The sequence below is a fragment of the Neomonachus schauinslandi genome, chromosome 4 (genome assembly GCF_002201575.2).
Source record: "Neomonachus schauinslandi chromosome 4, ASM220157v2, whole genome shotgun sequence".
Classification (NCBI taxonomy): Eukaryota; Metazoa; Chordata; class Mammalia; order Carnivora; family Phocidae; genus Neomonachus; species Neomonachus schauinslandi.
Genome location: NC_058406.1, coordinates 30,720,530 through 30,781,477, shown reverse-complemented (window position 1 = coordinate 30,781,477; position 60,948 = coordinate 30,720,530). Strand labels below are relative to the sequence as shown.

Here is a 60,948-nt window from a genome sequence, read left to right as displayed (position 1 = left end):
GCTCTGGTTTTGTCACCAACGTTCTATGTGACCCTGGGTGTGTCTCTTTCCCATCCCGGGCCTTAAGGTCCCACTCTGCGAGATGAAAGACTCAGGCTGGAATAGGGATGGCAAATCTATTTTTAATTATGAGCCAGTTCTCACCAATTGGTTGAGAGGGATTCGGAGGTTAAATCTGGCCTTGATGGGAAAGAAATGGATTAGTGATGTCTGTTGTGGGTGAACCTACCATCACCCTGTGACAGATTCCTTGCTCTCTCCTGTTGAAAGGGTGGGTAGCTGGGTTTATCTTGGGCTTTCTGACCGCCTCATTGACGCTCAAAAAAAGGCTCATGATCTGGTTAGACACATCGTCAAAGGGACCAAGGGGCCTGGGTAGCCTGGCAGAGCCCTGAGACCCCTGTTGCCAGGATTCAAGAGATGGTTTGGAGAGCCCTTAGTGTACTAAGACTCCAGGGTGGAGGTCAAATATCCATGGCTGGAAAGAAAACACTAGCCTCCTTCCTTGAGGAGCTTGGAAGGTCTCTGCTGGCATGGAGCTTTGGCAGGAGTGGGGACAGTAGTCCTTGTCCCTGAACGGGAAATCCGAGCCATAGTAGGAGATGCTGCTGTAGTAGTAGTAGATGGGAGTCGGCTGAGAGAACTCCAGAGTGAGGTCCCTGTGACCTGGCGAGGGAGGGTTCCCTTCCTTGGGGAGCCGCGAACTGGGCTGGGGAAGGAACAGGCATGCTCAGAGGCAGGGAATTGTTGGAGTGACTTTTGTGGGGAGGATGTAGTTCATTTAGCAGTCTTTCAGAACGACCAGTATGGGGGGTGCTACGTTCTGTGCCTTGCTGGCCCCTCACCACCCTGCCCCCATCTCTGCTTGCTGCCCCTTTCCCTGTGGTGTCACTGTGAGGAGGCTCTCCTTCTGTCTCTTTGTCTCACTCCTCTCGAGCTAGACCAGCTGTCAGAGAAGCCCCTGGAGCCCCAGCTCTGAGCCTGCCAATGCAGTATGTGTTCACAGGCTCTACTCTCTAGTTAAAAGGGCTTCTAGAGATCACCTAATCCAACTGCTTCATTTTACACACAGATGAGGAAATCAAGGCCCAGAGAAAGTGACACAGGAGTCTGTATAACGTTCTAATCCCACTTCCTGATTCTTACTCCTCCCAGGCCACCCAACCCAGGGGTCAGGCCCTAAGACCTTGGGTCCCCTGCTTCAGGTTTGGCTCCTCCTGGCCCCTGGAGGGTGGCCTGTCTGGTGGGGCTCTCTGAAGCATTCATCAGCTCTCCAGGTCCCCTGGGTGATCCCTGGGTGGTTAAAGATGAGAAAGTAGCTCCAGATGAGTCCTGGATGTCAAACCATCTGCTTGTCAGTGTCATTCATTATTCATGAGGAAACATGAGCCCCTGGGTTGGCGGGGTCAGGAATTTTGTCCCATACCTTCCTCCCTTCTCAGGCCCTGGGAGTGGCACTCTTGAACTTCCTGTAGGCTGTGCCGGGGAGGCACTTGCTTCTCCAGCTGTGGTCTGAGTGGGGTTTCTCCTGCCCCTCACATGCTCATGCCAGCTGTGATAACCTGGGCCAGAGAGATTTTTTTTTTTTTTTTGCAGAGTTTTCAAAGAGCCAGAGACCCAGGGCAAAGGCTGAAGGGGAGGGATGGGCCCACACCTTTGGGTGAGCTCTGGGTTGAAGGAGCAGGAGCTGCTGAGCATGTGTGCATCTTTTTTTTTTTTTTAAGATTTTATTTATTTATTTTGAGAGAGAGCATGAGTGGGGGGAGGGGCAGAGGCAGAGGAAGAGAGAGAATCTGCCATGGAGCCCAAGGACAGGGGGCTCGATCCCACAACCCTGAGATCATGACCTAAGGCAAAACCCGGAATAGGACACTTAACCGACTGAGCCACCTAGGAGCCCCTATGTCTGCATCTTTGTGGGAAAAGGAGAGCTGGGTTCAAGTCCAGGTGTTGCCATTTCTTAGCTGAGTAGGATGGGCAAGGCCTTGACTTTTCGGAGACTCAAGTTTCTCATCTGTGACATGGAGATTACCACACACCTAACAGGAATACTTTAACGAGTAAATTAGGCTTATACTGTAAGCCCTCTCCCACCATCCACCAAAAGACCATGCAGATACCTCAAAAAACACACAAACTGGCTCTAGATTTGGAAACTAAAGAGAAGAGATCATCAGAGGCCCACGTCCAGGGGACTTTCCGTTAGCTGCAAGGTTAGTGGGGGATGGATGGAGAAATAGAATCTGGGACTCTGCACATATCACGGGGTGAGCAAAAACAGCCCAGACAACCACAAAGGAGGGGGAACACAGCTTTGACTCATCCCACCGTCAGCCCCAATTTGCCTGGTTGGCAGGAGCTGCACTGATCAGGAGGCCAAGCGGCTACCATTCACAGCTATCTGGGGACTGAATCCTTTAGAGTGGCCCCTTCCTTCTCCCTCATTCTCCTCCACCCACACACACACTTCAACTCTGTCCTTTTGAAGTCAGATACCCTCTGGGTGACAGGCCTGAGGGCAGAGGGTCAAGCAGAGTGACCTGAGCCCTGGGATGAGGAGCTGCCCTGGCAAGAGCTCTGTAGCTGGGGACAGAGCTGGGAAGGGTTATAGGCAGAGCCTGCCAGAGTGCCACTTTTCCTATACTCTGAGCGGAGGACACCCACTGCTGTATGGGACTTTGGGCCAAGTTGTAGAGGCCGGCAGCTGGCGATCCCGCCTCTGTGCAAAACCGAGCCATAGACGCATGCTGCCCTGCTCCCTTGCTCCCCCAAAGTGGGTCCCAATGCCCTCTTTCTTCCCTCGTGCTCATCAGATTTAATATTTAATTATATAATCAGTGACTTACTGTCTGTCTCTCCTCCTGGACTGGAGGCTCTGGGAGGGCAGGACCACGTTGGCCTGGCTCACTGCCATATCCTTGGCACTCAGCCTAGGTCTTGGAATTTTAGGGGCTTAAATATTCGTTGAATGCAGCTTTGGAAGGAATTTGGCAATATCTTTCAAGAATCAAAGAAATGTTTGTGTCCTCGGTATCAGGTGGGATGCTTTGGGATGTAACGGAGAACACTGATTCCAACTGGTGTAAGCACATTCTCTGCATAACTGGTTAGGCCAGAAAAAGGCAGGCTCCAGGGTGGCCTGAGGTCCTTCCCATTGCTCTGCGGCACTCAGCGACACTGGCTTCCTCCTAGGACTGGGCCCACCCTAGGGGGAAGGGTCTTGAGGGAAGAAGTGGGGGAGGGAGACTTCACCTCTCCGAAAAGCATGGAATCCAAATCTTCCCCTTAAGTCACATGGGGCCAACTAATCATAGGCCTGCCCTCGGACCAGTACTAGTTACCGAGGTAAGTGCCACTCATTGATTGGCTTGAGCTAATCTGGATCTACCTCCGAAATGGGATGGGTGGTACCTGACAAAACCAGCACTCTGCCAGGAAGCAGGGAGAGTGGACGTTGGGGAGGCTCCCAGCAGTCTCCACACCCAGCCCAGGCACTCTGTTTCTGGGAATCAATCCTAAGGAAAGAAGCAGATCAAAGCAGTGTAGAAACATGTTTATTGCAGTGTTGTTTAAAAGGCAGGAGAGAGGGGAAGAAGTCGGACCTGATCTAAGAGGTCACTGCATTGAAATAGTTAAGTCCATTATGCTACCACCATACAACGGAATATTATGGTGGTATTAAAACATGTATACCGTATATTAAAACATGCTAATGACATTGGGAAATGCTTGCGATCTGATGTTAAATGAAAAACACCAGGGTGTAAAATTGTATTTGCAGTATGAGTTCAATTATTTTTAAAAATGCATAGATAGGAAAGACCCTGGGAGGGAAACGGGTTAAAACACCTCCAGAGGCTGCCGCTCTGTGGGATGCTTCAGGGTGACTCATGCCTGCTCCTTTATACTTCTCTGTGCTGTCCCCTTTAGCAGGAGGTCCCCTTCCGTCGTCCCCGGAGGCTGGGGCCACTTTTGCTCTCCTTGTTCTTATTATTGGCTGTGAAAGTAATCACACCTACTGAATATTTACTCCATGCCTGACACTGTTCTAGGCGCCTTCTCATGCTCTAATTTAATCCTTACAACAATCCTGTGAGGTAAGTGCTTTTATTTCTCATTTTGCTGAGGTGTTCACTGAAACCCCAAGGTGCTTGGTCACAAGATCACACAGCCAGTGTGTAGAGGCCTTTGGAATTCGAGAGTGGGCCAAATGACTCCACAGCCTCTGCCTTGACTGCCAAACCAGGTCACTTGCTAGGACAGCCATATGCTCATAAGAGTGGTACCATTTATTGAGCCAGACGCTGGGTACACTCTTTACCTTTATTTATTCATTTAATCCTCACAGCCTCAGAGAGGCCAGGTGACTGACCCAAGGTCACACAGCTAGGAAGCAATGGGCTGCAGTAGAGTGGCTCCAGGGCCTGATGTGGGACCCAATTGTCTCCTGCTCTCCCCCACAGGGTTGCCTGAGGCCTTGCCGCCCCTCGGACCATGTTTAACGGAGAGCCGGGTCCGGCCTCGGCCGCGGCCTCCAGGAATGTGGTTCGGAGCTCCAGCATCAGTGGTGAAATCTGCGGCCCCCAGCAGGCTGGGGGTGGGACCGGGACCACCACGGCCAAGAAGCGGCGCAGCAGCCTTGGGGCCAAGATGGTGGCCATTGTGGGCCTGACCCAGTGGAGCAAGAGCACGCTGCAGCTGCCCCCGTCTGGTGAGAGGGCATAGGACTCGGAGGGCCTGGGTTGGGGCACCTTGTCATGACAGGGCACCCAGGGAAGGTTGTCACGCCCACAGATACTTCTAGAGCACGTACCGTATACCACGTGCTGTTCTGGGTCCGGTCCATGTCCTGACTCATGGAATCCCCGCAAACTCCATGAGGCAGATACAAAAGCACAGAGAACGGGGAGTAAGATGCCCCAAACTACATAGCTAGTGGGCTGGTGGAGCCTGAATTCAAACCCCAGCAGCCGGGCTTCTGGGTTCATGCTCCTAAACTTTAACTCTGCTGCCTCCATGCACAGACATACACATTCATCATCGATGCTTTATGAACCAGCCGTCGTATTCCTGGCACTGTGACAAGTGACACAACTTCACAGACACACTTCCACAGGATTCAGGCTTACCTGTGTTCTCTGAGTTTCCCAAGTGCAAACAGCCACCCAAATGTAGTTACAGTTATGCATATACATTCCAAGTCACAAGAGAGACACACACACCTTGCGTAGTCACATAAACAGTGTGCCCCGTTGCTCAGCTGGGCCACCCCTACTGCCAGGAAAGCATAGTACAGCCATTCACACTGTTCGTGGTCGTGCAAATCACATAAACACAGCCCTCTGCGTACTGATGCACAGACCCAGATGACAGAAGCGTAGTTACACACACGCACACACAATGGCGCATGGTCACAGAAGCATGCTGCACTCCCATATGCCCATACCTCGTGAATCCAGATTCACACACACCTTAACAGCTACATCTGGAAAAGTGTATTTTCTCAGACACCTAGTTTTGGAATGCCAGTTATGCTCAGACTGGTGGGTGACCCACTTTGTCACACACAGTCACACTGGACCCCACATCACAAAAGAGCCAGCCCCCCCCCCCCCGCCAAGACCTCCTCACTTTGTGGCATCAGCCAGACACCAGCTGGTTTTGTTTTAAAATCTCTTCCTGCTTATTTTGTTCAGAGTAACAACTTCCCCAGGAAACCTTCAAATAGGGCAGCTGGATGGGGGTGGTGAGGGGGTGGGGGCACCAGAGGATCCAGAGAGAATGCTCATCAAGACTCCCAGTTGGGGCTGAGGGTGGGAGACTTTTCCAGGCCTTAAAATAGATTTTTACAAAGCCCTTCACAGGAGCACGTGGGATGGTCTTTTCCAGCAATCAAGCTTCGATGTGGTTTCTGGCTCAGGGAAATGCTGGATGGGGAGGGGGCTGGAGGTTTTCTGTGCCCCGGGATGGGCATGGCCTCTGTAAGTGTGCAATTTAGGCCTGGTACTAGGGAGTCAGGGAGATATGGATCCAGGAGGTGGGCTGGTACAGGATCAAGGGGTGAGATTAAGTTTAGGAGATTAAGATTAGGTTGAGGAGGTATTGGACCCCAGGAGTGTGGCTTCAAGAGTCCAAACCCTGCTAATCTCCAGCTGAATCTACCTGGTTCAGCTTCAGACCCAAAGGCTTCTTCATGCCCAAGCGATTTGGACAGACAGTCTTCCAAGGCCCAGGCTGGGACCTGAGTCACTGGGAGACATTCTGGTGGTCGGCCTGGGGTTGTCCACCTACCCAGACTCCACAGCCAGCAGGCAGGGCTTGGAGTAGACACCAAGAAGACCTGAAGCCTCAAGGGGAGATGAATGACGATAGGGCTTCAGGATCATTTGTCTCCATAGTATGCAAGGGTACAACTGAAGGCCTGGGCCTGAGCCAGGTGAACGGCCCAGATGCCCTTTTAACTGAAAGTCTCTGTGGATCACCTAATCTCTGAATGTGAGAGCAGGGAGGGCCCCTTGGGATCATCTAGTCTGATATACTCATTTTATTGATGCGGCATCTGAGCCTGAGAGAAGGCACTTTCCTGGAGAACAACTTCAGGTTGGCCTTCCGAGCCACACCCTGTCATTTGCTAGTTGGGTGACTCAGGCAAGTTATTTCACTTCTCTGAGTCTGCTTCCTTGATTGTGGAATAAGGACAGTGATACTTGCCTTGCAGAGTTGTCCAGGGAACTCCATGAGATAGGATATGCAAAGGCACCCAGCCTCGTGCCTGGCACATAGTAGATACTTAGTAAATTGTCAGTGTTATTATTGGCCATGGTCACACAGTAGGACCAAATAAGAAGTGAGTTCTCTAGCCCCCACAGCTCTGCCCCCTTGCTTATAGCATACACCTCTCCCCAGCCTTGAGGTTGCCAGTGTCCTAGCTTGGAGCCCCATCCTGGGTGGGAGAGTCTGGCCCCAGAGGGATGTATGGGCTGACTCACCATGGGCACTGGCCCAGGAAACTCTGTTCTGGGAAAAGATCCTAGCAGGGTGTTCCTGCTGTCCCCAAATGGGATGGTTCAGTTCCCTGCTAGAATCCCTGCAGGGCTGGGCTGTGTGAAGTTGGGACCCAATCTTCTGAGCTCTAGGTCTGCCCCTGTAGGGGCTTCCTTCCTCAGGGTCTGTCCATACAATGTATTAGCTCCAGCCCCACCCATCTCTTTGTTTCAAAGCCTCTGTCCTAGTTCAGGCCCCGTGATATCTAGCCTGGACTATTGCCCCAGCCTCCTCTCTAGTTCCCCTGCCTCATGCCTGCCCCTTCCAGTTTATTCCTCACATTTAACTCAAGTGGCCTTCCAGAAACTCACCCTGAAACTTTAGAATTTAGTTCTAGCTCTTTAACTCCCCATGGGACCTTGGGAGAGTCATATTCTCACTGGGTCTCAATTTCTTCTTCTGTAAAATGGAGCTATAAAGACGGTCTTAGTCTCCCAGCTTCCTTCTAGATCTAACATTCTCTAAGTTGTAGGAGCAATGATGAGGGTAGGGGCAGAGCTTTAGGGTCCCAGGACATAGGTAGGTTCTGGCCTGGCCTTAGGCTGGGCCATTCTAGCCTCTGCCCAAATGAAGCTCCTCATTTCAGTACCAGGGACAGCAGCCCTTCCCACCTGGGCTCTGGGCTCTGGGCTCTGGGAAGAGGGTTCAGGACCATTCCAGGAGATGCCATGGGCAGTGCTGCTAAAGGGCTCTGCCTCTCCCTTGTATGTGGTGGGACAGATGAGATGGTTCCTGGAGTCTTTCAGTCTCCAGGCACCACAGAATTATTGCAAGCAACTTGGCCCAGTTCTTTAGAGAGAGAGAGAGAGTCTACATAAAGTTACTCCCAGATCGACAGAGTTCAGACTGGACAAGACCTCTGAAGCTGCAAGAACTTTCTCCCCACCCAGAAGATATGGAACTTAATCTCTGCTGAATCACTTCTCAAACCAATGTGGACATGATGGAGAGGAGTGAAAAGTAGGCTGTCAGTAGATCAGGAGAGTGTGGGCCTGGGGTCTGACCCCAGCCCTGTGAGCATGTGAACCTCAGGCTCGCCATCTGTGAAATGGCAGTGGGGGGCTAGCGAGGTGTCTCTAATACTTCAGGATTCTGTGACACCCCTACCCAGGGGCTCACAGTGCATTGGGTAGGTCAAAAAAGGTAAATTTTCTCCCAAGTGGGTCTAGAAGAGGAGAGTTAGGGCCATGGGGTGGTGAGGCTCTGGCTTCAGCTCAGGGTGTGTGTTGTCGGGGGAGGGGAGATATGGGGGAGGGTAAAGTGCAGCTCCCACAGACCCATCTGTCTCCTAACTGGGTTAGAGGGGATGTGGCAGTTAGGAGTCAGGGATAAGGTGAGCACCCTACACCCACCATCATTGCCCAGTCCTCTGTGTGGTGGGTCACACACTGTTTGTGATCGAGTGGAGGGGTTCAATCAGGTGTTATGGTGTGACGGTCACATGTATGTGGCAGAGTGTGTTGTGTGTATGTGTGACTAAGACCTAGTAGGACTGTTAGTGACTGTGTGCCCATTATATGAACATACATGACCTGGTGTGGGAGATCGCTGTACTCATATATGTGATTGTTAGCACTCATTGTATCTACTTATGCTTGTGTGAAAGAAATACGTATCAGCTAAAGTGACTCTGTGTGTGTTTGAGAGAGAGACACAGAGAGAGACAGACTGATAGACATATCGGTGGTCTCACTGACTTGTGGATAGTAGCTATTCCAATATCCCAGAAGCTGCGCTGGCTTCAGAGAAGACATTCCTCCTCACCACCAGCCCATCCCCACTCCCAGTCCCCCCATCCCATCCATTGGTGGGGCCGGCCCTCTCAGCCTTCCCTCCCGCTGGGGGGACTTCCTGAAATGTAAGTAGGATGAAGCAGGGAGACTGAAGCCCCCCTTTTCTTAGGCTGGCATTTTGAACAATGCCTCCCCAATGCACCATTGGGGTGTGGCCCAGAGAGGGGGTTGCCAGCATAACCGGCTCCCCCCTCCCCACTGCTTTTGGAGGCTGTGCTGCCAGCCCCCCTCCCAGCCTCCTCAGCCCTGGTGGCAATTCCACTCTTAATTTGCCCAGGCCTCTAACCAGTGGCTCCTTTGGCACAGTCCTTATGTGATGCCACCTTCCCTTCCTATCAAGCTCTTCAGGCAGTGAAGCTTCAGCAGGGGCAGGCCTACAAACCTTCAATTCAACCCGTCTTCTGCTCCGCCCCCCCCCAGGAGGAGAGGGTGTCTAGGGGGACCTCACTGCAATGCTGAGGAGGTTGCCATGGAAACCCAGGCAGGATGGTGTGCTGCTAGGAGAGGCAAAGTGCCCCATGTTCCCTGCAAGGCTCAAGAGGGGGGCTGGGGTGAGGGTAGAGGGCCCTCCAAACAAGAGGTACAGAGACACGGAGTGAGCTCTCACCATGTGGTTTCTGGGGTTCTTCTGCAGACCTCTCAAAGCCAAGGTCTGTTCAGGTCAACCTAGTGGTCTCTCTCAGTCTTGCTTCCCTAATGGCCTCTGCACCCCTCCACACACATCCCCCTCCACATTCAGACCCACCTTGAGAATGCAGGTTAGTTTGAGAGTGGCCAAGCTTCCCATGGGGGTTTTATTGGGCCTATGAAGGTATCACAGAGGTGGAGTGTGAGGTCCGGGTGTGATAGGGTTCATGAGGGTACCTGGAAGAGGGAAAGCAAATCTGGGAATGCCAGAGAAAGCAACCTTTCCAGAAGAGAAAGGAACACTTTCTCCATTTGGGGCAAAGGCTGGAATTGAGTTGGGAAGGTGGCCATCAGGGAGCATGGCAGGGATGAGGGTGAACGCTGCAGGGCTGGGCTGCACCTGGTGACTTCCCACCCCACAGCCCCACCATCCTGACGCTGCCTCCAGCCATCTTCCTAGTCTTCGTCCCTGTCACTGTGCAAACCAGCTCAGCAGCGCCCCTGCCTCCAGTCAGAGCCCTGCCCGTCCTGCCCCATCCCAAGAGGTGACCTTGGCAGCACTCCCACAGAAGCCTCATCACTAATCTGACCTTGTTCCCTTTCTTTGTTTTCGGGGGTCCCAGAAGGGGCCACCAAGAAGCTGCGCAGCAACATCCGGCGGAGCACAGAGACGGGCATCGCGGTGGAGATGCGGAGTCGGGTCACACGCCAGGGCAGCCGGGAGTCCACAGATGGGAGCACCAACAGCAACAGCTCCGAGGGCACGTGCGTGCAGCCTATGTCCACTCTGGTCCCCACCTTCCCGCATGGTCCTCTAGTCCCAGAGTCAGGGGGCAGGGTGGGGAAATCTTTCTGGCTGGGTTTCGGGTCCAGATGTCTGGGTTCCTCTGCGTCCCTGCCTTCCGTGGACATCCGCTGCCTGCGCCCCAGTCTTCCTCTTGCTCTGGGCTGCTGTTTCCCATCCAAACCCCCCAGCGGCCCCAGGGGCAGTGCATCCCATCTGTATGTTTCATGCCTCCCAGCCCCCAGCACCTACACACTGCCCTCAGACGAGAGGGCTCCGGAGGAAAATGTGGACCCAGAATCCTTTTCGATCTGAAACCATTGTTATGGCTCAGATGAATGGAGTTCTCACAAGTGGTCTTGCATGGAGCTGAGAGAAGGAGGTTGGACTGGATTGGTGTTTTTCAAACTGTGGTTGGTGACTCAGGCAGGAAGTAAAATCAGTTTAGTGGGTCAAAACCAGCATTAGGGAAAGAAATAGAAATTTCAAACATATCCTGTGGTGTGAGGATGAATTACCTTGTGAACTTTTGTTTTGGTTTTTTAATATATGGATGCACAGAGGTCTATGATGTTAAATGTATTTTTTCCATTGCATGGGAGTTGCAGTCAAAAATTCAAAAGTCACTGGGTTAGATATTCCCTTGGTCCCTCCCAAATCTATGAAGCTGGCTATACGACTAAGATTTTCTGGTTCGGCTTCATCAAGGCCCATTGATAGCAGGGTCCTGTGGCTCTATTATTTAGGATTCTATGATCTTGTGTCTCATTACTGTGCCCACTTCCATGAACGCAAATGGCCAGGGGCATTTACTGCATATGCAGGGGTCACTAGGCACTTACTCTGGGATCTACCAGCCACCATCAGACCAAAAACTGTGTCTCATTTAACACTGAGGGATGTCGGCACTACCATGATCTCCATGTTCCATGTGGAGAGACTGAGGCATGGGAGGAGAGTGAGGTACCCACCCAAGGTCACAGCTGTTCAGTGGTGGTGGAGTCAGGGTTTGAATTAAGGCCATTTGACTCTATAACCTTTGTTCACAACCTCTACACTCTCTAGACCAAGCTCCTAAAATTCTGTGACCTTGAGAATCCGTGACCTTACTTAACCTTCTCAGGTTTTCTTCAGAGTGCGGGCTGGGGTTATTGCTGACAGCCAGTAAGAGTGGGTGGGCCTCGAAGCCCCTTCCCTCAGAGTGGAGGCCAGCCTTGTTGGGGAAATTCAGGCCCTCTTTGACAAGTGTAGGCAACCCGTCTTTCTCCTTGCCTGTCGCTGGCCAAGGGGGACTCAAGGCCCAACTTTCCAAGGGGGGAGTCGTTCTGGGACAGTCTGATCTCTCAGCCAGATACCTGGGCTATTCTAGGAGGTCTTAGAACTTTGGTCCATTGTAGCCCCCCTGAGCAGAGCCGGGTCCGCCCTCCCCCATTGGTCCTTTCTCTGCTGGCCACCCTCAGAACATGTAGCCTTGAGCGCCTAAGGGGGGGGCACTGCCCTCGATGTTCACAGCAACATCATAACTACCATTTTATTGTGTCCTGCTTGTCTGGAACCTTTCACGCACCAGCTGCCCCAATTGCCACCATAACCCTGCAAGGTGGGCATCGCATCACTGTTTTACAGTCAAGGCAAGTCTTACCTCTCGAAGCCTCTGTTTTCTCATCTGTAAGACAAGCGTAGCTCCCGCTGCACAGAATAGCAGGAATGAACTCGATGCTTGGGGAGCGTTTGGTGCGCTGCTGGCGCCCGCCCAGCTCTCGATCACTATCAGTGTTGCTCGCTACTGTTTCCAGACCCCACAACCAGGGATCACCCACCATCGCTCGCCTTTTATCTCAACCCTGCAGTTGTGTTATTTTGGTCTCGGTTGCTGTTTTGGACACCACCTCACGTTATCAACTTGGATTCCAAACATATGGTCAACTAAACCTCAGTTCTTAGAACTTGCTCCAGGCATCGAAATTTCTGGCCTATGTTTCTGGTTCTTGGCACTCATATCCCCAGGGGAGGACATAGGTGTCCCGCAAGCCCTGCCTTTTAAGGGTCACCTTAGAAAATCCTGGTGCTTGAGGATTAGATAACATTATTATGTTTACTATTTCTCAAGGGACACCAGAGTATTTTTATTTAACGTGCAGAGATGAAGAGTTCTGTTTGTCCCCAGCTAAAGCAGGGCACTCATGCTATGGAGAGGGGAAACTGAGGCACAGAGGGGCATGGCCCAGTGTCCGCGGGGCGGAGCCACTGCATCTCACCATCCAGGCCACCTCATGTGCCCCTCTGCGTCTTCCTCCAGGTTCATTTTCCCCACCACTCGGCTTGGGGCTGAAAGCCAGTTCAGTGATTTCCTGGATGGGCTGGGGCCAGCCCAGATTGTGGGGCGACAGACATTGGCGACGCCACCGATGGGTGAGTCTCCCTGAGGGCTGAGCGAGTGGGGGGATGGCAGCCATGCCACAGAAGGGGTGAGCTCCGTGGGGGCCCCGTGTGACACAGGGCTAGCCGCAGAGAGGAGCCCTCACTCTGGCTTTTGCGCCAGCCAGAAGGAGTTGGCTGGGCCCTCTGAGGTCCCTCCCTCTTCAGAGAGGACAGGGGTTCCAGCTTTGCTCTTTGGGCTACCCCGCAGCAGCTTTACAGCATGGGCCGCCCTCACCACATGCCCACCCACTCTCCCACCACCAGCTGCACCCCTGGCAGTGCCGAGTGCCTGCTCGGTGTAAGACGGTGAACCAGAGGGGGCGCCTGGGTGGCTCAGTTGGTTGAGCGACTGCTTTCGGCTCAGGTCATGATCCTGGAGTCCCTGGATCGAGTCCCGCGTCGGGCTCCCTGCTCGGCGGGGAGCCTGCTTCTGCCTCTGACCCTCCCCCCTCTCATGTGCTCTCTCTCTCTCATTCTGTCTCAAATAAATAAATAAAATCTTAAAAAAAAAGACGGTGAACCAGAGACGTCGCAGCTTTGATGCTCAGCAAGTCTGTGCTATCCCTGGTGCTCTGTGTGACCTTGGGCATGTCACTCCCCTTCTTTGAGCCTCTGTTTCCTCATCTCTAAAATGGGAATAAGAATCCCTGCCTTAGTTCCGCAATCTAACAACAATTCATCGAGTTCCTATCCGATGCTTTGAATGAAGTGTTTCATTTACTCCTGAGGAACTGTGTCTTATTGGACTTGTTACTTCTACCTGCCTGGCACCTAAAAGCCTTTTAAATAATTTTCTCATCCCCCTTCCCTGCAGCTGGGACCTACTTCCCGGGTCTCTACTCGGTCCTCTTAGTTGCACTTCTGGCTCCCTCCCCCCTCCCTCCCTCTCTCCCTCTGTCTTAGATACTGGTTGTGTTGGCTCTGGGGGCTCCTCCCAGGAACTTGCTTCCCCAGAGATGCCCCTTGCCTCTCCCCCTTCCCCAACAGCCCGACCTGAGCAGTCTGCCCCCAGGCATCTGGACTCAGTCCTCATTGGAACAGTGTTCAACCTGCGACCTCACAGCACATGAGGAAGCGGGGCTCAGACATGCTCTGCTGCGAGCCCTGCACGGGAGCTGGCTTTCAGTCCCAGGCCAGTGCTCTTCCCACTGCACTGCTTCGGTTTTCTCAGACATGCTTCCACAGGAGCCTTTGCCCACGGGACCCTCGGAGGGTGAGCATCAGCTCTCCTCTGGCCCTGGGGTAGGATTTGCCTAATTCTCAGCCCTTGCTCACAGGCTCTTAAGGGCCTGGGGAGTCTGCTTTTCCCAGCCCTAGGCCCAGCCAGGGACTGGGAGGCAGTGAGAGGAGCCAACCACCTCCACAAGGCTTTTGTGCCTTCCCAGCCTAGAACACTTGTGTGTGGTGCCTCCTGGTGTCTAGAAGTGGGAAGGGCAGGCTTGCCTTTGCTTATCGCCTTAGGGATGTTAGAGTAAGACCTCCCCTCTTCCGTCCCCATGGGGAGGTCAGAAATAGCTAGAGGGAGGGTGATGACTTCCAGGATGTTTCCTGAAAGTAATAAATCCCCATCTTCCCAAGTATGCAAATACAAACAATTACATGATAGCTCGGAGTATCTAAAATGGGTGGCTGAACCCAAAGTCTGGCCAATTTTAATTTCTCTGCAACAGGCTTATGATTCTGCATTCCTTTGAAGGTTGTTCCAAGTGACTAATGCATAATTTCAAATTCCGCTAACCGATGTTGAACAAAGCTAAGAGTTCTAGAAATAACTGACATGACTTCATACAGAACTTGCCTCGGCGAGGTAATTGTTTGTGGGAGCGCAGTGAGGAGTTCTCAGTTCTCTGCTCCCGGGAGAACTGGCCTTCCCTGCATCGTTTGGCCGGGGTGCAAACAGGCCCTAATTCCCAGGCAATGCCTCCTGTCCTGCGCAGGCTCCTATCTCGGCATCTTTTCTTTTCTTTTCTTTTTTTTTTTTTAAAGATTTTATTTATTCATTTGAGAGAGAGCATGAGAGGGGGGAGGGTCAGAGAGAGAGGCAGACTCCCTGCTGAGCAGGGAGCCCGATGTGGGACTCGATCCCGGGACTCCAGGATCATGACCTGAGCCGAAGGCAGTCGCCCAACCAACTGAGCCACCCAGGCGCCCCTCGGCATCTTTTCAAAAGGAAAGTCTGTAAATATTTGGGGAGTGGCCGAGGGCTGCTATTCTGCTCAGTAAGACAGGAGCCCCCCAGTTCACTGGGACTTACTGGGAGTTGGGCAGCCATTCGTTGCTACCCAAGCATGCCCCTTGAGGGTCATGCCCCCGCCCTTGCCCCAGGGGACCTATCAAAGTATTTCTCACCTCCTTTCAAGTGGCCCCTCGAGAGCCGTTCTGGCACAAGCAGTCTGCTGCATGTTTTGCCTGTTCCAGCACTGTAGCGCCCTCTGCAGACTGTACTCTGCACAGCAGCTGGCCAGCCCGCCCGGCTCTGCCTCTGCCTGGAGGGTCCCTTTTCTTCCTTGCAGGGGACGTGCACATTGCCATCATGGACCGCAGTGGCCAGCTAGAGGTGGAAGTGATTGAGGCTCGGGGCCTGACCCCCAAACCAGGCTCCAAATCCCTCCCAGGTGAGGCCGAGCAGCGGGAAGAGGGGTTTTGGATACGGGGTCCTGCCAGGCAGGGGTGCGCAACTGAGCTCCGGGTCTAGCGTGTCCTCAGCTGCCCGTTGGCCTAGATCAGTGTTCTCGACCCCGGAGTCATGGCTGGCCCGGAAGGCCCGTGGACAGGGTTGAGGGGAGGGGAGATGGACGAGTCAGTGTTTGAGCCCATCTTTTCTACTGCTGTCCACTGGTCAGCTCATCCCACTCACCTTGCTCACCTCCAGGAGCAGCAGGACGTTAGGGGATCAGTCTGTCCTGGACCCCTCCCCAGCATGCTTTCTCCCATCCCTTAGCCACCTATATCAAGGTTTACCTGCTTGAGAACGGGGCCTGCTTGGCCAAAAAGAAGACAAAGGTGGCCAAGAAGACCTGTGACCCCCTGTACCAGCAGGCTCTGCTCTTCGATGAGGGGCCCCAGGGCAAGGTGCTGCAGGTGAGTGCTACGGGGCCCCTGGGGCAGGACGACTCCCCAAAACTGCAAGTTGTAGTTTAAAATCTCTTTCATGTATGATGCGTCCTGTGCCAGGCACTGTACCAGGTGCATTAACGCGCATGACCCGTTTGTTTTCACAGCCCAGTGAGGGGGTTTTGCCCCTGGTTGATTTGTAAGGAAACCAGAGTTCAGGGGGATAAGTCCACTGCCCACCCCCCACCCCAGGTTGCTCAGCTTATAGGTAGAAGCAGCATTTGACCACCGCCTTCTCTTTCCGCCTGGTGCTAATGCTTATTGTGCATCAGCTCCGTGCCAGGCTCTGGGCGAAGGGCTTTCCAATCCTGACCTCCTTTCAGCCTCCAGATGATGCTGTGAAGTAGGTATGATTCTCCCCATCTTGCAGTCTCAAAAAGGTGAAGTGACTCACTTGAGGTTTCAGCTAGCGACTTGCAGAGCCCAGGTGGCCCAGGCCAAGGTGACGCCACCCCAACTCCGAGAGAGTGCGGCACCCTTCAGGACAGTCCCGGGAGGGAGGGATCATCACACCCATTCACAGATGAAGCACCTGAGGTGCTTAGCAAGAGGCTAAGTGGGGGCTGGTCTCTGGGTTCAGTCCTGGGTTCAAGTTCCAGCACCATCATGGTCTGTGGGTGGCATATTGTGAAGTGTAAATGAGAGATGCACATGGAGGGCCTCACTGAGTGCCTGGCCCGTAGACAGCTGCTCTCAGAGTATTAGTGGTGGTTGTGGCTGGGGGCCTTGCCTGAGGCCACATGGGTGGCAGAGGAGAGGCCTGAGCCAGGGGCTGTCTGGGCTGTGTAACTACTCATCTAGGGCTGTTCCTCCGGGCTGAGGTGGTTGCGTAGCAAGTGCCCTTGGGGTTGCAAATGGCCAGGACTGCAGAACCCTGGGGTTCTGTGGGGGTAGGGAGGATCCTGGGTGTCTGTTTTCATGTATATATATATTGGGATTCCATTTTGAGAAAAAGATCCACCGATAAAAATACAAGTTTGAAAATCACTGAGCTAATCTCTTCCCCTCTTCCAGTTTTCTGGGTGGGAACACTGAGGTCCAGTGAGGGCCAGGGGTCTCCCCAAGCTCCGCCGTTCTCCAGCAGCAGACTAGAAGCTGTGCCTCAGGTCCCAGACTCTTTCCGTCTGCTTCTTACTGGGGAAGGCTGCCATCTGGGATGCTGGGAGGCTCTGGAAGTCAGACCCAGGTTCTGATCCCAGCTCTGCCACCAATTACTGTGTATCTTTGGGCTCATTAACCTCTCTGAGCTGTCGTTGCCTCTTTGTCGAGACGATGGTACGTAGCACCTTTACCTAGACGGCTGTAACGGCTGAGATAATGGAGAGGAGTCGGTTCGATGGAGGCTGGCACGTCTTCAGTGCTCAGTAAGCTGTTGCCCCCAAATCAGTCTCGGTTCCGGCTCTCTGCCTCATCTGTGCTTTAGTGAGACTTGCCGGTTCCTGGGTCCACTACTGAGCCCTGAAGTCGGGGAGTTGGCTCAGCGCCCCCGTTTCCCACCCCCTCCCCCGCAGGTGATTGTCTGGGGAGACTACGGCCGCATGGACCACAAATGCTTCATGGGCATGGCCCAGATCATGCTGGACGAGCTGGACCTGAGTGCCGCGGTCACGGGCTGGTACAAACTCTTCCCCACGTCCTCAGTGGCAGACTCTACACTTGGATCCCTCACCAGGCGCCTGTCCCAGTCCTCCCTGGAGAGTGCCACCAGCCCCTCGTGCTCCTAAGGACCTCAGAAGAGGCCGGGAGGCAGTGTGGGAAGGGGTGCCTGACGGCCCCTCCCCGCCCCCTGTACATAGTCTTCGTGTCTCTCTGGACCCCTTGCCCTGCTGCATGCCTGTCGGCTACTGGGCCCACCCCAACTGGCAGCGGAGACTAGTGTGTGCGTGCGTGTGTGTCTGTGTGTGTCTGTGTGTGTCTGTGACCATGTTCTATCCGTTCACGTGTCTGGGTATAGCCAGTCTTGGTGACTACATGAGCTAAAATCCACATCTCTCTGTGTCTCGTTGAAAAGAAACCCAAAGGAGTGTTGTGTGGGCGCGGATCCCCGAGTGCAGGGGCGGAAGCGGGGGATGTGGCCACCCATCCACCCTGCCTGGTCTTGTGCCCAGGACGGAGCCCACGTGTCCCTGTCCGGGCCGCCTCTTGCTGGTCCCTGCTTTGTTTTCTGTCTCGTCCTTTGTCCCACCTGTGCTTCTCCCAGCACCGCTGCTCTATTTTGAGGAATGTAGTACCCACTGCAGCTGGCCACACTGAGGCCCCTCGGGGACCCGACACCCTCCTCCCCACCGAGTGCTCTGGCAGCTCTTCCTACTGAATGCACCTGCAGCATGTCGCATGCTCATCTAGTGCCCTGGCCGGGGGCCGGGGGAGCGGAACATGCCTGGGAAGCTGAGGGCTTGGAGATTGCCTTCTCCCTTCGGCAGGAGCCGCCTCCTTCCTGCAAGTGGAACAAGGAAGACTTAGTTCCCAGGGTGGCTGGCCAGGCCCCTTGGAGGGAAGTGCGGGCACCTCCCTTAGCGTTGTTCTTCACCTCCTGTCCTCCTCCGAGCCTCCTCGCTTCCAACATGCCAAAGGAGCTCTCCCAGTGGACCCCAGGAGGTGTGGACTTGGAGGGTCTTGACACCCCAGAGGCTGGCCTCAGGGGGGATGTTCTCTGCCAAAGCAGATGGTCCCTGAGGTGCCTGTGTGCTCTCCAGGCCCTGGGGGTGGCCCTGTCCCCCTCGGGATGCATCCCGGTGGGGCCTGGGTTGTGGAGGAAGCGCTGAGGGTGGGGCTGTTGCTGGGATGAGGAGGGTTGGGGCTGACCTGCCCTGTGCCACTGTTGAGAATCCTGTCTGACCTTTGGGGATTAGCTGCGTGAGGTCGATCATTTGGGTCTCTCTTTGTTTGCTCATTTCCAGACCAGGGTTCCTGTCTGGGAGCTCAGACTCACCTGGGCTCCAGCTTCCTGGCCTCACGGACAGCCTGGCTCTGGACTCAGCTAGACTGCCACAGTCACCAGCTCTGTACAAGCAATACTTACCCCTCTCTGCCTCCCCGCCTCCCCGCACTCCGCAGCTGTCCTCCGGAGAGGGGCCTGGCCTGCTCTCGGCACCTCCCCTGCCTGTGCTTTCTTCCCACCCTTGTCTGGTTGGAGCTTCCCAAAGCCACTCAAACCCCAACTTCATATGACAGCTGGGCCCTGTGTGGGGGAGGGTACCAGGGCCTGGACCCATGAGATGTCTGCTAGGAATGCCCAAATCTGTCCTCTCCCTCCGCAGGTCTAGGGCAAAAGGCGAGAGGTTGCCCAAAGGGGTGGACACAGCAGCCCTTGGGTCCGTGTCTAGTGGGAAGAAAAGAGGTGGCAGGAGGGGTCAAGGTATGGAGAAGACTGTCCCTCTGCCTCTTCCCCAGACGTCAGCCCCAAGTGCTGCATGACTCTGACCCACATGCTCAAGGTGGAGGGGAGCTACCCAGCTGAGCAGTGGAGCGGTCTCGGGGCCTGCGTGCTTGGACTCCATTCATAACCAAAGCCGGACAGATGGGCATAGAGGCGGATTCTGAGGTCAGGTGGAGGAGGCGGCTGTCAGGAGATAAAGGGCCTCCTTTCCTGGTAGGGACCCACATCAGGTTGAAGCCAGAGCCTGGTAACCTCCCTCCCAGGAAAACCCTACTGGTCCTGCCCACAGATGGAAAGTGGGTAAGGGCAGTAAGAAATGAACCAAATGGGCTCCTGGCTGCTGCCAAAGCCTCCATTCTTGTCTTATCACAGATGAGGACGGTTGTGGGCGTAGGGAGAGGGAGGAGGCAGCTGGGTCGAGTTTTCTCTTTAGGAAGAAATTCTCTCCCGTTGTTGGGATTGGGTAATGCGCACATTTCTCATGTTTCTAAAAATAAGGCAAAGGGCTCTGTACTCTTTGACCCTAGGGTGGGGAGAGGGAAACTCGCTCACAAAAGGGTATTTTATGTCCTGTCTGTGATGTGTTCACCTCTCCCAAACAGTCACCCTCAGGATGGCGTGAACATACTCTACACTTTTGGAACGGCGGGATTAGTAATGACTCCTAGGATGGCGTAGACATTTGCTGATGTAGCCCCGAGTGGTGCTACCGAGACCCAGGGGAATGGGGGATATCAGGGAGGGATATCACCCTCATTCCTTGAGGGGCCTGGGAAGACAGGGAAGGTGGAGGGCTGCCAGCAGAGAGCCTGGCCCTGGGTGGCTATAGGCCACGGTCCCCTTGCCTCTGGGGGCAGGTTAGTTAGCACAGCAGAAGGTCTAGCCCGAGCTGGGGCCTGACCTGCGGGTAACTGGCGCTGACCTGCCTCCAGGCCCTAGCCGCCCAAACTGCCCAGGAGCTGGGCCGCTCTTATCCCACCTCTTTAATGGGAAGTAATTCTCCCCAGGTTGACCTTAGGGAATTATCCTCTTTAACCCTTTGTACCAAATCAGTTACTAATCCGCACCTGGATTTCCCCCCATGATGGTGAGTTCACTTGAGGCTGACGCATGTGTGATGGTGAATGGCTGGGTTTCAGGGTCTCTCATCCTCCTCCATACAGGGGCTTGTCTGAGAAGCCGTTTGGGAGCTAGCCTGTCCCAGGAGAGGAGGGGGCACAGTGTGCCGCCTGGCCTTCCCTGGGGTGGGGAGCATCTTTGAAGAGGGGATGGTGGGGGAAGGAGGTAACACGATCTCCCCCAGAGTGCTCCCTAACCTGGGACTGACGCACTGCTGGGTACCACGCCCTGGCTCTGCAGGCCTGCTTCCCCCAGGTGAGACCCAGAGCTGAGGACAGGACGGGACGCTTTGTCATCCCCCTTCCTCTGCTCTGGCAGGTTCGTGGAGGATGCGGCAGAGATGGGGGTGGCCCTGCAGCAATGCTGGGCTGTGGGCAGGAACCGTGACGGATGATTCAGAGCATCTGTCTTCACGTTTCTGCTCTGTTCAACGTGTCCCACTTCCTTCATAGACTCCATCCCTACAGGGATGTCTGAGGGCCTTTGGTATGAATCACGCTCCAGTAAATGGGGCCACGTCTAGGTTTGACAAGGGGGATTTGATCCTTCAGGGAAGAACCAGCTCCGAAACTCCTCCCCATCCCATCTCTTCCACCTCCCCGTTCTCCCAGGAAAGGAGCGGAGGGCTTAGGAGGCTCTCCCGGCATGCCGGCATCCCAGGGGCGGGGGTGAGGCAGAGCCCAGGGGCTCCAGAAAGAGGGCACCCGGGTAGCTCCTCGCTCATGGGATTGCCAGTTCTCCCAGGGGTGTGACCCCTACCAGGGCAAGCATGCCCAAGCTCTTCTTTACTGCCAGCCTTGAGGAGAACAGCCCCCTCTCCCCCTCAGAGACAATAGAGACCTCCAAGGGTACGTCTCTGGAAACGAAATGTAGCACAATCTTCGACCCCGTGACCAGGAACCCTGACATGCAACCAGGGTTCTCGCTCCACACCCTGCTGCCCGGGGGGGCCGCTGAGCTCCTCCCCGCGGGGGCTCCGGGGCTCCCCGATGCCTCCGATTCCCTATCCTCCTCGGCCCAGAAAGCAGCAGAGCTTCAGGAAGGCCGCTCTTCTGGGTCTCTGATTGCTTCCTGCACTGTGCAAACTCTGTGCAAGAAACGGCTGCCTTTGCTTGATGATGGAGACGAGGCGCCCCGCTACCTGGCTGGAGGGAGAGGGCGCACCGCTCAGGCCCAGGTGGACCCCGCAGCATTTCTGCGGGCGGGCAGGCGTCTGCAAGGAGATGGAAAAGAAGAGGCCTGCTCCCTGCTGCCTCCTCCCTTTATGCTCCTCTCCCCGGCGTCTTCTCCTCCCCGATCCTGACACGGAAAGAGGCTCGTGAACATGCTGCTTCCTGTACTGGATTCTCTTTCTTCGAACGAAGAGGGAGGAGACGGGCGTGTAGATTCTTTTCCTGTCTTCTTCCTCAAGTCTGCTTTTCACTCAGGTCAGAAGAGGATGAGGCAAAACCAAACACTCAACGACTGAAGGCAGGGGAGCCCCGCCCAGTCAGGGGAGGCCTGGTGGCGGCTGGCGGGGCCTGGTCTGGCTGGGAAAGGCTGATTTTGAGAGTGCCTGAGCATCTCAGAGCAATGTCAGTGATGCCAAAGAGAGCAACTTGGTCTCCCTGGGTGCCAGCCCTGCCGGTGAGGCCCCACAAAGGCGGCTTCGGCTGTTGTCATGCCTGATGGGGGACCTTGTTCTCTGACAAAGGGCTTAATCTTTCCATGTAGCAAAGCAACTCCTTCTCCCCCCCAAACCCCGAGCTCGGGCTTTTGTGGGCCCAGCCTGGCTGTGCCTGTGAGGAAAACCACACCAATAAGAGAAACTGAATTCTGTCAGGGGCCTAGACTAGCTTGGGTCAGTGCTTGTTGAGAAAAGTGCGTTACTGCTTTGGGGAAACCTTCCAGGGCTCTAGTTGGAAACTTAGTAAGGCCGGGGGCCTTGTGCCTCCCCGCCCCCCCCCCCCCCAGGGAGTTCACACCGATGTCAGGAAGGGTCCCTGGGGACTGGGTTCCAGAGAGTTTGGCTAAAGAAAGGGGCCCTGGGAATCCAGGGGCCACAGAGCATCCGCCCCCCAGCTCGATGGCCTGGATAGCTGGCTACAGAGAATCAAAGGCTGTCCTATACAGTTTTGTCCCAAACTGTGACTTTGTGCAAGACTCCTCACTTGTCTGGGCCTCAGCTTCCTCATCTGCAAAATCAGAGCATTTGCTAGTTGCTCCATGGTACCCTCCAGGTTTTAAAAGTCTGATCTGGAGCGAGGAGGGTTTCCAGCCTGGTGCGCCTGGGTCCACGGGCTGGTTTCGTCCAGCTCCTGGTACCCCGACTGGGTGCAGGTTCTCATCCATCCGCGCCCAGATGTGCTGCTTCTGACAAGAACTCTGGGAATCCTAACAGACTCTGCTTCCACCTCTTTGTGGTTTGTTCTCCCTCTTTTCTTCTTGTGTAATGACCGGAAATACTTAAGGGTTGTCTACAATGGACAATTTTCAAGGTGCTGATGTGATGGGACCCCCTCAGCCGCGTCCTGCATAGCTCAGTACCCCCATCGGCAGATGAGACTGGGTCAGTCCTCCTCTCTGCTTCTAGAATGACATCCGTGGGAGAGAGTAGAACACCTGAGAATGTGAAAGGCAATGCTCCTTGACGGGAAGAGAGGGGGCACTTACTCCCCATCCAAGTATTTTGCTTCTTGAAACCACCCCTCTCTCCAGAATCTCTCAGCAGACCTCACCTCAGCAGGCAGAGTGAGCGGCTGCTTCCTTAGGAAAAGTTGGCCTGATTAGTCTATCCACTCCTTCAGAATGTAAATTCACAGGAGGCAGGAACCCCTTTTTTAGAATTTCCAAATGCATCCTGCAAAGAAAGAGATCGCTGATAGGGACTGACAAGCACACTGTTTAGATAAGAAGCAATTAGCCTTTTATATCTGTGCTCTCTACATTTTCTATGTGCAGCATCTTTCCAAACTTGCTGTGGCTCCTAGGTGGCAGGTGGACAGCTGGGGAGGACTTCCGGCTCTTTCCGACAACATTCTTGCCAATTCCCTCGAGGAGAAAATTCTTCACATGGCTTCTGCATGTACGATATTTGGGCAGAAAAAAAAAAAAAAGATTAAAGTCAGTTTGAAAATGGTTTCTTGTGTTGCTTTCTGAAGACGGTTCTTAATTCTAGGAGAGAGAAAACAGGGTTGCGGGTGACTAAAACGAGAAAGAGGAGGTGGACGCCAAGGCTGAGAGGCAGGAGAGGGCAGGACATCTTGGGAAAAGGCCTCAAAAGTTCTGACCGGGGCCTCTGACTCCTGTGTGGGGACTTTGTTGCCACATTGATGTCCGTGGGCCATGGAATCTGATGGGGCCAGGCAGCTTCCCAGCTGTCCCCCGCTGCCTGCTTACAGGCCCTCGAAGCCTTCTATTTCCACAGACTCCACAAGGGACGCCCAGTGTCAAATAGAAGAGAAGGTAAGATGGAGCTAAGGCCACTGCTTTTGATCCCGCATGCATTTCTTTCTGAGCTCTCAGGTCCAGGAGCTCTGCTCAGGCATGCAGCTGGGGCAGTCTCGTTGGCTTCAGTCACACTTGCTACAAGCAGTAAACATGCAGTTGACCTCCAGTGCTGTGAACTACAGCAGTCATCGACCCCTGGGGCACCCCTTCCCCTCCCTGCCTCAGGGAGGGACAGAAAGGTATGTTAACATTTCATCACTTCTGGGCAGTGCCCTTGTCCTCCTAGGCCTGGGTCTGTGGGGTCAGAAGATGGATAAAGGAAGTGTCCCAATGTCACATGCTTGCCAGGGGAAAGGCTAGCATCCTCTTCCCCAAGAGTCCTCCAGCGTGACCTCCAGTTCTTTGGCTCTGGCTCTTGGCCTTGCATTTCCAGGGGACACCCTCTCTTGAGGGAAGGCTCATGAAACCAGGCTCACTCTATGAGCCCTAATGTTTCCCAGGTTTCTGTCTTTTACTTATTTTCCACTTCTGCTCTCTGGATTATCTGGGTGGGCCCAGACTAAACATTTGGGTCTTTAAAAGTGGAAGACTTTTCCTGGCTGTCGTCAAAGTGAGATATGATTGCAGAAGAATGGTCGGAGAGATGCAGTGTGAGAGAAATTAAAGACTATATGGAGAGTAAGTCATACCATATTCATGGATTGAAAGACACAATATTGTGAAGATGTCAGTTCTCCCCATATTTATCGCTAGATGCATTGCACTTTCAATAAAAATCCCAACAGGCTTTCTGGAGAAATTGACATGCTGATGCTAAAATTTATTTGGAAATGCAAAAGACCTTGAATAGCTAAAGCAATTTTGCAAAAGAAGAACCAAGTTGCAAGAGTTATGTTACCTGACTGTAAGACTTACTATAAAGTAAGTGTGGTGTGGCACAGACCAGTATGCAGAAACAGACTTATGCTCAGCCAACTGACTTTTGACAAAGGTGCCAAAGTAATTCCATAATCTTTTCAACAAATGGTGCTGCAACAACTGGATATTTGAAGGGAAAAATACAAACCTTGACCCTTACTTCGCATTCTACACATTATACACAAAACTAACTCAAAGTGGATCATAGACCCAAATATAAAAGTTAAAATTATAAAATTCCTACAAGAAAATGTAAAAAAATCTTCACAACTTTGTGGTAGGTCGTGGTTTCTTAGAACACAAAAAGCACTAACCCTGAAATAAAAAGATAAATTGGATTTCATCCAAACTAAAATCTCCGTGAAGGACACCATTAAGACTCCTAATAAGATGACAACTTAATAAGAGAACCAAAGGAATAATGGGCAAAAGGTTGGAGCAGATGTGTCATGAAAGAAGATACACAGATTGCCAACTGGCATCTGAAAAGACACTCCATCACCATTCATCAGGGAGCTGCGTACCCACTAGAATAGCTCAGATTAAAGACTGGCAATGTCAAGTGCTGGCAGGGATGGGAGCAGCATTTTTGCTGGAAATATAAAATGGTGCAGCCAGTCTGGAAAACGGTTTGGCAATTTCTTTTAAATTGCTTATGCGCTTACCACGTGACCCAGCAATTCCCCTTCTAGGTGTTTATCAGGAAAAATGACAACCTATGGCCATCCAAAGACAAAATGTTCATGGCAGCTTTATTCATAACAGCCAAAACTTTGAAACGATACAAATGTCTAACATATCTCTCAGGGGCCCAGCGGAATATGGAAACCACATGGTAATTTGAACAAGGAAAATAGAATTTTAAAAATTATTACCTCTGCAGTGGAGTGACCCTAAGAGAACTCTACAGAGGATTCTAAGGCAGAAGGAGAGTATCCAAGGAGGGAACAAATTAGAAGGGGACCCTCTCCTTCAAGCTGGGATTCAAACCTTATTGAAAAATGTGTCATGCTTGGCCCATGGTCTCCAGGTCACTGGCGGTAGAGGTTAGCAGGGAGTGCCCCGGGAGAGCCCGAGTCGGGAACCTACTTGCAGGCAGAGTGGTGAAGGCCTGGGATGCACGTGTCCGTGTCTGGAGGGCCACCGGAAACACTCCTCTAGGAGCTGGTGGGCTGAGGCCGACAGGTTGGCAACAGGGGACTCGGTGTCCTGCTCACCAGCAGGGTGTGTGAGGCTGGAGGTTTGCAGAGTCCATGATGGGAGGGTGTAGCAAGGTGGGCACTGGGGTAGGCCGGAGGCTGTGAGCTCACAGGCATTGTGTGCTCTTGATGCATAGCTGGGGCTGTGCAATGGATGTCCCCATGCATTCATCTCTGGCAGCAGTCTCAGTCAGAGGAGGAGAAGCCAACAGAAGCACCTTGGGCCAGGGAAGGGACGCGCCTTCCTCCTGCAGTGTCCCTCCAGCGCCATCTACTGACATGGCTCGGTATTGTTCTCACTGCAAAGGAGAATTGCTTCAAGGGGCTCTCCTACTATTGCAGAGCAGGTAATGAAGGGCCGATTTGGAGTCGAGAGGCAACAGATTGATAACGGTCATACCTAGCAACAAGTGCAATGGAAAAACAATTTTGGGATCCCACTCAGCACTAAATAGAATGAACTACTGATATACAAGACAACATGGATGGATGGCAGAAACAGCATCCTGAATGAAAGAAATCAGACACGAAAGGGTAAATACTGTTATATGAAATTCTAGCCCACACAAGAAAAATCTATTGGGACAAAACGCCAATTGGTGTTTCCTGAGGATTTGGGGTGGGTGGTATTGACTGCAAAGGATCACAGAGAAATTTGGGGTGATAATGAAACACTCTACATCTGGATGTGGTCGTGGTTACATCGGCATATACGTTTAGCAACGTTACTTTGTAAATTCCAGGGTAAGGGCCATCTGAGAAGATCACAGCTTTGATAAGAACGTTGGAAACCTTCCCTCTTCCTGCAAGAGGTGCATTCTCAGAGTGGGAAGGCCTTAGAGGTCATAAAGGATTATCCTGGGTGTTGCTGGGATACAGATGAGATGGTGCACCTGGAAGGAAGTTACCCAGGAAACTCCAGCCAGGGTCTCTCTGAGGGTAGGCCCCTGCATTCCTCTCCAGCTCAGCCATCACTAGTCCTGCATCTTCATGGTTTAGCCATAGGCCCAGGTAGCATAAGAGGACAATTACAAAGGGGGGTGCCTTTCAAGCCTGGCCAATCAACGAGACAGGGATAAGGGACACAGGAAGAGCAACCTGCCTAAGGAAAAGGAACTTACTAAAGATCTCAATAGCTTCTGAAAGTGTGAGGTTTTATGGACTGACATAGAACAGTAACTACTGTAATTGGTAATACTAACTAATAATTATAAGAACAAAGTGTAAAGAGGTTCCAGAAGATGTCCAACATGCAGCCTCTTTATAAATAAAGCCTGACAACAGATGTTAACTCATGTTGGCTGGTGCTGGTGGTCAAGAAGAGTCTACAGTCTTGATTCGTAAGCGTGTGTACTTGTCCCAAAACTCCAGAAACAGATAAAGAAAAGCCACTGAGATCCAGGAAAATTTGTGAAATATAGGCTGGTTATAAAAGGCCAAAAGTTATCTTGTAGGTTTCATAAAACTGTTTTACTTCCTAGGTCTTGGGCATAGAATGGCCCAGGGGGAGCTTGCTGAACTCACCTTAGGGACATATTTAATGAACAGTTTCTCATCCCAACAAGAACACTTGCACGTGAATGATGGAAGATTAGACTCTTTAACTCAGTGCTCTCCGTGCTGGGCACCTGTCCCGAAAAACTCTCCCATAGTGTCACAAGTGGGCATGTAGCAGGATGGTTGGTTTGGAAGTGTCCACCATGGTGGAGAGTCAGAGCGTCTAGGTGTGTGGCTGTCCCTGGGGAAATGGATGAGTGTAATCTGGAGGAGATGCTCGGCAGGACACAGTGTGGAAGTGAGAAGCAGAGATGACACACACACAGAGGCACATCTTGAAAAGAGAGTGCGGGTGAAAGGTAGTAAACACAATGAAGTCTAGCGCACAATCTCACGTACGAAAATTAAAAATACAGCTAACAAAATAACACCATAGATTTTGTGAGAATACATACACATAACACATCAAAACATTTTGAATAGTGTTTTCACGAGGGGAGGAGAAGTGAGAAATGGGCATGAAAGTGAATAAATAGAACAAAAGAGGGGCCTCACTCAGGCCAATGATAAAAGCATGATTAACTCAGTCCTCTGATCCTGATGTTAAAAAAAAAAAGGTTCCTCATCCCAGGGGAAATGTGTTCTATGGCCACAGGGACCTCAACTGATCAACATGAGATAGAAACTAAGAGATCAGAACCAAGTTTTTCGGATGGCATAAAAGGGTGCGAAAACAGAACGTCTCAGAACATTCCATTCAAACCATCATCAGGCCAAAGCTACCTCGCACTCCGTGCTGATCTCTGCTCAGGGTTGTGGTGACTTGGGCCTGCTGGTGCACACACCGTGTGTCCGTGTGTGTACCAGTGTCCTTGACTTACGTGTTGAGATGGACAAGAATCATCAAGATTCAGCAATCTGCCCCAAGCTTTACTCCCTGTGGAGTTTCTTATGTCAAATAATAAGATCCCCATTTATCTATGATGTAGGGAATGGAAATGGAGGCACGTGCTATTCTCAGGCAGCAAGATAACCAGGACATGGGGGTAGCTGAGCCCCCCATCTTGGGAAAGAGACCCTTACCTGAGGGATGTGGCCCTCCTGGTTGTATGCCTGCTGGTCATCACCCAGCGTCCCCCATGTTCACCAGGTCACCAGCATGCTGGGTACCGCCTTCCCAGGAGTTCTGGGCTGGGCCAGGGTCCCCACTGGGAGGGACATGAGGCCCCCACGATGGCGTGCGGGAACCATCAGGCCCGGTGAGGACTGTTTGGGGCAGATGTCCTAGCAGGAGTAGGGGAGGCCTATTTGGGCCCAAGGCCCATGCAGGTGGGGGAAGAAGCAGGGTGAGTAGGAGAGGCCGGGGTAAAGGGAGAAGTGCGGGAGAAGAGGGGGGCAAGTCAGAAGCAGTGGCGGATGCAGGGGAGGGGGGAAGGCAGGTGGTGGGAGGAGCAGGGGGGCAGGCAAGGGGGGAGGGGTTCCAGGCAAGGAGGTGGGAAGGGGTGAAACTGGTAAGAGGAGGCAGGTGGTCTGGGCATGAGGTGGGAAGAAGACCAGGTTGGTCAGAGTAACTGGTGACTGAAGCAGGCACAGGGCGCAGATACAGGGACGTCATAGGGACAAGAGGCAGGAGAGGAGGCAGGGAGGGGGCCGAAAACCCAGTTGGGGCCGGAGAAGTATGATGAAGAGGACGTTGAGCAGGAGTGAAGCCAGGCAGCCTCTTCTGCATAATGAGGGTCTGTGTGATGCATTGAGAAATGAAGGTCTGTGTGATGGGTTCACTGTTCTGCATTCTTTCCTTGCTTGATTCCATTATGACTCAGATTCCATTAAAAGAGAGTCCAAGATTCTACAACATTTTGACTTGGAGGGCCTCAAGTAGAGCTTTTCCATCTTATAAATTAAGAAACAAAGGCCCAGAGGTTGTTCAAAATCACCCAACAGTCAGTTAGGGACACAGTGTGGACAGAACCCAACCCAGAGCTCATAAAAACAATCCCAAGGGTGTCTGGGTGGTGCAGACGGTTAGGCAGCTGGCTTTTGGTTTCGACTCAGGTTGTGATCTCGGGGTCCTGAGATTGGGTCCTGCATCGGGGGGGGGGGCAGAATCCACACTCCATATGCAGTCTGCTTGGGATTCTCTCTCCTGGCCCCCCACCCCTCTCAAATAAATAAATAAATCTTAGAAACAAACAAACAAAACCAATCCCAGGCTGACTGGCAGTGGGTCAAAGTGCAGGGCTCTCCAGGGAGTGGCGGGGGTCCCTCTGGCCATTCGGGTCTGCCCTAGACAGAGGTGAGGGAGGTGGCCACTCTCTGTCATCCTGTAAGGAGACTAGAAAGGCACCTGCTATCCCTGTCCAGCCATTGCCAGAATTTACAACAAGCACCTTATCTCCCTGCCACGGGAAAGCCTGCAGCATATACCCAGGAAAGAGACTGAACATGAAGGGAACAGCAAAACTGACCCACTCACTGAGCAACAGTTGAGCTCACCTCCAGGCCTGGGTATGGGCGCCAGGGGAGGAAGGCCCTGGAGCACACGTCGAGGAGAGTTTAGAGCTTCCCTTTGGTCATTGCATTAGATGTCCCCACAACTGTCTCACTCGGTCCCATTAGAATTTCACAGGCCAGGAGTGTTACCTCCATGTTAAGGAAGAAGAAACTATGCCCAGATAGAGGTAGACAGTTTGCCCAGGGCCACAGCCTTGGAACAATAGCAGAACCAGAAACTGGGCACCTGGTTCTGTGCTCTTTTCATTAAATGACTACATTGGGGAAGGGGATGGGCATGTAAGGGGACATGTTTGTAATGACAACAGCCACAACCATCCCTTCTGTCTCCGTTGTGCCTCTTTTATGATTTTAGAATTCCTCAAATGTTAGGGATTCTCAAGTACTCATCAGTCACTGATGTGTCCCTGTGAGCTGATCTAGTTCTGGCTTTCAGGGATTCCTAATCATTTCTCGTCCACTGAGGAAATCCCTTCCTGATTCCCAGTATTAAGATGGATTTATTAAAATATATGTTTTTTCATTTCTCTGATTCAGCACAGAAGGAGGATCTTATAGGATTACTAAGCCTCCCACCTTGGACCAGAACCTCTGCTTTATCAGTGAATCCTGTCCTATTACTGTATGTGTGTGTGCACCTGCCCCTTCCATGAACTCTTAAAAAAAAAAAAAGATTTATTTATTTATTTTTAGAGAGAGAGCTTGAGCATGAGGGGTAGAGGGGCAGAGGGAGAGAATTTTCAAGCAGACTTCCTGCTGAGTGAGGAGCCCAGTGAAGGGCTCCATCCCACAACCCATGAGATCACGACCTGAGCTGAAACCAAGAGTCAGACACTCCACCCTCGGAGCCACCCAAGCGCCCCCCCTTCCCTGAACTCTTAATACACTGTATTAGTCATGGTTCTTCAGAGAATCAGAACCAACAGGACAACCCTCTGTTGTCACAAAACGGCTGCCATCTAGTGGGACACAAGCGAAAGGTCATCAGAGACCGTGTGACAAGGGCGGCTAGGGGAGGCCCAGGGGGCATGGAAGCTCACCGCAGGGTGCTGAGCCAGGCCTGGTGGCTCAGGAGCGAGGCAGAGACTGCTCAGGGGACCCCTGGAAGGAGAGTGGGAGCTCGGGGCACGTGGCTGGGCAGGAGCGCGGGGCAGCACATCCGGGGGCTGCAGCCAGGCCCCAGCAGTGAGAGGGCGGCGTGTGGTGGGGGAGAGAATTCGCGGAGCTAAAGGGGTGGGGTTGCTACGGCAGCAACGTCCAGGGAAAAGAAAGAACAGCGCAGGGGCGCCTGGGTGGCTCAGTCGTTAAGCGTCTGCCTTCCGCTCAGGTCATGATCCCAGGGTCCTGGGATCGAGCCCCGCATCGGGCTTCCTGCTCCGCGGGAAGCCTGCTTCTCCCTCTCCCACTCCCCCTGCTTGTGTTCCCCCTCTCGCTGTGTCTCTCTCTGGCAAATAAATAAATAAAATCTTAAAAAAGAAAGAAAGAAAGAACAGCTCAGAAGACGCAGGTCCCGAGAGCGCCGGGAAGTCTCGCTGCGGCGCCGAGCTCGTTGCGCGTGGAGTTTCGGGGCGTTTCTGCAGGAGCGATGCTGAAGAGCTGAGCTGCGTTCTCTCCTGGAAGGGCTCTGTAAGCCTCCTTCAGGGGATGGACTTCACCCTACGAAAGGTAAGAGGCTCTGAAAGCTTTTGAGAAGGAGAAAGACACGGTTGGAATCATGTTTTAGAAACACTCCTCCGGGGCGCCTGGGGTGGCTCAGTTGGTTAAGCGTCTGCCTTCGGCTCAGGTCATGATCCTGGAGTCCCTGAATCGAGTCCCGCATCGGGCTCCCTGCTCCGCAGGGAGCCTGCTTCTCCCTCTGACCCTCCCCCCTCTCATGTGCTCTCTGTCTCTCTCATTCTCTCTGTCTCAAATAAATAAATAAAATCTTAAAAAAAAAAAAAAAAAAAAGAAAGAAACACTCCTCGGATCCCGCACGTGGGCTCTACGGAAGGAGGAAGCGAGGAGCGCGGGTAGGGAGCTATTGCCGTTAATCTGGAGCCAGAAGGTGGAGAGTTAGCCTCCACCCGGCCAGGGCGTGCGGGAGGGGGCAATCTGAGATAGATTAAGGGGGCAGAACGGGCAGGACTTACTGACTCGTTGGGAGGGAGATACCTGGAGAAGTCAGCTTAGCGCTCTCGGTCTGACTTAGGAAACAGGGTGCATGGGGAGGACTAGAATTCTGGGTTGGTCTGGCGGGACAAAGCATGGGAAGGTGATGGGTCCTGGTTTTGACTTACTAAGAATCAAGTGCCCTGGAGGACGTCAGCTGGCCTTTGCCTTGTCTGTGGGCAGCTCAGGAGAGAGATCTGAGTGAAGCATCCCATTTGAGAAGCATCTGCAGAAATACACTCTTCAAAAAGTGTATAAAGGGAGAAGCGACAGCACCCAAGACCAAAGAACAGCATTTATGGCCCCATACAGGCTGAGGAGCCTACAAACTGGACTGGAGATGAGCAGCCCAAGGGGCAGGAGGAAACCCAGGAGCGCAGGGTGTCGTGGAACCCCAGGCAAGAGAGTGTTTTAAGATGAAGGGAATAATCAGACAAAATAAGGACTTTTTGCATTTACACAGGGGACAGTGAGCAGCTTCAGTGTGTGGTGGAAGCGGCTGGTCAGGGGCCAGGAGTGATATGCCTAATAACTCCTCCGAGTACCCGCATCTCGTGGCCTTACTAAGGGCCTTCCGCTTGAACCCACCCTGCACTGGATATTTAAAGAAAAGTAGTTCAGGGGATAAACAAGCCCATGGAGCCACCACCCTCACAGGTGTTCTATAGACTTCACCCATAATTGAATCAAGGTGATTGAGTTATCAGGCTAGCGGTAACCCAACCCAATCAAGGAACTCCCTAAAGGTGGCAAGAAATACAGCTGTGCCCAATGGAGCGCGTTCTTATTTTAAGGGAGGCGGCCTGGGGAGGGGTTGCCCCTGCTCAGCTGGGACCACCCTGCGTGCAAGCCCCAGAGCTTTCGGTCTGCGCTGGTGAGTATTGGCCTGGAGGAAGGGCCTTCCCTCCTCTGCTTCCTTTTGTAGAATTATGCTCGCTCTGCACATATTTGCTCTTTGCCTTAGGCATGAGAGGGCACCCAGACAGTTTATCTTAAGAATTCCTCAGCTCCTGGTTTGAATGGATTTGGATGTGAATTGAATTGAATGGGAAGGTTTCTCCACTTAGGCCTGAAAAGATAGGGCAGCACAGGTGTTGGAGCTGGTGGGGGAGGGGTTGTTCCTCCACCGGCTTTAGGAGCCTCGAGGCAGGATTGCTCTGCACCCCAAAATATAGGTCTGGAACCCGCTCACCTTGGGAGCCTCGATGCCTCTGCCAACAGTTGGGGTTGAGGGCAAAGCACCCCAGGTTCCAGAGACTCTCCCCACGCTCAGGGCTGGGATGGCAGGGAGGGCAGCCCCAAGCCAAGGCCCATTGCGCTTCTTACTTTGTGCCAAAGTGTTTTCTCCTGGTCAGGGCAGAGAGAGTGGCGGACATGTTAAGAAAAAAAAAAAAAAAACGAAGAGAGTGAGTTAATTCAAACTTGCCAGCTGGCGGGCAGGAGACTGTGGTGTCTGATTGATCAAATGGGAATCGACTATAATATAGGGAAATATTGAAGTGCGTTACGTGAACTGTATCCCAACTTTGGATCCGAAAATGTAATTGTTGCCTAAAATATCTTTTGAAGAGCTGCCACCCTGGCAGCACTGAAATGAAAATTGTTGCCCCAAGGGTAGCCACAAGAACCCTAGAGCTAACATTTCTGCGCTTGCTGAGAGCGAGGCGCCGTGTTTAGCCCTTGACATGGTTTATGAGGTCCTTCTTCTCTCAGGGTCCCCGCGAAGGGGGGGGGTCCTGTCTTCTGCTTTCCTGCCCCATTCTACAGAGGCTGCCAGGGGACGCAGGCTTAAGGAAGGGCTTGGGTTTTTGTTTTTGTTTTTTTGGCTCTTGTTCTAAAAGTTCTCTGCCTGCTGTCAGCCGGGGAAGTCAGTGACACTGGAAAGGGGGGAGGGAAGGCAAGTCCCTGAAGGAAGATGGGGTGGGGTCTCGAGCACGGGTTGGGGAGGGGGGGGATTTGGCAAGGCTATTTTTAACGGGCAGAGGACAGAAAGAACATCCGTCCGCACAGATGCAGGCATGCTGGTAGGTTTGGGGGCAGGAAGAGGAGGGCTTCCCTTTCTGGTTGCTTTATTCTTTCAGTAGAATGAGGGAAGCCGCCCCGAGACGGGGCTGAGCTGCAGCTGGCTGACGGAAGGAGGAGAGTAGTAACAGCGGACCCGTACTTAGAACTCACTAGACTTCAGGGGCTCTTCTCCGCACTTGGCTGGCATCCACTTGTTCAATCCTCGTTACAACCCTGAGAAGTTACTTGTACAAGTAACTTGCCTGAGGTTACCCAGCTACTCAGTGGGCAGAGAGAGCCCCGCACCTTCAGACAACATTGCCCTAACTCTCGAGGTTTTTCTTTCTTTTTTTTTTTTTTTTTTAAAGATTTATTTATTTATTAGAGAGCAAGAATGAGAGCGAGCACATGAGAGTGGGGAGGGTCAGAGGGAGACGCAGACTCCCTGCTGAGCAGGGAGCCCGATGCGGGACTCGATTCCCGGGACTCCAGGATCATGACCTGAGCCGAAGGCAGTCGCTTAACCAACTGAGCCACCCAGGTGCCCCAACTCTCGAGTTTTCTTAAAGCCGGCAGGCACGCTACTGGTGAGCTGCAGAATTCCCACGTGGTACTGAGTACTCTTCAAAGTGGACGGAGTTGAAGTGAATTGAACTGAATTCAGTTTAGTGAACTGAAACTGAAGTTTTGACTTGGCAAAAAGATCCAGTCGATGTGAGACAAGATGCAAGGCATGTGAGATCCCAGAGTGGAGGGCCCAAATCACCCTATGGGGATCTGCAAGGCAAATGACCTAAGGATCTCTCCCAGAACTCCTCAAACCTTCTGCCAGACAAAGGAGGCCAAGAGGAGAGGAGTGAAGGGACTTCTATAGGGCAGTGTTGCCGATGCCAGGCCGAGGGTCGTCCCTCCACTTTGGTGGTGATGCTACTCTGGAACCTCAGCTTCGTGCAGGGGTCTTCCAGGGGCCCACCAGGACACCTGAGAATTGTGTTCCTGAGCCGGGAGCAAAGAGGCTGAGGGATGATGCTTGGGAACGTGGCAGTGGCCGTGGATGTGGAAATCTGGGGGGCCAGAGGAAGTCTGTCTGATGGCATTGGTCAGGGCGTCTTGCTGCACTGGGACCGATCTCGTGCCTGAATGTGCTATGGCAAGGGGGTACAAATGTTTCCTGTGCGCTGGAAGCTGGAAAGGACCTGGCAGCATGGTCTTGGGTCCCAACCCACAGGACTGTCTGGAGGGTTGAGGAGACCTTGGCGGACAGAGGCTGAGGAATGAATCCTCAGCAGCCACCTGGAACAGAGGGGCACTCCTCTCAGTCAAGCTCACCCAAGGAGAGATGTGTCCAGGCTGTGAAACCTCGGAATAGCCGTCAAAGCACCATGAGAACATTGACTTTCTTCATCTACCAGACCCAACCAGAGAGGGGCACCCAAGGGCTTGAGAGCAGATGTCAAGAGCACCAGTTCACATACTATTATTCTTCCTCCTCTGTCCTTACACTCTGGTGGGTCCCCAACAATGGTTAACGAATAAGGGAGGGGGTGAGCAGAAAGAGCAGAGGGAGCACAGTGATGAAGCCCCTTTCCCATTGCAAGCTTCCTACCAAACGCTCCAGGTGGGAAGCCTCAATGCTAAGTCCCTTCGGGACATTCTGGTCACTGCATCTAGACTGGGCTTGGGACCAGAAGTGAGTGTAGAACTGTCTGTTTGCTAAGAGAAAAACAATTACAGGTCTGCTAGACTCTTTTCCAGGGAAGGAGATGACCCCCCCACTAAATAAGTATTAAAGGGATGGTAAGAGGCCAGTCCATTTGATTATGTCATAAGTGGTATTTCCTCACCATATTTGTCTGTAGTCGGGGAGTTGAGATAAAGGCAGTCGGTATCGTGTGGCCTTTCTCCTGCAACGACCAGCTGCTTGAGTACTGGCCCAGACGTCAGAGTTGGGTTTATTGAGGGTTGGGGGTTTCCTAGATTAATGTGATGGGTGGAGAGGAGAGAGAGGGTTGAATTTGTTTTAAAAAGATCCAAAATGGACCATGGAATCTATGCCCGGAAAGGTGGAAAGCGGAGACAGGAAGAGAAGGATAATTAGTGGAAAGTCGTGGGCATCCGGTCCTGGAGGTCCCAATGAAGTTGAAGAATTATGAGAATGTGGGTACCAGAGAACCCGAACTGGAAAGACAGGAGGTGGTGGTCAGTGATGTTAAGTAGCTACTGTAAAGTCATAGAGCCACCAAGAGGGGGAGTTTGTAGCCTGATAGCAAAGGTCCTTGGTCCTTCCAAACTCCGGTTCATTGTCCCTGCTATTCAGAAACCTTGGAACAAATCTGACCTTTCCATCTTCATAGCATTCTCTCCTAGAAGCCATGGTGTCAGCCCTAATAAATACTGTATTTCCTACCACAAATGTTCTCCCTGTTTTCTACAGTTTTTCTAGGGAAATACTGTCCTTTCCTGTTGTACACTGCTGAGTGGGTCTCCACCACTCCGTGACTGAAATACAGAATTCTTTGTGAGCATTTACTGCTCTCACACACTTTCTTTCTTAAATTGTTAGTTAACCTATAGTGCAATATTGGTTTCTGGAGTAGAATTTGGTGATTCATCACTTACAAGACCCAGTGCTCATCACAGGTGCCCTCTTTCATACCCCTCCCCGATCTGGCCCCTTCCCCCCCCCCCCCGCCCACCTCCCTCCATCACCCTCAGTTTGTGCTTTATCATTAACAGTCTTTTATGGTTTGTTTCCTTCTTTTTTTTTCTTTTCCCCCTTCCCATATGTTCATCTGTTTTCTTAAATTCCACATATGAGTGAGATCCTGTGGTATTTGTCTTTCTCTGACGGACTTACTTCATTTAGCAAAACACACTCTAACTCCATCCATCAACAATAGACAAACTATGGAGAGAGCCCACATGTCCATCAGCTGATGAATGGATAAAGAAGACGTGGTGTATCTACAATGGAATACTACGCAGCCATCAGAAAGGATGACCTCTTGCCATTTGCAATGACACGGATGGAGCTAGCGTCTCACACTTTCTAAGTAATCGTAATGTCTCTGCCCAATTTCCTACCTGAAACATCCAATTTTGTTTATTCTGCACCTGGTAAAAAAAAAAAAAACAACAACAAAACCTTAAGTGATTCCTTATTCACTGCTTTAAGTCAAAGGCCTCTACCTAATTTTCTAGGCCATCCATACTTTATCCTGCTATACTGAGAGCCTTCCATGAAATCTGAATTGCAGTCAGTCACAGAAGATGAATAAAGGGAATGCTGCTTTAAGTGATCTCATTGATATCTGCAAAAATGACAATTCTTAAATTCCAGAATGTTCCAAGTGACCTACATCATACTGGCCAACCTTCGCTAACTCACGGAGAGGACCGGCATTTCCAGGCCACACAGAAGGGCTCATGGAGGAGGAATGAGTAGGGCCGGCGTTTACACATCAGATTGCCTGGCACAGGACGGGCACTCAGTGAATGCCTCTTAAATGAGCGAATGGCTTTCAATGCAGGAGCATTTACTAAATATATCCATCCAATTAGACTGTCAAGGACAATTCATGGTTGAATTTAAGTCAATTTTAATGGGTAACTGAAGCTCTGGAAATTTTAAGAGCAAGTGAGTAAAGTGGCTCCAAGGACTTTATGGCTGGAAGATTAACAATATTTGGAATTAAGTGAATATCAGGATTGCCCAAGTTCATTTTGAAGGTTGCAATTCATTTAACTAGAATAATATGACTAAGTTAAGCAAAGCTTGGCTCAGTATCCCAGATGCAGAGATGTAATAAAATTGTATTCAGAACTGGTGGAGAGGGAGATGGAGAAGCTGGGAGAGAGGGCCAGCTCCCTGGTGCTCCCAAAGCTGCCTTCTGTGTACCATTTCCCTCCACTGATACCATTTAAAAAATGAACTTAGTCAATGCTTATTACTGCTCCACTGAGAGTGTTTGAAATAAGTCCTGGTTGTCCTTGAGGTCCGAGTGAAAGAGCTTGCAATCAGAATTCTGGATGGTGAAGGGACCAGAAGCTCACCAAGGATTGCCAGGAGCTACACACTTAGAAACTATCGAGGAACAGCATACCCCTGGCCTGAGAGCTGTTACTCATTCCCAGTTCTGAAGATCAACATGCAGTCAAAGAGCAGGTGAGAAAGAGATCAAAAGTAAAGATAACAATCATAGTCATTTGAGGGTAACGTTTCCAAGATTCGGGAAGTAGGGACAGGAGAGAAGTCCCTCCCTGACGCCCAAGAGCCATTCCTGGGTTTAGGCATTCATTTGGCGTGGTTTGATACAAACCAAGATTTAAAAAATAACTTTCCTATTGAAGAGGAAATTTTAAGTTGGGAGAAAGTCTTGATAAAGTTGCCTGAGCTGCTTATGGGTGAGTTTGCCAAGTACACTTTGGCGCTCCGGATGGCCAGGTTAGCAGGAGGAATTAGAAAAGGGTTTGTCTGTCCGTCCTGGTACTAAGGAACGGTTATCCTCCATAACCTACCCATGTGGACTGATCAATTTAGTTGCTTCATAGTAGACTTCTAAAATAAAGGCTTATTTTCAGGGATCCATGGACCTTCCAAAATGGTGATGCCTTTAACCTCACCCCCAAATTCCCCACCCTTAGTCTCCGACAAGTGTGCTGGCAAAGCGTTTGATGAGGAGGCTTCTCCTGACTCTGGCTTGTCTCCTGAAGGGAACTCACCCTTCGCTCTTTGCTGGTTTCAGAGAAGCCAAGGTGTTAAATGTCTTAAAGTGTCATCAAAGCAGGATGGACACCACAGTTGCCTTGCCCTTGACGACTGCTTAATCACTGTGATCTCTCTGCCCCTCCGCAGCCTGTTCTCAGAAGCAGACATCTGCTTCTTCTCAAACTCTATTGAATGTCTTTGAAAAAGTATCAGAGCTCCATCTTAAGGTGCTGGGGGACTGGGGGGTGGGGGGCGGTGCTTGGAGTCTATTGGTTCACTCATCCTCTGGCACTATGTCAAAAAACAGGGCTTATTCATCCCAGGACCAACAGCTCTTACTTAGAGAGCAAAATGTTCCAGTACCAGAAATCCTTTTCAGGGAGGAATTGCTGACAAGTGCACAATTATTTTTATATTCTTTAAACAGTGCTTGGGGAACACATTCGCGGGCCCTGCAGCAGGATGATAGGAGATTGCACTAATGACTCAGCTTGTGGTTGCTGGCCATGCTCACAGGTAGAAGCCCTCTTCTCATCTAGTGCTTTACTTCCCTTAATTAGCACCCCAGCAGACGCTGCAAGCATCGATACCTGAACAGGATGTCCCGGGCCCCATCTTAATTGCCAGGACCGAGATTCTGAATGACCAACCTCTAGAAAGTATAAAGCAGGGGGTCCCCAACCTGGAACTGAGATGTTTATGGAGGCCTTCTCGTAGAAGTGCTGTATCCTAGCCTGCTGGGGTGGGACCCAAGATCAACTACATATATATATATATATATATGTATATATATATATACATATATATATACATATATATATATATATATATATATATATAAAATCATATATATATACACATATGATTTTTTGGATAAGTTATATTTTTAACAAGCTATAGAGTTGATTCCAATGCCCAGTCATATCTGGGCGCCACGGATATAGATTCAGAGAAGGGTACAAATTGCATGTTGATGCCATTCCGTAGGACTATTTGCAGTCACTAGGCTGATGCCAGAGAGTGCAGATTATTTCAATTACAGATTGTGCTGATGTGTCTAATTTAATCATTGCTGCACTAAGGATGATTTCACCATTCTCCCACTCTACTATAGGAATTTCTCCATCTGTGTTTTATTTCTCATATACAATAGACTCCTACCAGATCCCCCTTATCAAGCTGTACATTCCCACACCAAAGTATGTTTAACGTTGAGGCTTTAGAAATAACATCTGCTTGTGCCTGTGCGCGCGCTCTCAAAAAAAAAAAAAAAAAAAAAAAAAGGAACCTCATTTAAAAGACGAGTTGTGACAGGTTGTTCCCATTAGCTTTCATTCGTGGGGATGTCACATTTCCTTGGGCCAGTTGATGTGCATTTTCCAGTCTCCTAAATTTTACTTCCCGACTTCAATCAATCTGGTAAAAATTTCTGTATCTAGTGGATTCAGCACACACACAAAAGTGCTGCCTAAGATTTTGTTTCTTAACCTTATCCAAACGTCCCAAAGCACAGTGATTCTCCAACTTTGGTGGACATGATAATCCGTCTCGAGGGCAAGGGGAGCTTTTACAGATGCAAACCCTTGTTCCCCTCACCTACAGACTGGTTAAGTCAATATGGGGTGAGGCCCAGGAATCTGAATTTTTACAAGACTCCTGCATAATTACGTATACTGATGTCTTGTGCACTAAATACTGAAGTATTATTTACACTCTGGGACTCGCCTTGAGTAATTCTGATATAGGTGATGTGCAAACCACATTTTGAGAAACAAGAATACTCATGTAAGAGATGTTAAAGTGGAAAATTTCAGACATCTCAAGACAAGATTTTCTGCAATGCATAGGACATCATTACCTGAGAGAAGTAGCATTGTGGACCTACCTTCATGGTAGGCAGAATCTTGTACCACAGGATGGGCCATGGTCTCAACCCAACTCTTCATGAGGTTTGTTTTTCTCATTATTGGTCCAGGATATCTCACAGTGATCATTCTTTTTGTTTTTTTGGAAGTTTAGTTGGCATACAAAGTTATATTAATTTCAAGTGTACAACATAGTGATTCAATACCTCTATACATTACTCAGTGCTCACCACAAGTGTCGTAATGTTATTATAATATTATTGACTGTATTCCCTATGCTTTATTTTTCATCTTTATGACTTATAACTGGCAGTTTGAATCTTTTAATTCCCTTCGCCAATTTTACCCATCTTCCTTCCCACCTCCCCTCTGGCAACCACCAGTTTGTTCTCTGTAGTTAGGAGTCTTTGGGGATTTTGTTGTTGTTGTTTTATTCTTTAGATTCCACATATAAGTGAAATCATATGGTATTTGTCTTTCTCTAATTTATTTCATTTAGGCTAATACCATCTAAGTCCATTCATGTTGCAGATGGCAAGATTTCATTCTATTTTATGGCTGAATAATAATCCATTGTGTGTGTGTGTGTGTGTGTGTGTGTGTGTATATATATATATATATATATCCCACATCTTTATCTGCTTATCTATCCATGGACACTTGGGTTGCTTTCCTACCTTGGCTCATTGTAAATAATGCTGCAATAAACATAGGGATGCATTTATCTTTTTGAATTACTGTTTTTGTTTTCTTTGGGTAAGTACACAGTAGTGGAATTGCTGGATCATATGGTACCTCTATTTTTAATATTTGAGGAACCTCCATACTGTTTTCCACAGTGGTTGCACCAAAATACATTCTCACCAACAGCATATGAAGATTCTCTTTTCTCCACATCCTTGACAACACTTGTTATTTCTTGTCTGTTTGATGCTAGCCATTCTGACTGGTGTGCGGGGATATCTTATTGTAGTTTTGATTTGCATTCCCTTGATGATGAGTGATGTTGAGCATCTTGTGTCAGTTGGCCATCTGTAGGTCTTCTTTGGAAAAATGTCTATGCAGGTTCTCTGTCCATTTTTTAACTGGATTGTTTGTTGGTGTTGAGTGGTATAAATTTTATGTATGTTTTCCTAAGCATAGGCTTTTTATTTTGACATTGTCCCAATAGTTCATTTTTTCTTTTGTTTCCCTTGCCCACAGAAACATACTCATAAATATGTTGCTAAGGCTGATGTCTAAGAGAATATCGCCTATATATATTTTTAAGGAGTTTTATGGTTTCAGGTCTCACATAGGTCTACATAGATCTGAGTTCATTTTGAGTGTACTTTTATGCATGGTATAAGAAAGTGGTTGAGTTTCATTCTTTCATATGTAGCTGTCCAGTTTTGCCAGTGCCATTTTATTATTGAAAAGACTCTTTTCCCCTTTGTATATTCTTGCCTCCTTTGTCTTAGATTAATTGACCATATAGGCATGAGTTTATTTATGAGCTTTCTATCCTGTTCCATTGATCAATGCGTCTAATTTCATGGAAGTAACATATTATATTGATTACTCTAGCCTTGTAGTATATCATGAAATCTGGGATTGTGATACACTCCCAGCTTTGTTCTTTTTTTCTCAAGATTGCTTTGACTATTCAGTATTTTGTGGTTCCATATAAATTTTAGGATTATTTGTTCCAGTTCTGTGGAAAATGCTATTGGTGTTTTGATAGGAATTCACTGAGACTGTAGATTGCTTTGAATAGTATGGACATTTTAACAATACTTGTTCTCCAAACCCATGAGCATGCTGTATCTTTCCATTTATTTGGGTTGTCTTCAGTTTCTCTGATCAATGTCTTATAGTTTTCAGAGTATAGGTCTTTCACTTCCTTGGTTAGGCTTATTCCCAGGTATTTTATTCTTTTTAGTGCAATTGTAAATGAGATTATTTTCTTAATTTCTCTTTCTGATACTTTGTTACTGGTGTATAGAAATGCAACAGATTTCTATATATTAAATTTGTAAACTGCAACTTTATTGAATTCATTTATCCGTTCTAATAGCTTTTTTAGTGGAGTTTTTAGGGTTTTCTAAACAGTATCACGTCATCTGCAAATAGTGACAGTTTTACTTCTTCCTTACCAATTTGGATGCCTTTTATTTCTTTTTCTTGTCTGATTGCTGCAGCTAGAACTTCCAGTATCATGTTAAATAAAAGTGGTGGAAGTGGACATCCTTGTCTTGTTCCTGATCTTAGGGGAAATGTTTTCAGTTTTTCACCACTGAATATGATGTTAGCTATGGGTTTGTCATATATGGCCTTTATTATGTTGAGGTATGGTCCCTCTAAATTCACTTTGTTAACAGCTTTTATCACGAATGGATTTTGCATTTTGTCACCTGTTTCCCCTGCATCTTTTGAGATAATCATGTGGTTTATATCCTTCCTCTTGTTAATGTGATGTATCACACTGGATTTTGTGAAAATTGAACCACGCTTGCATCCCTGGAATAAATCCTACCTGGTCGTGGTGAATGATCCTTTTAATGTATTGTTGAATTTGATTTGCTAATATTTTGTTGAGGATTTTTACATCTATGTTCATCAGGGATATTGGCTTCTAGTTTTCTTTTTTGCAGTATCTTTGTCTGGTTTTGGTATCAGGGTAATGCTGGCCTCATAGAATGAATTTGGAGGCTTTCCTTCCTCTTATTTTGGAATAGTTTGAGAAGAAGAGGTATTAACTGTTCTTTAAATGTTTGGCAGAATTCACCTGTGAAGCCACCTGGTCTTTGACTTTTGTTGGTTGGGAGTTCTTTGATTACCAGTTCAATTTTGTTATTAGTAATCTGTTCAGATTTTCTATTTCTTCCTGATTCAGTTGTGGAAGATTATATGTTTCTAGGAATTTATCCATTTTTCTAGGATGTCGTTTTTTTGTATATAATTTTATAATAGTGTCATAATTATTTATATTTTTGTGGTGTCAGTTGTCATTTCTCCATTTCTGATATTATTGGAATTCTCTTTTAGTCTTGATGAGTCTGGCTAAAGGTTTATCAATTTTGATTATCTTTCCAAAGAACCAGTTCTGGGTTTCATTGAGCTTTTCTATTTTTTTAGTCTCAATTTCATTTATTTCCACTCTAATCTTTATTATTTCCTTTCTTTTTACTAACTTTGGTTTTGTTTGTTCTTTTCTAGTCCCTTTAAGTGTAAGATTAGATTGTTTATTTGAGATTTTTCTTGTTTCTTTAGGTAGGCCTGCATTACTATAACCTTCCCTCTGAGAACTGCTTTTGCTGTGTTCCAAAGATTTTGAACCATTGTGTTTTCATTTGCCTCCAGGTATTTTTTTATTTCCTCTTTGAGTTCTTCATTGATCCATTGGTTGGTTAATAGCATGTTATCTGGCCTCCATGTGTTTGTGTTTTTCCAGTTTTTTTTCTTGTAATTGGTTTTTTAGTTTCATATTGTTGCAGTCAGAAAAGATGCTTGATATGATTTCAACCTTTGAATTTATTGAGACTTATTTTGTGGCCTAACATGTGATCTATCCTGGAGAATGTTCCATGTGCACTTGAAAAGAATGTGCTGCTGTTTTTAGATGGAATGTTCTGTGTATATATCTGTTAGGTCTTATTTGGTCTAATGTGTCTTTCAAAGCCACTATTTCCTTATTGATTTTCTGTCTGGATGATTTATCCATTGATGTAAGTGGGGTGTGTTAAAGTCCCCTACTGTTATTGTATTACTGTCAATGTCTCCCCTTATGTCTGTTAATATTTATGTTATGTATTTAGGTATTCCCGTGTTGGGTGCATAGATATTTTTAATTGCTGCATCTTCTTGTTCAATTGCTCCCTTTATTATTATGTAATGCCCTTATTTGTCTCTTGCTACAGTCTTTAAAATCTATTTTGTCTGATGTAAGTATTGCTATCCTGGCTTCTCCCAACCCCCACCCTTTTGTACGGGATTTCTTTTACCCTCCCTTCACTTTCGGTCTGTATGTGTTTTTAGGTCTGAAGTGAGTCTCTTGTAGGCAGCATATATATGGGTCTTGTGCTTTTATTCTTTCAGTTACCCTATGTCTTTTTTTTTTTTTTTAAGATTTTATTTATTTATCTGACAGAGAGGGAACACAAGCAGGGGGAGTGGGAGAGGGAGAAGCAGGCTTCCTGTGGAGCAGGGAGCCCGATGCGGCGCTCGATCCCAGGACGCTGGGATCATGACTTGAGCCAAAAGCAGACGCTTAACGACTGAGCCACCCAGGCGCCCATTACCCTATGTCTTTTGATTAGAACACTTAGTCCACTTACATTTTTTTTTAAAGATTTATTTATTTATTTATTTGAGACAGAATGAGAGACAGAGAGCACGAGAGGGAGGAGGGTCAGAGGGAGAAGCAGACTCCCCGCCGAGCAGGGAGCCCGATGTGGGACTCGATCCTGGGACTCCAGGATCATGACCTGAGCCGAAGGCAGTCGCTTAACCAACCGAGCCACCCAGGCGCCCAGTCCACTTACATTTTTAAAAAATGTTTTTAATGTGATGTTTTTTAAAACATTATATATGTGTGTATAGTCCATTTACATTTAAAGTAATTGTTGATAAGTATGTACTTATTGCCCCTTTGTTAATTTTTTTCTGGTTGTTTTTGTAGTCCTTCTTTGTTCCTTGTGCTCTCTTCTCGTGATTTGATAGCTTTCTTTAGTATTATACTTGAATTCCTTTCTCTATTTCTTTTATGTATATATTTTAGGTTTTTGATTGGTGGTTACCATTATGTTCATATATAGCATTCCATGTATGTAACAGTCTATATTAAATTGATGGTCACTTAAGTTTGCACAACATCCTAAAAGCACAAATTTTTACTCCCCCATCCATATTTTATGTATGTCATATTCTACATCTTTTTATTTTGTGTATCTCTTGACTAATTTTTGTAGATGTAATTGATTTAGTACTTTTGTGTTTTAACCTTCATGCTGGCTTTTAAGTGATGAATCTGCTACCTTTACAATATGTTTGCCTTTACTTATGAAATTTTTTCCTTTCATAATTTTTCTAGTTATGACTTTTTCTTTCCAGTTAAAGTCATGCCCTCAAAATTTATTGTAAGGCTACTTTGGCAATGATTAACTCCTTTAACTTTTGTGTGGGGAAACTCCATCTCTCCAATTCTGAATGAAAACCTTGTTGGGTGAATATTCTTGGTTGCAGATTTTTCCCTTTTAAGCACTTTGAATATATTGTAACAACCCCTCTGGCCTGCAAAATTTCTGGTGAAAAATCAGTTGACGGCCTTATGGGGTTTCCCTTATATGTAACTGTTTTCTTTTTTCTTGCTGTTTTTAAGAATCTCTCTTCATCACTACTTTTTGCCATCTTAATTATTATGTGTCTTGCTGTGGATTTCCTTGGCTTCTTATTAGAGTCTGTCTGTGTTTTCTGGACCTGGATGTCTATTCCCTTCCCCAGGCAAGGGAAGTTTTCAGCTATTATTTCTTCAAATCTGCACCATTGTCTCTCTCTTCTTCTCCTGGGATCCTTATATTATGAATTTTATTATGCTTGGTGATGTCAGAGTTCCCTTCACCTATTCTCATTTTTAATTTTTTTATTTTTGCTGTTTGTCTTTGTTGCTTTCCATTACCCTGTCTTCCAGATCATTGATCCATTCTTCTGTATCCCTTAATCTGCTGTTGATTCCCTCTAGTGTATTTTTTCATTTCAGTTATTGTATTCTTTAGTTCTTTTTTATATTTTCTATATATTTCTTGGTTCTTTTTTATATTTTCTATATACTCTTTCCTCAAGTCCAATGAGTACCTTTGTGACCACTACTTTGAACTCTTTATCAAGTATATTGTTGATCTCTGTTTCATTTAGCACTGTTTCTGTGATTTTTGTCTTATTTCATTTGAGACCTATTCCTCTGTCTCCTCATTTTGTCTGACACTCTTGTGTTTGTTTCTACATATTAGGTAGGTTAGCTACATCTCTTGGTTTCAAAAGTAGTGCCCTTGTATAGAAGAGTTCCTGTGGTGCTCTGTAACATAATCCCCTGGTTACCAGAACCAGGAACTCCAGGGATGTGGCCTGTATGGGGTGCATGCACCTTCCTGTTGTGGCTGAGCCATGATTGTCTTCAGCCTACCTGGTTGCAATGACCAACTTTGTTTGCTATGAGTGTACTGAGCAGGGTTCACTCACCTTGCTGTTGAAAGGCCCAGCTGTTGCTACCGTGGGCTCCTTGGTGGGTGGGGTCAGCACTCACCTAGTTGTCTGCAATTAGCCTCTCTGCTACAGCCGAAGGTGCACAGAAAGGCAGGAACTACAGACACACTGGTGTAGGGGGTTATCTCCCCCCTTCCCCAGGGCAGTGGTGCTGGTCCTGGCCAGGGATGCCTGCTAGATGTGCAAGAATGCTTGCCAGGTTGGGCAGGTTGGGTGGGGTGGGTATGCAGGGGAATGCTAGGGCAGGGCATGCAGTGCTAACAAGGTAGCAGTGAATGGAGAATGTTAGACCTGATTTACATAAGCATCCATCTATCTAGGCTGGGGGAGGACAGGAAAAAATTATAACTGTCAGCACTTTTGTTCCTGGAGAAATCTGCAGATCCTGACTCTCCGGCACACATTCTAAGATGAGTCAATAAACCTTCACCTATATCCTAAGCACTTTTCAAACCACTATTTCTCTGCTGTATCTCAGGCTGAGTTCTTTATCTTCCTGGGCCTTCAAAGGTGGGGACTTTTTTTTTTCCCTGTTATCCTCCTGCTCTCCCAGAGTTAAGCCCCACTGATTTCTAAAACTCCTGGAGTTAAGCCCTGCTAATTTCCAAAGCCAGATGTTATGGGGACTCATCCCAGTGTAGGTCCCAGGGCGAGGGCTTTGCAGTGAGCAGTCTGGTCCCCTTATTCCTGTGTTTGTGATGTTATTCCCATTTACAGCTAGTTGGGCTGGGGGCTTGGTTCCCTACCACATCTCTGCCCCTTCTACCCTTTTTCACATGGCCTTCCCTCTACAACTAGCTATGGAAGATCTATTTGTCAGCCTTCAGGTTAGTTGCATAGCTGTAGATGTTGCCCAGGTGTATCTGTGGTACAAGCAGAGCTCAGGATCCTCCTAGTCCTCCATTTTCCCTAGAGATCCAATGGACACTTTCATGATTGCAAATATTTTTATGCTTCTGACACCCACAACCCACTCATCACATTTGTAAGGCTCTTCTACTGTGTGAACTCCAAGATAAATTCTGCCGAAGTACTTAACACACTCTTCGCAAATATATAGTATCTCCCTTGTCTGGTTTGTCTGATGTAATCAAAGATCCATACTCCAACTGAAGCCCTTACCATGCTCAAACATTTGCGGTGTTTTTCTCATTTGTGGAGTGTCTGAATTTGAAGATATGTACTAAGGGACTCAGCTATATCCAAGCCATCCATTCACATATTTATAATTCATATAATTACATACAATTCATGTATATATAATGATTTCTCTGAATGATTTTATATTTCTAAGTTTGAGGTATTATAAAGGATTTTCCCATGGTTATTACAAATTTAGGGCTTCTCTTCTGAGTGAGTTCTTTGGTGCCTATTTATGACAAATGATTTTCAGTTATAAATGTTCTTATACCTTTATACATAGAGCTGAATGAAGTTACCTAGCCATTAGGCAGTGGGGAGTCTTGCTCTATAGGGTCAGGCAACAGCTGACCTTGGAGCTTCTCTGAGCAATGTTCTATGGGAGATGTTCTTTACCTCCATTTTACTTCTTCAACATTTTTTCTGGGTTCCAAAGTAATCTTTGCTGCCTGGAGAATAAATCTGTCTTCACGCACATAGGACTTTACAAAAGGCTGTGAGTGGGCAGATTTCTATTTTTCAAGGTGGATATTCTTGGTTTTCTAGGTTCTTAGAATCAGCCTCTTGAATACTAACTTCATTTCATGTTCTTGCATCTGCAAGTTCTCCTTAACATCTATTATGGGGGCAAGATTTTGTTTTATGTTACTAAAATGCTCCCCCTTGAAGAGTCATAATGTAGTTGTGACTCAGTTTTTTGATGATTGCTTTCCCCTAGATTTCCCCTAAATTTCTTAAACTTACTTTACTTGAAGATTTCCTAGACAGTATTAATTCCAGTTTTCTGTGAGAATCAATGAGGGCATGTAAGATCCCTTCCTCACCCCCCCATCCCTTCATGCCCCAGAGTTTAGTATTTCAGAATAGGAAGACAGGACTCTTAGATAGGCCTGGGTTCAAATTCTGAAACCATCATTTTTTACAGTATAACACAGAACATGGTATGAAATCTTTGTACCTTGGTTTTCTTTTTCAGTAAAACAGGAATAGCAACCTGATTCCGTGACTAGGGCTATAATGAGGATGATAAATGGTTTTTATTATAAAACATATTGCACAATGGCTGGTATATAAGAAATACTGGCAATACCAATTTTTCTTTCATGTTCTTATACTGCAAAGGAAGTACAGAAGAAGAATTAACATGGCTCTGGAACCAAGTCTTCCTGATCTCAAATCCTTATTAGCTATATTACTTCGTATAACCTCTCTGTGCTTCAGTTTCCTTATTCATAAAATGGGTATAATAATGGTATCTGACTTTTGGGATTTGGGGAGGATTAAATTAGATAATATAGACAAAAAGCACTTCAAATCATACCTAGTATGTAGTTAACATGCAATAAATGCAACTATTATTCTCAACTTTTGACTATAGCTGTAGTCTCTAACCTTTTCCCTTCTATGTCTATTACAAAAAAAACAAACAAAAACTCCATATATTCACTTTTCAAATGTCTAGAAGATTAAATCTTCCCCTAGTACAAAATCTTTGTGTACTTCAAGGAGGGCTTCTTATGTAATAAAGTTTGTGTCTCACTGGACCCAGCAAATGTACTCTGTTTCAGTCAAGTAGAATCGTCTATCTAGGATGTGCAACTGTCTGGGCAAATATTTTTTTGTAGAGCCCCCATCTGTATAAACAATTTGATTTTAAATACATTAAGAATTTCATGGGTTCATGTAAGGCATAGTGATCTATTGATGATTTAGACCAGGTAGAGAAGAGGTATTTATTGTCTAGTCAATGCACATGAAATTCTTTATAGTGTCCAGGTACCACTTCTCCACCTTCAGGTTCAGAAACCATCTCTATGCTTTTTATCGTTAAATATACTATTCCTGGCTGATTTGTATTCATACTGTTTCCCCCAGCCCCTAACCCTGGCAACCACTGATTTGTTCTCTATTTATTTTTGCCTTTTCCAGAATGTCCTACAAATGAAATTATATAGTATGTAACCTTTGGAGCCTGAGTTCTTTGGCTTAGCATAATTTATTTGCAATTCATCCATGTTGTTGCATGCATCAATAATTCATTCCCTTTTATTGATGGATAGTATCTCTTTTGTGGATACCACAATTTGTTTATCCATTTATCCAGTGAGGGACATTTGGATTGGTTCCACCTTTGGGTGATTATGAATGCTTCTATATACATCTGTGTACATGTTTTTTTTGTGAATGTAAGCTTTCATTTTTCTAGGATAAATATTGAGAAGTAGAATTGCTGGGTCCTATAGTATATGTTCAACATTTTAAGAAACTGCCAGTTTTCCAGAGTGGCTGTTAACACTTTACATTCCCACCAACAATGTATGAAAGTGCTGTGCTTTGCACCCTTGTGAGCACTTAGAATTGTCAGTATTTTAAAATTTTAGCTCATCTAAAAAGGGTGTGTGGGAAGGAAGCTTCTGACATGGCTCCCATGGTGTTCATTGCTCCAGGTAATCACATCCTTGGATAATCCCTACTTCTTGAGTTTGGGTTGGACCTAATAACTTGTTTCTAACAGAGTAAGAAATAGTAACTATTAATTTCCCTTTCATTTTCTTAAACTGAATAATTATGGCAACAGTAATGGGGTGTTACTTCTGTGATTAGATTACAAAAGACTGACTTCTATCTTACTGGCCTTCTCTTCCGGCTTTTCTTGTGAGCTCACCTTGATGGACAGAACCACCTGGCAAAGGATTAAGGCAGTCTTCAGCTAACATCCAGCAAGGAACTAAGGCCCAAAGTCCAATAGCCCTCAAGTAACTGAACCCTGCCAATAACCATGCTTAGCATCAGGTCCTATCCCAGTGGAGCTTCCATTTGAGATTACCCCTGACCCCCACCACCCAACACCTTGATTGAAACCTTATGAGAGACTCTGAAACAGGAGACCCACTGATGCTGTGCCTAAATCCATGACCCACAGAAACTGAGATAATAAATGTACTTTGTTTTAAGATGCTAGATTTGGGGATAATTTGTTAGAGCAATAGATAACTAATACACTATGTAATACCTATTGTTTTTTTTTTTTTTTTTTTTTTTTAAGATTTATTCATTTGAGACACAGATACAGAGAGAGAGCGCATGAGCAGTGGGAGAGGCAGAGGGAGAGGGAGAGGGAGAAGCAGACTCCCGGCTGAGCCAGGAGCCCGATGTGGGGCTCGATCCCAGGACTCTGGGATCATGACCTGAGCTGAAGGCAGACGCTTAACCATCTGAGCCACCCAGGCGCCCCATACCTTGTGGTTTTAGTTGGCATTTCCCTAAGGACTAATGATGTTGAGCATCTTTTTAGGTGCTTATTTACCATTTGTATATTCTCTGGTGAACTGTCCATTCATATTTTTTTTTTGTTTTTTGGTTGAGTTTTAGGAAGTTTTTAAAAGATATCTTGTGGATATATTCCATTGTTACGTGTCATACAGATGTTTTCTCCCAGTTTGTGATTTGTCTTTTTCTTCTCTTAACAGTGTCCTTTACAGGGCAAAAGTTTTAAATGTTGATGAAATCAAGTTTTTAAATGCATAGATTATGTATTTGGTATCATATCTAAGAACACTGCTTAACTAAAAGTCATGAAAATTTTTCTCCTATGTCATCTTCTAAGGGTTTTATAATCTTATGCTTTACACTTAGGTCTCTGATCCATTTTTCAAAAGATTTTATTTATTTATTTATTTGAGAGAGAGCACAAGCATTTGCGTGCAGAGAGGGGAGAGGGGAGAGGGGTAGAGGGTAAGGGAGAGAATCTCAAGCAGACTCTGTGCTGAGCATAGAGACCAATGTGAGCTCGATTCCACAACCCTGAGATCACAGCCTGAGCCAAGACCAAGAGTCAGACACTTAACCAATTGAGCCACCAAGGTGCCCCAGGTCTCTGATCTATTTTTAAAAATAGCTTTATTAAGGTATAATTTACATACCATACAACTCACCCTTTTAACATTAAATGAATGTTTTTTAATTTTAATTTTATTTTAGCATATTTAGAGTTGTGTAATCATTTCCCTAATCTATTTTTGGAACATTTGCATCCCCACAATAAAGAAACTCCATGCCTATTAGCAATCAATCCCCTTCTCCACTTCCCATCTTTAGCCCTAGCAACCACTAATCTACTTTCTGTCTCTATAAATTTGCCTGTTCTAAGGATTTCATATAATTGGAATCATATATGTGACCTTTTGTGACTGACTTGGCATATTTTAAAGGTCCATCTATGTTGTAACATGTATCAGTACTTCATTTCTTTTTATAGCTGAATAATAGTCCATTGTATAAATGCTCTGTATTTTATCCATGCATCAGTTGGACATTTTGCTTGTTTCAACAATTTAGCTATTATGCTGCTCCTATGAACATATGTCCACACAAAAACTTGCACACAAATATTTTCATTTCTCTTGGACATACCTAGGAGTGGAATTGCTGGGTCTTTTAGTAATTCCATTTAACTTTTTGAAGAACTGCTAAACTCTGGCTTAAAGTGGTTGTACCATTTGACTTTTCACCACTAATTTATGAGAGTTCCAACCACTATCACTTGTTAGTCTTTTTATTGCCCAGGCAGTGGATGTAAAGTGGTACCTCACTGTGGTTTTGCTGTGATCCATTTTAATTTTTGTGTATAAAGTGTAGATCAAGGTTCATATTTTTGCACACAGATGTCCAGTTCTAGTACCTTGTGTTGAAGACTGTCCTTTCTCTACTGAATTACTATTGTACCTTTGTCAAAAATCAGTTGATCATATTTGTGTGTCTATTTCTGGATTTTCTATTCTGTTCCATTCTACATTATCCTTTTGCCCATATTACACTCTCAACTACTGTAGATTTATATGTCTTAAAATCATATACAAGTCCTTCAACTTTGTTCTTTTTCAAAAATCATCTTGCCTAATCTAGTCCCCTTCACCTTCCTATACAGGTTTTTGTTTGGGATTGCATTAAATCTATAGATTAGTTTGGGAAGAACTGACATCTTAATTATATCAAGTCTTCCCATCTGTGAACATGATAGGTCTCTTTTTTTTTTTTACCTCTTTCATTAGCACTCTGTATTTTTTTAGCATGTAGAGCCTATACATATTTTGTTGCATAAGTATTTCTCTTTCTCTTTTGGAGCTTTTACGAATGGTAGTTTAAAACTTTTCAGTTTCTACTTGTTCATTGGTAATGTATAGAAAGACCATGGATTTTGTATATTAATCTTGTATCCTGCAACCTTGTTAAATTGATCAGTTCCAGGAGTTTTTAGGTTCCTTGGACTTTTCTACAGAGACCATCACATCAGCTGTGAATAGTTTTACTTCTTCCTTTTCAACCAGAATGGATTTTATTTTTTGCTCACCTTATTGCATTTGCTAAGGCTTCCAGAGCAATATTCAATAGTAGCAATAGTAGATATTTTTGCCTTAGTTTCCAATCTTAGGAGGAAAGCATTCCATCTTTCACTATTAAGTATGTTAGCTGTAGTATTTTGCAGATGATCTTTACCAGACTGAAGAAGTTCCCTTCTATTCTGCATCTGCTGAATTTTTATTATGAATGTTAAATTTTGTCAAATGCTTTTTCTGCACCTATTGATATAATCATGTTGGGGTTTTTTTGTTGTTGTTGTTCAGTCTGTTAATGTGGAGAATTACATTGATTTTCAAGTGTGGAACCAGTCTTGTATTCCTGGGATAAATAACATTTGTTTTGTGTTATCTTTTTATATATCAAATTTGATTTGCTAATATTGAGGAATTTTTGCATTTATTTTAATGGGGGATATTGGTCTGCAGTTCTCTTGTATTCTTTGTCTAGTTTTGATATGAAGGTACTCTTAGCTTTATAAAATAAGAAAGTATTGCCTCTTTATCTTCTGGAAGAGATTTTGAAGAATTGTTAATTATTCCTTGTACATTTGATAGAATTCACTAGTGAAATCATCTGCACCTGGAGTTTTTTTTTGGAATCCATGAATTAGATTTCTTTAATAGGTATAGTTCACTTTATTTCTCTTGAGTGAGTTTTGGTAATTTGTGTCTTTCAAGAAACTGGTCCATTTCATTTAAGTTGTTGCATGTATGTGTAGAGTTGTTCAGAGTAGTTCCTTATTTTAATGTTTGTAGGGAGAATAGTCTTTCTTGTCAATAATTTGTCTTTTCTTTTTCTTGGTCAGGCTAGACACTTATCAACTTTTTTAAAAAGAATCAACTTTTGGTTTACTTACTTTTTTAATTTAAATTCTATTAGCCAACATATAGTACATCATTAGTTTCAGATGTAAAGTTCACTAATTCATCAATTGCATATATTTTCTTTTTGTTTTCAATTTCATTGATCTCTGCCCTTTATCTCCTTCTGCTTGCTTTTGAGTATATTTTGCTTTTGTTTTTCTCCGTTACTTAATTACCCCACTTTTAAGACTATAAAACCATAATAACAAATCCTGATTAAAATAAAACAAATTCAAACCCATAAAAGCAAAAATTCTGCATTAAAATATTTATTAAAAATAACAAAATAGGGAAGCCAATATAATATCAATAAATGCTAAAAGCTGTTGGCTCTCATTGAGCATTGTTTTAAAAATAGCATGTTCAAATAAAAACTATATTTAGAAAAAACAGAAAACCCTCACTCTGAGCCCTGCTCTCCCAGACAACCATTTCGTTAGTCCCTTGTTTATCCTTCCAGTGTGACATTATGCAAATATAAGCAAATATGGATATATATTTTCATTCTTCTTAATAAAATGTATTATATATTTTATACAATATATTTTTATATATTTATATATACAGGCATATAAACACATTGTTCTCTACCTTGTTTTTGGCTTTTTTTTTTTTTTTTAAGGTTTTTATTTATTTGACAGAGAGAAAGACAGCCAGAGAGGGAACACAAGCAGGGGGAGTGGGCAGAGGGAGAAGCAGGCTTCCCACAGGGCAGGGAGCCCAATGCGGGGCTCCATCACAGGACCCTGGCATCATGACTTGAGCCGAAGGCAGATGCTTAATGACTGAGCCACCCAGGTGCCCCTCTCTACCTTGTATTTAATAATACATCTTGGAGATATTTCCATTTCAATAAGAAAATTTCATTACAGCTGCACACCATTCCACTGTAGATGTACAGTCTATTAAATCAGTCCCCTATTGATGGACATTTGTGGTGTTTTCCATTTTTTTACTACTGGAAACAATGCCAAATATTTAAGGCACAAATGCACATATATCTGTGGGACAGATTCTCAGAAATGGGATATTTGGGTCAAAAAGCAAATGTATCTATAGTTTTGGTAGATACTGTCAAATTCTTCTCCATAGTTTTATTTTGTAATCCCCACAGCAACTTATGAGAATGCCTGCTTCTCAATACCTTACTAAGAATGAATTTTTTAACTTTTCAGTTTTTTGCTAATCTGTTAAGTGAGAAATGGTATCTCAGTATGGCTTTGATTTGCATTTCTCATATGAGAAAATTTGATACCTCTCCATACATTTAAGGGCCATTTATATTATCTCTGAACAGTCTCTTCACCTTTGTGTGTGTGTGTGTGCTTTGCTTGATTTCTAAGAGCTCTTCACGAATAGAGAGGTGAATCTCTTTATGTGTTGCAAATATTTTTACCAGTTTGTAATCTTTTACCCAGTTTGTACTCTTACTCAGGGAACTGGTGAGGGAGAAAGTCTTCTCTTTCTTAAAGCTCTCCCTCCCCCAGGGGCTCTCTTTCCCACTCAATATTCATTAATTCATTTGATCAATCAAATAGGGGAATTCAACAGAATATGGATGAAGGAAGTGACTAGAAAAAAAAGTAACACCATTTCATGATCTTATATACCTATACCCCACTGAGTTGACACTCCACAATAAACCAGTTACACTTACTTTTGCTTCATAATATTGTGATATTTTACAACAGACATATCATTTTGTAATTAGAAGAACCAATACTTCCATTGGCAGGGACTAGGAAGCACAAAGTAGAAAATAAATAGCATCCATTTACACTATTAATACATTAGTGTATTTTTCCAAGTTTTTCCCTCTATTTGTCTTTACATCTATATTGTGTACATTTTTTAAGTCATTAAAAATGACCCCAAACATTTTCTTGCTGAAGAATACTGGATTATATAAATATATTATGATTTAGAAAAAAAATCTCTGTAAAGTAATCCTTTCCTTTTTAAAAATAGTAGAAATAGCATGGTAATGTATATTGTTTATATATAATTCAACTGATTATGTCCTTAATATAGATTATTAAATGTGACATTTGAGCCACATGATATGAACATTTTAAAGGACTTTGATATAGATTGCCAAACTGTGTTCTGGAAAGGATGCTGCCAAAGTATTCACAGGAAATTTAATTCACTGAAATACAGAAAATATTAGAAAATAAGAAAAGGCTAAAAATAAGTTCTAAACGTGTAACTCAAGCTAGAAAAATGACAAATCTAACAAGTACACAAAGAATAAAGAATTAATAGAAAATAGTATGTAGAAGCATAATATGTCCTGATTAGAAAAAAACCTAAGTAAACCCACACCTAGACACATTTCAGAAAATAGCACCTACTTTTCAGGATTTTGCTAAACCTTTTTAAAGATAAAGAGGTAATCTGAACATCAACCAGAGAGAGAAGACACACTGTCTCAAAGGGAACAATAAATTGGCTAATTACAGACTTTAAAAAGTAGCACCAGAGGCTCAGGACTGCTGAGTAAAAATAAATGTCAATTGAGAATTCTATACCTAGCTAAGCCATAATTCAAGAGTAAGGGAGAAATAAAGAACTTACTACTCACAGACACTCTTGCTGAAAAATTAGAAAAATCTGAGAGATTAATTTATTTATAAGGAACTCTTTTATAAGGCTTGCTACAAGCCAGGCACTATTTTAACCATTCTACAAATATTAATTCATCCGATCCCTATAACAACCCCATGAAGTAGACACTATTATCATCCCTACTTTACAGATAGAGAAATTGAAGCACAAAGAAATTCAGTAATCTGCTCAAGGTCACAGAGCTAAAGATCAACAACAGAGCCACATATCAAACCCAGGCCATCTGGCTGCAGAGTTGGTGCTTTTGACCACTGCACAAGTTGCCTCTGCTCTGGGAGGCTGAGAAATGGAATTCACGAGGAAGGAGGAAATATAAGAACCAGTGGTAAGAAACTGGCAAATGTGCAGGTTAATCCAAACTTGCATTGTCTACTTACAACAAAATAATAATGACAAATCTGGGACGTGTTAAAAACATGAAATTAAAACTATACACAACCGGGACGCCTGGGTGGCTCAGTTGGTTGAGCGTCTGCCTTCGGCTCAGGTCATGATCCCCGGGTCCTGGGATCGAGTCCCGCATCGGGCTCCTTGCTGAGCGAGGAGCCTGCTTCTCCCTCTGCCTGCCTCTGTCTCTCTCTCTCTCTGATAAATAAATAAAATCTTTAAAAAATAAAAATAAAAAAATAAAAAAATAAAATAAATAAATAAAAAATAAAAAAATAAAACTATACACAACCATAACATAACCTGGGAGAAGGAGAAGCACAGTTAGTGTTCTACTCTCTTAAGGACAGGCATGATGCAGACTTTATTAAGTAATGAATGTTAACAAATGTTAAAACAAAAAGATAAAATTTAACTACTGATCTTGTAGAGGAAAATAGAGAAAAAAGAAAACCTAATCCAATGGAAGGAATGAAAGAAAAAAACAAAACCCCAAAAATCATGATCCAAAAAATTTTTCACAGACTTTGACAAGTTGATTCTACAAGGTCTTTAAATAGGACAATTTCTATAAAAGCTTGAAAATGTGTTATGGGCACAGAGGTATACAAATAAGCTTTTGAAAAGATTATCTGATAGAAGATGACAAGCTGAAATTCATTAATTAGTTCTAAAACCTCAGCATAAAAATATAAAACATGTAATGTTTGGGGCATAAAGCAAATTGCAAATAAATTATATTATCTATGTAAAAATTTAAGATACCATGGACATACAGGTAATAAAACTCAAAACATACATAGAAATAATACACAGTGACTTAAGCATAATTTATACCTCTGAACAAAGTGACATAGCATGAAGCTTTACTTAAATCTGTTTTTTCCTTGCTAGAAAAAAAAAAATCTGATGCTAATATGGCAAAAATTTTAACATACTATTATAGTCATTATATTTCCTGAACTTTTCTGTATGCCTGATATATTTTATACTTAAAATATTTTTTAAATCTAAAAACAAAAAGGAAAGGAAAAACGAGGAAGAAGGAAAAGAAACTAATATAAAATGTGAGTTATTAGAATTTTATTAATACCTTCATTCAATGATATTTGAGTGCCTCTCCTACGCCAATTGCCATTAAAGCCCTCCAGCATATAAACCCCTTCTCCTAACGTGAGCCGATGGTCTCCGGACTGCTCAGCTGACAGTCCTCCTAGAGCCCCAAAGCCTTTCTAATTGTAGATATCCTTCCCCTTGAAATGGCTGCTTAGGGGGCACATAGAACCTACTACTCCTGGGGCGCCTGGGTGGCTCAGTCGGTTAAGCGGCTGCCTTCGGCTCAGGTCATGATCCCAGGGTCCTGGGATCGAGCCCCACGTCCGGCTCCCTGCTCAGTGGAGAGCCTGCTTCTCTCTCTCTGCCTGCCTCTCTGCTTACTTGTGCTTTCTCTCTCTGTGTCAAATAAATAAATAAAATCTTAAAAAAATACTGCTCCTAGGTGAAGGATTCAGACAAAGCATCTCTCTTCCCTACCCACATTTAGTGATGAAACTGGGTCCTTGACCTCTTCCTAACCTCCACTGGTCCAGGTCTTCCCTCTTCATTGCCAGGCTCTGTCTCTGATTAATTTATGCCTCCTGAAAAGAATCAGCCTTATTGCTGCCTTCCTATATGATCCTTCCTCCCACTGAGGGATAATGGTCCTGCCATGCCTGACTTGGGCCACCTGGGGAAATTGGGGCATGGAGTTGCCTTCCAAGGCCCCTCACAGCAGCTCTTCCACCTCTGGTCCCAACTGGCCCTAATGCTGATGGGGTCAAGATCTACCCACTACAGACCACTCTTTGCTCAGCTCAGACTTCCAGGGACAGCCCTGTATTGGGGGTCACCATACTTGCTAGAGACTTTGGAGAAGCCTCTGGGCTTTCCTCCCCCACTCTCCCACAACCTCCTTTCTAGGCATTGTTCTCTTCCTTTTCCCTCTAATTATTCCCTTTCAGACTTGTTTTCCTCTCCTCTAACTCCCTTCCATAAACCCTGCTGCAGCCCTTTTCTTTAGCTGTCCCTTCTAGAGACATATACCCTGAAGATGCCTTACCTGGAGATTTCTACAATCCATGCTGCAGGCATCCAGCAGCCTGGAGACATGCTGGATGGGGAGATGCTCAATTAGGGCCAGGAGGCTTTCAGCCTAGAAGGGCCTTTGCCAGGTAAGGGGTGTCTTTCCCAGGAGGAAGACCTTATCTGTCATTGGTGCTGGGTAACTCATTGGTTATATCTAACAGAAGCTTCTTTGAGATGGATGAACCTTCTGTGGAGACAGTGCAGAGCCTGACACAAAATGTCATTTCACAGGATTTTTTTCCTGAATAATACAACAGATACTTTTGTCAAAACTCCTATGTTAAAACATGTATTTTTACAATTGCAAGGTTAGGGATGAGAATTCTTATGTTGAAGGTATATATTTTTAAATTTACTACACTGATTTAACTTGAACATTTATCTCAAGTCCATTAGTATACTCATCAGGTTAACAGGACTCTCTTACAGGGATTAACTAATGATGAAAACCACGATCTGACCGAAATGTTTACCATGCAGCATTTTTTAAAAAGGTTTCAATGTGTGGACTTTGAAGTCTTCACCACACATCACACCTACAGGGGTTCTCTCCCATGTGGATTTGTATTCAACAAATACTTCGTGAATGGCTACTTGTACCAGGCAGTGTGCCAGGAGCTGGGGACAAAATGGAGAGCAAAGCATGCATAGCTGGACTCTCATGGAACTCAGAGTTGTCAGAGAAAAAGACTCTGGTAAAAGGAGGAGAGATGCACTCTAGCAGAAGTTGTGACCACATGTGTATGGTATTTCTCCCACAAGGGATCTGATGAATGTGAAGACTTGAGCTCACTTCTCATGTACACAAGGTTTCTACCCCTGTGAGACCCTGTGGTCTCTCTCATGAACATGAAGGTTCATGTTGTAACAAACCCTTACCACATCTATCATATTTAATGGTTTCTCTGTGTGAACTTTTTGGTAAACTTGGAGATCTATGCTCTGACTGAAGAAGCACTTACCACACACACTTGTAGCATTTCTTTCCTGTGTGGACTTTCAGATAAGCATTAAGTCTAGGTTTCCAGAGTTTCACATTTAAACAGTTTCTCTTGTGTGGCATCTCCGATGCACTTGGAGATCTCTGTTCTGACTGAAGCCCTTACCACACTTACCACATTTGTAGAGTTTCTCTCCGGTGTGGACTTTCTTATGGATATGAAGATTGGAGCTCTGATGGAAGCCCTTGCCACACTCCTCACACTTAAAAGGTTTCTCTCCTGTGTGGACTCTGATAAACATGAAGGTTTGTGTTATAACTAAAGGCTTTGCCACATGTATCACATATGAAAGGTTTCTCTCCGGTGTGAATTCTCTGATGATAGCGAGGATCTGTGCTCCGACTGAAGCTCTTCCCACATGCAGCACAGTCGTAAAGTTTCTTGCCTATGGGGAAAATGGGATTCTTTGAGAACAAGAAAATGTTTACAACGATGAAAAATATTATCAAATTAAAACTCTCAATCAAGGCTGCAAACAATAGGATATCAGACTAGAGAATGTGGAAAACTATAGTCAATTATGGGGCACCTGGGTGGCTCAGTCATTAAGCATCTGCCTTCGGCTCAGGTCATGATCCCAGGGTCCTGGGATCGAGCCCCGCATTGGGCTCCCTGCTCCGTGGGAAGCCTGCTTCTCCCTC

General features: G+C 46.8%; 1 protein-coding gene across 1 annotated transcript; it reads left to right on the top strand.

The window, feature by feature from the left end:
* The first annotated feature begins 4,468 nt into the window (after positions 1-4,468).
* On the top strand, positions 4,469-17,562 carry RIMS3 (regulating synaptic membrane exocytosis 3). Its single transcript, XM_021683761.2, has 6 exons — positions 4,469-4,711; positions 10,088-10,229; positions 12,548-12,660; positions 15,183-15,284; positions 15,611-15,750; positions 17,295-17,562. The coding sequence occupies exons 1-6, from the start codon at positions 4,495-4,497 to the stop codon at positions 17,505-17,507; spliced, it is 927 nt and encodes a 308-aa protein (XP_021539436.1). The 5' UTR covers positions 4,469-4,494; the 3' UTR covers positions 17,508-17,562.
* The last annotated feature ends 43,386 nt before the right edge of the window (positions 17,563-60,948 follow it).

What these genes read in the sequence shown, in the direction of transcription:
- RIMS3 (XM_021683761.2), top strand. Translation starts at nt 4,495, where the DNA reads ATGTTTAACGGAGAGCCGGGTCCGGCCTCGGCCGCGGCCTCCAGGAAT. An exon ending in AGCAACAGCTCCGAGGGCAC is followed by an intron (nt 10,230 to 12,547) that starts GTGCGTGCAGCC and finishes GTCTTCCTCCAG; the next exon opens with GTTCATTTTCCCCACCACTC. An exon ending in CCCAGGGCAAGGTGCTGCAG is followed by an intron (nt 15,751 to 17,294) that starts GTGAGTGCTACG and finishes CCTCCCCCGCAG; the next exon opens with GTGATTGTCTGGGGAGACTA.